Raw genomic sequence first — 60,948 nt, forward strand, 5'->3', positions numbered from 1 at the left:
GCCTATGAACACATTGCACTTCGTCAAACACAACTATTGGGTGATAAAAACAATAACATATCAATTCCTTTCTTACAGACTGAGGAGTATCAATTAATCCATACTTACTGTCTAGGTGATAATACAGTCTAAATTTCTCTTTTGTTATGTCAGCTGTAAACATCTCCTTCATTCCAGCAAAGTTCATCTTGTCTTTCACCAGTACATCCTTGGAAGCATCGATGCAGAAGTAGGTGTCTGCATCGGCTGAATAACAGACCTTACAGGGTTCATTCTTATTCATTTCATGGCTCTTATACAGTGGTGGCGTTAGACAGACAAAACATGGTTTCAATACAATGCTGTTATCAGACGTTCATAGTTTCTATACAATTTTGCTGTCAGGCTTCTTATACAAACATGTAGTTTCTGTTCTGTAGCAACGTTATTGTACAGACAAAACATTGTTTCTATACTGTAACCTTGTTATTGTATAGATATTACATAGTTTCTATACTGTACCAATGCTAACATAGTTTTTATGCTGTAAAAATTGTATTGTATAGATATTACATAGTTTCTACACAATGTTGTTGTCAGACAGACCTATACATTGTTGTTGTCAGACAGACCTATAAAATGTTGTTGTCAGACAGACCTATACATTGTTGTTGTCAGACAGACCTATACAATGTTGTTGTCAGACAGACCTATACATTGTTGTTGTCAGACAGACCTATACATTGTTGTTGTCAGACAGACCTATACATTGTTGTTGTCAGACAGACCTATAAAATGTTGTTGTCAGACAGACCTATACATTGTTGTTGTCAGACAGACCTATAAAATGTTGTTGTCAGACAGACCTATACATTGTTGTTGTCAGACAGACCTATACATTGTTTTTTCAGACAGACCTATACATTGTTGTTGTCAGACAGACCTATAAAATGTTGTTGTCAGACAGACCTATACATTGTTGTTGTCAGACAGACCTATAAAATGTTGTTGTCAGACAGACCTATACATTGTTGTTGTCAGACAGACCTATACATTGTTGTTGTCAGACAGACCTATAAAATGTTGTTGTCAGACAGACCTATAAAATGTTGTTGTCAGACAGACCTATACATTGTTGTTGTCAGACAGACCTATAAAATGTTGTTGTCAGACAGACCTATACATTGTTGTTGTCAGACAGACCTATAAAATGTTGTTGTCAGACAGACCTATACATTGTTGTTGTCGGACAGTGTTGATGATAAGAGACATAACAGGGTACTTGTACGTTTTGTTTGACAAATAAAATAATAGATCTGCTTACACATCAAATTGTCCATAGAATGCAAGGTGAAGCTGGGTCTTTTATGTGCTTTAACAACTTATTAATTTCAGTAGACCGTCAGTAACAAACCTAAGAAGTGTTTTGTATTGTCTCTGATCCAAACTTATTGTATATCAATAAATTGAAGAAAGATATATGATGAAAAAAGACGTTAAAGTCGCCCATGTTGGAGTCTTATATTTGCTACTTGGCGACATAGAAATGTAGACAGCAATCATGTGACCAGTTTATTCAATATTCAGTGGTGTTGCCACGTTTTAGTCCAAGGCAAAACAATTAGTGTTGTTTTCCCTCGGACTGAAATGACCCACTTCATTGGTTTAAACGTGGCACGTTGTTTATATAAAGTATAAGAATGAATTCCAATCTTGCAGAAATATTTTTTGCAGGGCATATCAGACCTGCCTCCAATAATTCGAAGTATACTACATAGTTTTAGTTTTGAATAAGAATTGGTTCAGAGAAAAGTTCAGTGATATTCCGTTATAATATTATATGCCCTCCGTGATATCCCATGATGTATACCTTCCATGATATCCAATGATACCTTCCGTGATATCCCATGATACCTTCCTTAATATCCCATGATATATACCTTCCGTGATATTCCTGATGACCAAGCTCCAGTCTGTTGTCTTAGTGAAGCGGTTCAGAGCCTCGATATCATGGAAGTCCTCCTCTACAGTCTTGATCACAAACTGACCGTCGGCGGAAGTCTGGCGAATAAGTCGCTTCCACTCAATGATCCCAGTGTATGCTGACGAATCCCCACTAAAATATGTATACAAACACGATGTCAAGTTAAGATAGTGGTAACTGATCATAATAAATAAATTATTACAACATATGGCGGGAAACTCTATATTTTACACGTACTACAAAATATAGACCATAACGATATTGCAAGGAATTATACTCTTCCCTTTGTACATGAAGACAAACATGTAATTTAGCTTTTATATAAACTCAATAAACCAAGAAATGTAGTTCATGATAATAAACATTTATTAAGCCTGTTATATACATGGATCTGTGTTTAGAACATATATGATATAATATTCAAACCTTTCAATATTATCGCTATTTTTTACCATTCTCTACCAAGTTGGAATGAGATGTTCACCTGTGTAGTAAGTTCATAAGTTTATTAGCGAGACCAGTATTCAAAGAAATCGCACTGACAGGAAGAATCTTACCAGTAATGGCACATAAGTTTAATATCTTCTCCCGGCTCCACAACATAGGCCAGCTGAATGGGTTTATTTTTGTTTTCCTTAATCATTTTATTCATATCCCTATCACATTCTGGTTTCCTCCTCACTTGAAAAATAATTTTATGCTTGCATGAAGCAATTTATATTCATAATCGATCTATAATCTAGTTTCAGTTTGAAACGCGGTATTTCTCTCAATAATATAAAATTAATTAAACTTACATTTTTTATGAATTCCTGATTCGATGATATATTGTTATGAATTAGTTATAATGAATGAATTCAATAAGCTTCAGAATATATACTCAAACCAAGTCTGCTGTAACAGTTAGTGCTATTTTATAAACCGCTTTATGAAAGCTTCACGCGTGGTTTATTTATCGTTGTTTGTCCAATCCAGTTGTTTTTTGTTGTATAAATTCTGTAGCTAATAAATTCATTCATATACTGAAAAAGAATTCCTACTATTAAGGTCTTGCGAGTAAATGTCTCTCCTGTATCTGCTCTGAGGTGGAGGGGGTCTGTCGTCATAAGAAGCACGTTTGTTTCGGTCAACCATTTCAAATGGTGGTTTTTCCACAAAATCTTTTCAAGATATAAAGATCATTAAACATACCGAAATATATTACATGCATACATGTATATCGCAAGTGATTCGATCTTAATCTATAAAAACGTGTGACACTTAATATACAAATTTAAAAAAAATATTAGTGTATATATATTTGCCATACGTAGACATGTTACATGCATTTACATTCAAAAAGACACAAACTTTTGTTCTCAACAAAAATGGGTTAAAAGTTTATAAACTATGTTCATCGACTATAAACTATAGTTTACAGATCATAGATTTTAGGGTTTTTTTATTCTTGGTCTGCTAAACGAAATTGATTTAAATATAATATAGTTCACTTATAAGTTAATCTAAATTTATCTGTCTGTAGATTAATGTCATAGTAAATTTTGCTAAAATATATACGACTATGATAATTCATGTTTGGTAAATGTAGAACTTCAGGGATAAAGAATCATTTTTTTTTTACTTTTATGATGTGATCATTACAGTCGGGAACGTGATCAAATCCAATAAAGCCCGAATGGCTTTATGATAGATTTGAACATATAGCATTGTAGTTTTATCACAGACAAAAATATATTATATTTTACACTTGTAAAATCGCGAGAACTATTCCACGCGAATTCTAAGTCTCGTTCTATTTTCTGACATGTGAAATTATAGCAAAAGTTTTGCGCTCGCAATTTTTTGTACTCGCCATTTGATACAAAACGGGGGATCGCGAAACAGAGTTAAATAAGGCATATATTCTGTTAACTATGATTTTCAAAGTAAATTCTCGAAGACGTAAGAATAATTTACGAACTACAGCATTTTCGCTATACTTTTGATCGTAAACTGTATATATATAATGCCATATAAAACCACTTTAACAAGAGCTTGGACTTAGGGTAGTTGTGTCAAACAGCAATGTGACGTTGGCCTGTCTATTTCATTGCTTATTAAGTCACTCAGCCATTGCTTTTAGAAATCAACAAGATTTGTCTGGCTTTTGAGCTTAGACTACGCAATCAGTGTATAAACTGCGTCATTTTAACTTGTTTTGACGCAAGATATAGATAGCTACGTCCAACCGAAATTCCAAGGTCTTGTTAAGATGGTTCTATACAATTTCCTGAGGCTATATTTCATGACTACTCATGCAGTATGTATAGTCGCGATATACAGCATTAAAAAATTGTGCATAGATCTCCAATATGAGCAAGAAATTATGTCTTTAAACTGTGTTCATTCAGCATGTAAACTTGTACGTGAATGTAACAAAATTGTTTTCATTCGAAACAAGTGTTTTAAAATTGTGTCGTGTACCGTCTTCTGTCAAATCCTCTTCATAGAATTCCACAGGTCTACCATCTTCATGGTCCACCCGCACTTTAACATGGACAGCCGAGACTGCAGAATGTAAAATGGTTGGAGTTTAAAAAAAAGGCTTGAAAAAAAGATGCTTGAGTTTCTGATAGACAACATCTATGTAGTTTTTGGAAATCAAGTCTTCCAACAGTCTGTTAGAATTTCAATGGGTACCAATTGTGCCCCATTGTTAGCAGACCTATTTTTGTATTCTTATGAAGCAGAATTTATTAAAAAACTTGTACGTGAAAAAAATAAATCACTCGCTGTGGCCTTCAACTCATCATTAAGGTATATCGACGACGTACTATCAATTTTAACAATCGTTATTTCCATTCTTACGTCGACTCGATATATCCCAGTGGACTTGAAATAAAAGAAACCAGAGTCTGCGTCAGCCGTTTCATATTTGGATATTTTACTGGAAATGGACATTGATGGTAACCTAACAACAAAACTTTATGAAAAACGCGATGACTTCAATTTTTCTATAGTCAACTTTCCTTAATTATGTAGCAATATATCTTCATCACCTGCATATGGTGTTTTTGTCTCTCAGTTAATTCGATACGCAAGGGCATGCTCTTTGTAGGCGAGGCAAGCTACTGACAAAGTTGATAAAACAGGACTATCAACAGTTTCGTTTGAAGTTCTATGGTCGATAAAACGACCTTGTCAGTAAATACAATCATCCACTGGGTCGAATGCTGACTAACATTTTTCATTAATTGTTAAACCATAATTAATCACTTAATTGTCTACAGACTTTTCCGTTTTTCCCCCGATTACGACAAAGAGCACACGGCGGGTGTGACCGGTCAGCAGAGCCGGATACTTACTCCTCCTAGGCACCCGATCCTACCTCTATCTATTTGGAGGTCCGTGTTGCTCTGCTTTGAATTTCGTTTCATGAACTTTTGAGATGGTTGACGGTTTGTTATTGTAATTTTTTCATTTTAAGAAAGATAGCGCACGTGTCTCGCGAATATGGATACCGAATCCGGACGTCCAACGAATGATAAACACAGCGAAATAACGTAATCCATAGATGAGTTCGATCCCGTCTTCGTAATCAGAGGAGCGTATAAAAACGGACAGTAACTGTTCTGTTCAGGATCTGATTAACTATCGGACTTAGCGTTAACACTATCTTGAATGCACAACGCTTGTAAAAATGTGGGGAAAAGTTTTCGAAATGAATACTGAATCAATGTTAAAGCTGCTTGGTCCGATTTTATATCAAATTTTATGCACGCTTTTAAACGATGGCTATGCTTAGTATATGTATAATAATAGACATTGCATTAGTTTTACCCGTCAATTATGCCAAATTTCAATGAAGAAAAATACGTACAAAATTTGCTAACAAAACAAACGACATTAAAAGGTACCGCGTTATTTCGCCTCATGTTAAATTTCACCCCTGACGACGAGACGGGTATGGTTGTATTACGACTTTGACATCGCTTTAAATAAAGGTCGAAATGATCAGACAATTACAAATAAACATGTGTACGTTTTGTTCGCTAATATTTCCAAAGTCTGCTTTCTTTACAATCGATGCATAGCATGCGGGTTGAATAACCCCAATCATTCGGGGGACGAAACCAAGCGGTTTCCTTTTCTAAACATTCCCGTGATGCATTTTGGTTTGTTTTTTCGTTTGCCCAAAGAGAAATTATTTTTATTCACTTTGAATATTTCTAACTTTGAAAGGAGACTGATTCTGCTGGTGTAAATAGGAGAAAGTCCATAACTTTCTAAGATGAATGATTTGTATGGAAAAAATTTTGATACTGTAATTACAAAAAAATCGGACCAAGCAGCTTTAAACAAATACTATTTCGTCGTAGAGCAAGTAATTCGTGATCCGGGTCCATTGCCAATGGACATCAACGGAAGCCGACAGAAAAGGTTCTTTATTTTTGATCGATTAACAAAAGGCCCTAACTAACCTAGTCTAAACAAACACATGCGCGGATCAAGGTTTTTTTCGGGGGACGGGTTCCGAATGACATTTTGCGGAACGGCATATTTTCAACCCCAGCCCCCCCCCCCCCCCCTTCCCATTTAGATCCGCGCAAAATTCACGGATACAGTAGTCAGTCGTTGTATGTTACTAATTCAAGCATCATAACAAACGACAAGTCTTGTTGCGTCGTTATTTCAAGAGAAAACATCGCGACATGCGCATGCCAAGACTTACGATCGCGAGCAATCGGAATTGGGGCCAATATATTGAAAAAAATGTTTTTCGTTGGAAGTCCGTCAGCGTTTTTCTGCGGGATGGGACTGAGGCTTAAGTTATGAAGAGGATAATCACAAATTTTACCTGAAATGAAACAGTGCATCAAAAAAATGCAATAATAAAAATCCATTTTGGTCAATGACGCTAAGATGACGTCATAGTTACTACTTTATTGGGAATTCCAAACCCGATCATAAAATCTTGACTATCAAAAGGACGCGGTTTTAAATTTCTCTGTTTATGATTTGGAATGTGCTTTTTACAGCTGAGCAACTTGACAATATCAAGACGGAATACAGAAATTATCTGCGTTTCTTTTACCGCATCGTGTAGTTGATACGTTATGCAAGACATGCGCGGATCCAGAAAATTTTTCCAGGGGGGGTCCGAAGGATAATTGTGTTTGCCAGGGGGGGTCCGAGGCATATTTTCGCGATAATTTTACAATGTAAATTTAATAAATTTTCATTTTCCAGGGGGGGTCGGGACAGCCCGACCCCCCCCCCCCCCCTCTAGATCCGCGCATGCAAGATAAAATGAATCCCCTTTTATTTGGACAGTGTCAGTGTAAAATTATACTGTCGGCCGCGTCGGTAAGCTGAAAGTACATGTATAACATTATTAAGATTTAGATCGTTCAAAATTTTAAAATATGAAACATTCTCGCCCCTCCCAACCCATCAGGATGAGGATTTTTAATATCCATGTACAATATTTTGCATGTCAAAATGCATGGTGGGGTACCACCACTCCCCCACCCCATAGTGAAATGCTCTCTTAGGTCATACGGAGTATATAAAGGTATCAAGCATTGGGAAAAATTGGAACTATATTTCTATATTGCTAGTTGCAGACATCGAATACAATTCATACTTACACGAAATGTCAAAAATGAATTTTAAAATTCCTTTAATTCTGGAATTTTGAAAAAGAAAATTTTTGTGAAATGCACTTACCGGTACATGTAAAATACACATAAAATGACCCGAATTTGACCTCATCCGTAACAGCTTGATAAACACCTGTTCCCACCAGATGTCCAGTTTATCTACATCATGCAGTACAGTACTTCAACAACTCAAATACGATCATCAAACACCCAACCAAAGCTTACGTTTATTCTGCTTCACTTATATTCAACTAACATATCACAGACATACATGTATATGCATGAAAACATATTAAAATGATTTTAAAAATTGGTTTTACAAATGTCATTAATACAAACTGTAAAATGGAACAATCATTTGATTCATGAACACTATACATTTGTACACCCATATTAAAACAACAGCTGTACTCAACAAGCTTGTGTTTTGGTCTGAACGTTTCAGGAATTCACATCATCAGTTTGAACTCCCATTTGTTGTAATTTTTTTAAATCATTGCCTGTTTAACAAAATATCCCAGAAACTGCTCCCTTCCACAAATTCAAAGAAGCAATCAATAAAGAATTAAATAACAGAATATGGCTAGCAACCAAGTGATGAGGATAATAAATCTTTAAACACAAAAATAAAGAAAAAATAGATGACTCGTATCAGAGTAATACATGTTTGTGGACCTTTTTGGCAAAATTACCAGTGTATATACTTTTTAAATTAAATATAATTACAATCAGATCACAAGATTAAGCATTTTAAAATAACTATAAATAATATTGAATTTTGAATTTGGCAATGATGACAAAATTACCTGATACACTAGTGATCCATTTCATATAAGTGTTAACTACCATGAATTAACAATGACACAATAGGATGCTCAGAAACGGTTAATACACAGACACACACACACACACACATATTGTCATCGTGTTGATACAAATTTAAAATATTTAAAAATCCCCTAAGCAAGTTTGCTCTAATGCTAGCAGATAAAGACAACATTTTTACACCAAGAAAAAAATATCGCTGTTCAAATATTGCACACAACAAAGAAAAAAATGAGAGCTCGATATATAGTTTGTATTAGATTAAATTGTACTGGAATATTAAGATCTTCTCATCATTTTTCTCTCCTTAGCACCTACCCTAAAATGGTATGCAAGTTAACAAGCCTTCTATTGTAGTATTCTATCTCTTAATAGAATTATTATTCACATATAGAATTGATACCTTTTAAGGCCTTATACAGTTTGAAATAGATGTACATTTTACTGCACTTTCTTTCTTTCAGTGCTGTCAGTGTAATGGAGAAAACACCGAGTGATATTATAAATGTATAGATACACAAATGATCATTTGGTATACCATGTACCAAATTTTGAAGATTTTTTGAAAAGCTTTTTTCTGGGGGGTTTTTACAGCTTTTGTACTATTTCTCCTTTTTCTGAAATATGTATCCCATTTTCAAGCTTCAGTATGTTCAATTTTGTAACCATGGAGTCGAAATTCAGTAAATACTGAAAAAATAAATGTTTGTCAAGCAAACTGGTGAAAAATATTTCAGTGACAAGATCCTCCGAAGGTCTCCTGAGAGGCATACACAATGTAGAGAAATCCGTCCTCGTCTTTCTCCTGCTCATACACTTCAGCTATTGGTGTAGTATTACTGACCATGCTGCGATTGTTGACAATCAGATAGAAAGCCTGTGATGGATGAAGCTGCAGCCGCCTCCTGCAATGAAATATTCAATACATGTATATTCAAGTCACAAATAGTTGTTGGCTTTTTTTTTAAACTGAATTTAATGCTGCCTACTAATTCAAAATCTATAAAATTTCATACTCAATTCAAAAATTGTCATTTAAACTAGATTTAATGGAGCAGAATAATTATTATTTTCTGGCATAAGTTTTCTAAAACATGGTAAATCATATTATGAACTGATTTCTAATACCACAACCAATCTCAAACATGAATTCAAGCTATATCAAAGATTTGTAGTTAGCATAATAACATTTTATAAGCACACAAAGTTGCATAGACTACATAGCTGCAGATCAATAGCTCTCTAAGAAACCCAAATTTTCCCATAGAGCTACATATCTGCATGCAGTTCCATCACACACAGTATCATATTAAAATTCTAGAGTTAAATAGTACCAATACATGCATATCATATACATTTGTAGTTATAAACAAGGTAGAACATTTGCCTACCTTATGATTTTGACGAGTTCACTCATATTGACATTGTCAGGTACAAGGAATTTGGTCTTGTCAAGCATCGGCAAACTTTTCTCTCCATTATATCGTTCTATGATAACCTGAGTTAAATATGTAAAATATCAGTAAATATCTGTGGAGCGTACTTGTATCTCATTTTCCTGCTATGAAACGTATAACAGATAAAGTTTACTCTGAACAGTACTGAAAATGTGAAATTTAATCTAAATGCTGCATTTGAAATAGCTTAATTTTGGCGACCCTAATTTTGGTACAGTAAAACACGGTTATAACGAAGCGCCAGGGACGGGCGATTTTGCTTTGTTATAAGCGTAATTCGTTATATCCGTCATGTTTACAACATGTAATATAGTCACGGGGAATGAAAATCACTTCGCTATAAGCGTTAATTCATTATAAGTGTGTTCGCTATAACCGTGTTTTACTGTACATGTATCTTTCATGCACTTACAGGCTATGAAACTTGTGCTCATATACAGAATGCAAGTGTTAAAATGCAATCCAAATCAGGCTCTTCAGTGACAATTTTAAGGCCAATACACAGTAGATGGCTTGCTTTAAAAGTCGATCATATGCTGGTAAATTACATGTAATAGTCTTTTCCTACTTTGAAAATATGATTCATGTTTAAATCTAACCTACATGTACTCTTCCAAAATGTTAATGTCATCATGCTGTTTGGGTTACTGTGGGGTCCCATGGGTTACCTTGAGGTGTCTCTGGGATACCAACGAGTCCCCAGGGGTATCAAGAGTTATATATATTTATAGATTGGTATTATTAGGGTATCATTTGGGTTTCTTCTGGTATCCTTAGGGTTTGTTTGGGTATCTGTGGAATACCAACGAGTCCCAAGGGGTATCAAGAGTTATTAATTTTCATAGATTAAATTTTGTATTATTAGGGTATCCTTGGGGTTCCTTGAGCTTTGTTTAAGTTTTTGTGAGGTTCTTTATGGTTTGTTTTGGCATCCTTAGGGTTTTTTTGGGTATCCTTAAGGTTTGTTTGGGTATATCTGTTGGGTTCCAATGGGTGAAGAGTTATAAATTTGTTTATAATTCCTTTAATTTGTTTATTACTTGGGGTTCCATGGGGTTCCTTGGGGTTTAAAGACGAGCCACAATTGAGTATATTTTCATTGAAAAAATTGTTGTATGCTCTCTTCTTGACATGCGCTATTAGTAGTGTGCGGAAGAATAAATTGAATTTAAACTTGAACATCATAAATAAAAGTTGTCAAACATTGTTTTTAAATGTAAAACAATGCGCAAGAAATAATCATTCATAATATACTCATGTGGGATTGTGAAATTCAACCTCAGGGCCTAGATTCCCAGCTAGTCTAGGACTCGTTCAGCAGAGCCTCGTCCTTGACCATCAATCTTGTCCCCTCGATGGAATTTCACTATCCCACACTCATAATAATGAATGACTGTATCAATAAAGAGGTTGAGATTTCAAATGTGTAAGGGTACGTGTACGTGAACTAGGGGAATCACCTAAATACTTCGCGTATTACGTCATCAGTTTTTGTGACGACATGGTTTCTACACGTTCTCTAAACTTGTAGAGAATCGTCTACACGTAAGTACAAACGTGTAGCTTTTTCCAACAAATAAAATCTTATTGATGAGTGAATGTATTCTTGTGATACATTATATAGTTTTTAAACTTCATTTGCATGAAAATTGATAAGAAATTAACCATTTATTTGGAATTAACTAAATAAATTCATGTCACAAAACTGCGTCGATTTACGTACACATTTATATCCTACAAGTTAAGAAATCTCAACTGATAAATTACAAAAACGTGTACGTGTACGTGTAGTTTTAACACACGTACGCGTACCCTTACACATTTTAAATCTCAACCTCTCTAATATCAAAATAATGTTTCCTTTGGATTGCTTAATACATGTATTTAAAACAATGTAGAAAACAAAATAAACAGCAAGTTTAATATATTAAGCACACACAGAAAAAATACCAAATTAATGTTTGGACATTTTGTCACTGGTAATTGATCATTTAAATCGTTGGTGTCTAATTTTATCTGTGCTATTGATGAAAAGACATACTAGTCTAAAGATATTAAAAAAATTTCATTATTTTGAAATTTCAAATCATTTCAAACTATTCTATATATCAGGGTGAATTCTCAGAACTTTAAACCATCAAATTCTTTTAAATTTAATAGCTATCATACATATATTTAAAAAAATTACAAAATGTGTTCTTTTTCTGTCAATTTTTTTGCTTGTCTGTCAGTGGCATATCATGCATTTATAAATATTGAACAGTATAGAAGCTTTAAGATAAAATGACAGGAGGATTTGGGGCCTCTTTAAAGCGCGCCCCTTTGTATATATTCCTGAGCAATATTCCAACGTTGGCTGGTCAGATATGGCATATGAAAGCTGATGTATTTAGGCATATTTGAAGTTTCTAGGACACATATTTATGATATATTTGCAGTAAACATGCAACTCCTTTATAAAATAGTTTCAAATTCAATGTTTCTGCAGTCAAAAAAAAATTACATTACTCAATTTCATTGCTTAAAAGTTCTTTCATCTTCTACATATTTGTTCATTTTATTCTAATTCATTTCAATGCATGCATAATCAGAATAATTAATTTTTCCGACCAAACATTAAGATAGTACTTCTGGTTGAAGAATTTAAGCTCATGAAATCTGATGGTAAAAATTTCCATTAAACAGTTCTGCAGCTACAATGCTTCTAAGGAGTTATGTTGTAATATATACACCTGAATCTCTATTAACTATTTGATTTTAACTATAGATTAAACTACTATATTTCGCAATAAATTTTCATTGATCTTAATTAATGTTTTTATTCAAAGTTGCTATTCATAAACAAAACTTACTGGAATTTTGTCCATATGCTGGGTACGGATGGATTCCACATCTTTCAGTCGCTGAGCTGAAATTCCGAATTCATAAGTCAGATTTAAAGATCGAATGTTAGAGTCTCAGTCTGCTGTAGCAAAGTGTGTTCTGGAAAAACTGAACAATGCATGTATTCAAATTACAACACTAGTCACTACATGATCAATGTCTATCCCATTTGTGAAAATGAGAGTAAGCATTTTCACACAATCCTGGTGAACCTATTTGTACATAAACTCCGTCTCCTCAGACTATAAACAAACATCAACCCACACTGGAAATTCCATTTCCTCTCCACAGCTGCTCAATTACAGAATGACAATGTAAACTTAATGTGTACACTCACTTACTACGCTTACATCATTATCAAGTAAAATGAATATAGATAAATCTATAATGAAAAACAAAAATACAATGACCGCATGTAATTTAATGAAACTGACAATCAAAGATGGGCTAGTTGCAACATTTCACAATATTTCAATACATTACTCATACTGATGATGCTGTTTGGTCAAAGTTTTTTTCATCTTTTGTTAGAAATCGTCAACCCATCCTTTGACAAATAAGTCAAATATTATAATGAGTTATACTTACTTAATGATCTCCTTTCTTTAAAAGGTTTCTGCATCTCCATCGTGTATTATTGCGTTGTTTGTTTACAAATACTGCAACAAAATTCCCTTCTTTTCCCTAAAATTGTAATCCCGATCCCGATGTTAAAGTGAAAGTAAAGAATGGATTTTCTTAGAAGTATCAAAGATCAACAGAAATTTGTCTAGAAGGAAATGTTATTTTTTTTTCATGATGTATCCGCCATTTTAATCTTTTTAAGTAATTGAAAAAGTATTCTGATGATAGAATTCTTACACAACAACTTGCAAGACTAATAAAATATTAATGGAATCATGCGATAAAAAAAGAGAAAAATGCATGTCTTATGCAAAGTCTGGTATAAAAAAAATACCAACTATTAAATAAATGTTTTTGGATATTTTAATTACTTTAAAATATATTCATGTTTTTGAAAGGACTAACCAAAAAACCCATTCTATGATTTTAACTCTAATACAAAATTAACTAACGGTGTATCTAGATCCACACTGCTCGATCGTCATATATTATTATTAAAATTCTATGATAAAAACGTGTCTTTTTCATTAGTGATCGATATTTAAATACATGTAATTATTCTTGATTAATACAGTGAATAAGATATAATAATAAAGTCATATTCGATTAGAGACCAACATTAATTAAAAACAACCGTCAATATCCTATTTTTTAATACACACATGTATGATACAATAAGTAAAAAAAAAAACTGAAGTTAGCGGGCGGCGGAAGGTTTTTTGTTTTTGTTTTTGTTTTTTTTTTAAATGAACATTTTAAATAATTCAATAATGTTAGAGTACTGTAACTTTAGCTTCCTAACTTTTCCTAACAAATTTCAATTTCCATATATTTTGCGCATGCATTGAGATACAATTATATCTTCATTTAATATAATTATTTCGAAAAAAAATATTTCACGATTCTTAAAATATTTCTATCGACGTATTTTGGCAGATATTTAGCCAAATATATAAATTCATAAAAGTCCAGAAAAATCAACTTCAATACCTACGTTCATACCATGTCTAAAAAAATTTACGCATTTGCCATATGCTTTCGATTTTATTTTATGAATTTCGTTTTATGAATTAAATATTTTTTTTTTAATTCTGACAAGTCTCATAAAATTTGAGTAATAGTTTAAGGCTTTCAATTTATTTTATTGTACGTGGAATCTTTAAAGGGGATCAGGACGCTGCAGTGTAAATTTAAAGTATCTATAACTTTAAGATTTGCACTCACTTTCTTACCTTTGATAATTTTTATGACAATTTCAATTTTCTGAGTTAATAAATTGATGGAATTTTTGGGCAAATTTGATTCAATAAATTTAAAAAAAAACATAAATAGATTTAAAAATCAATTACAACATTGGCCTTTTTGCATAGCAATATCAATGTTTTACAACAAAATTGATAAAATAAACACTTCAAATTTTGGAGTTTTCATTCTAAATTTGAATAGAATGTAATAGTATATATAAAAATACTCAATGAAATTTTCTTAAAACTTCATTTAAAAAATGTGATCTTCTCTGCATTGATCGTTATATATTTTATTACCTTCATAGCCCGCATGAATCATCAAAGAAAGCATTTTATTGTAAAAATTTATTAAAATACATCTTTCTTCTAAAAGATGTAAAATTCAAGTAATCATAAAGAGTATTGTAAGTAAGTAAAAGTAATTAAATTATTGTTAATGTACAACAGTTCGTAAGATAAAAGAAATAGCCAAGTCGTTTTATATGGGGCTTAGAGTCTTGCATCATCTATTTGTGCAGTCCGTGACGTTAGGTTACTGAAGGTTTCGACCGATTGATAATAAATTGTTTAGAACAGTGGACCGTGTAGATTTCGGCACTGTCAGTTTCTATAGAGCTATAGATCACAATTTGTTTGCTTAAGAAATAAATGAGAAAAGAGTCAGTGGATGTTAATATAACAATCATACAAGTAAGTATATTAGTTAACTGCACGTAATCCAAAGAAATCAAACCAAACTAGAGGTTCATAAATCTAACAAAAACAAGCATTAGTAGAGGAAAACACAGGTTATTTCATGACCACCGAAAACTTTCATCCAGAATCAAATCTGTGGATATTGGAATTGACTTTGTTTAATTGTTGACTACATTTTATTTAAAACTTATGGAAACATTAGATTGACGAGAAACAAAAATTGAAATGAACAAAGGTAAACTAATTCAGCTCTTCTGAAAGCACAGACAAGAAACAAAATTTGTACATGACAAAAGTAGTAATAACACCAAATATTTTTAGATAAACAATTTTTGTAAAGACACTGTAGTAACAATGGCGCTACATTTCAAAATTCCAGTGTAAATCTTTGAAATTTCAACTTTTATCATAGAATTTCCAACTAAAGTCTTGGAAAAGATTTCAAATATTACGAATGGAAATTCCAACTTATAAAAGTAGGCTTTTCCAAGAATGTTCACGTACAACCCCGACTAAGAATCAAAGTACTCATAGTACTGAAAAGCGCTAACCCAGCTTCTGTTTGTAAAAGATATACATGTATGTATATAACATTTTAGTTTCTGTATACGCGATATATTTCCTCATCACTGCGTGGCAGCCCCTGCAATGATGTATGTAAGCCCTGTACATCAAATTCACAGTAGCCCGTACTAGCCCGTGCAGCTCCTGAAACTGGTTCCCTAACCAGTTTAAATGATGTAAACTTCTGCTCATAGGGGGCGGTTATTCCTTGCACCGGAAGTAGAAGTCTAACGACAATAAAGCGCTGAGCTATGCTTAGCGCTTTAAAAACGATACCAAAACGTTTACTCAGTGAATCAGATAATAAAAAAAATAACATAATACATTCAATTATACACTTTTATTTGTGTGCCAAATAAGACAGTTCTATGTGATATCTCGTCATAGTTCTACATCTACGACTGTACGTATATACAGTGCATGTTTTTTAAAGTTCTTTTTAATTTCTACAGGTGCCAGGCGGGTTCTGAGGCGGGTACTCCTTACATGGCTTTGGATTCGATAATACTACGTTTTCAACATGGTTTATTTTATACTCCCTTGCAGTCCAATTCTTCACTTCAGCGCCCAAGTTGAAAGTTCCTGAATCAGAATGCTTGCAATATTTGATGGAGTAATTAAAGTTCATAGTATCAAATTTAATATCCAAGTCAAAAGCATCCACGGCATGACTCCGAAGTTCTTTTAAGGAAATGGTGTATACTACAAAAGTGTTTGTCCATCTTACTTTGTTAACCTGACGAATAACTTTGTCACTGAATGCCAGTACTAAATCCTCCTTTGTCGCATCTATATCTGATGTCGCTAAGAAGAGATGCCTTTTCCTTGAGTTTTTGCCATTACTGTTTTTGAAATATGTTGTGTTTTGTACAACATCAAAACCTTGTTTTATGTAAACGAATGGAATAGAATGGTCGGTACCTCTGCTACTAGATTCAATATATAAAATATGTTTTTCAACAAAACTTCGTGTTAAAACTACTGATGGTCTGATGCCCCACACAAAATGATAGTTATATAAACATAAAAACCACATCATGATGACGATCTGTAATTTTTGATACAATGTGTCCAACCTCCAAGGACATCTTCTAACTTTAGTTTGATCACGAAATCCACACATCTTATTTCCAATTTTCAAACGTTTTTTCGTAAAGGTAGTCACTATTTTCGCTTTCTTGTGGATGAAAATGTTAACTTATGTCAAATGAACAAAATATAAGTATTTCTAATTAAATTCATCACATATTTACTAAAAAAATTCATTTACATCTATAATACAACAACTTTGATCCTTCCTTATTCCGCAAATAGTTCATTTCGATCTCCCCCTCGCAATAGATTTCATCACACAATTTGTCTATTTCTACACGAATACTTAATTCATATTGTGAGAACTTGTACCAACAGATCGAATGTATGTTACATTTCATTGATCCAATATCCATTTGCGAGGCTTTATTTATACTCGATTTAATTGCAGTTTCCTAAAAAAAAAAAGTGCAAAGTGCAAAAGTGCCCTCCAATAGGTCCATTACTTCGTTCAAAGTTTAAAAGATGAATTCAATAACTTTCGAAATGTCTGCAGCGGTAGAATTAAATTAGATGTCAAAGAACCGGAAACTCTACATAATGCGAAAAAAACAACATCTACGTGTAGACACTTGTATATGTATGCAGACTGTTCTCATATATCTATACATGTTAGACTGTATGTTCTCTAAGCTTTCTTTATGTTCTACAGGTGTCAGGTGGGTTCTGAAGAAAATAGTCTTTACAGGGTTTTGAATCCTCTAATGCTACATTTTCAACGTGGTTTATTTGAAAATCCCTTATACCCCAATCTACTTTGGCCCCCAAGTTGAAAGTTCCACGATTAGAATGCTTGCAGTCTTTGATCGAGTAATTAGAGTTCATGGTATCAAATTTAATATCCAAGTCAAAAGCATCCACGGCATGACCCCGAAGTCGTTGTAAGGAAATGCTGTACACAACAAAATCATACTTCTCCTTTACTCTCATGGTACCATTAATTACTTTTTTACTGAATGTCCGTTTCAAATCCTCTTTCGTCCCTTCGATGTTTGATGTCACTAAGAAGAGATGTCGTTTCCTTGTATTTTTGCCATTACTGTTTTTGAAATATGTTGTGTTTTGTACAACATCAAAACCTTGTTTTATGTAAACGAATGGAATAGAATGGTCGGTACCTTTGCTACTAGATTTAATAAATAAAATATGTTTTTCAACAAAACTTCGTGATACATCTACCGACAGTGTGTCAATGCCACATGCAAAATGGTATCTACTTAGAAATAAATACCACAGTATGATCAGCGGGTTTTGGTAAAATGTGTTAAACCTCCAAAGACAACTTCTAACTTTAGTTTGGTCACGAAATCTGCACATTTTAATTCCAGGTTTGAAAAGATTTTTTCGAAAAGATGGTCACTATTCTCGCTTTTTCTCGTAGATAAAAATGTTAACTATGGTGTGAAGTGAACAGATAAAAAGTGTTTCCAACTGAATTAATCACATATACACTAAATTAGACATGTACATCTACAATGCAACGAATTTGATCCTTCCTCAATCAGCAAATAGTTAATTTTGATCTCCCCCTCGCAATAGTATTCAACACATATTTTATCCACTTTTTTTTCAATGAATACTTAGTTAAATATATTGTGGGAATTTGCGCTAACAGAACAATGTATCGTTTTGCGAGGTTTAATTTATATACTCCATTAAGGTGCAGTTTCCTAAACAATAAGGAGGAAGTGTACTCCACCAGGTTCATGACTTCGTTCAAAGTTTAAAAGATGTATTCAATAATTTTCGAAACGTCTACATCGAAATACTAAATTTGATGCCAACGAATGGAAACTCTACATATTGCGAAAAAAAACAAAACTACGCGTTGACTACAAACTATACAAAATGTTCATATCATGTGCACACAGGGAACAGCCAAATGAAGCATTCAATGTATAGGTGGATAGAAACTTAAATAGATAATACTCTAGATTCACAAATAAACGCTTAGAATTAATATCCGCGTAAAATCGCGAGAGGCACCCCTTTTAGTAGAGAACTGTAAAAAAAAAAATAGATTTCAACAAATATCTCATTTCCCATCAAGGTTTACTTTGCTATTTGATCATTCAAGTGATTGGTCAATTTGCGAACAAACTGCGCTTATAATCGCCATGCAACAAACTAGTTTGATTTAACTTTTTTCAAACAAAATTGAATCTTAAAAATTTTGTATGGTTATACATGTAATAACTATGCAATAACAAGAATTCTAATCATGAGACAAAATATCCATTTACCAAGTCAAGCATCAGTAGAGACAACACACCATGTCCATCGACGAAAAACAGAAACAAAGAAGTTCCAAGGTCAAAAAATAGAATCATCAAATCTGCAGATATTAATGGACTTGGTTTTATTTTAGACTAAATGTCATTGAAAACTTGTGAAAAAGAAGAATTGCAATAAACAAAAATTGACATAATTAATATAAACAACTACATGTAATCAAAAGGGTAGTAATCAAGATAACGTGCACTTTTAAGCATTGAACGCTTATTTTTGCATATTGTCGGTCCTATTATAACACAGCAGGCTGTGCGACAAATATGTTTGCTACTTTTCTGCACGGCCTGGTGTGTTATAGGACGGACGATATCCAAAAATACGTATTTAATGCTTATTTTTATTTTCATTTTAATGTTTATTTGTATGGTATACTTTTGTATCGTCGCTTTAAAGTCATTGTATACGCTTTTTGTCATGGATATGAATAATAGATGGAACAGCATGAAAATACATGTATGTTTATAGTGCGTTTTCGCGGTTAGAAGTATAGTGCCAACTCTGTCGGAAAAACTCTTTTTGGGACCAAATAGATATAATTTTACGATTATTTTTTTAAAAGCACATGTCATATTGGTTACGTAAGTGTAAAAGTTTAGTTTAATATAATGATAGGTATCCAAATACTTGTACTAATACTCCGCTATTAAATCTCGTTAATCCAAAACCTATATACATGTAGCTGTCTTCAGTTTAGCACTCATGTGCATATAACATCTACGTAAATGGATGTGCAAGGCCAATTTAAAGACTACTAAATTACAAAAATAACAAAAATATTTTTTTTTTATCATTGAAATTCTTTTTGAATGAGTCCATTCATACAATGGTCATTCTATTGAGTTGACTTACCATTCGAAATCAATTCTTGATCATAAAACTACGCGTACAGTAAAATCCTAAATATATGCTATAAATAGCGCTACGCGTACAGTATGAAATAATGACAACTCATGTAATTCTGAGAAGTTTTTCTACTTTTGTTTGCAATGACATCAAACTCCAGGTCAGATTACTCACTTATAGGGGTATGGTCACGATTTTGGTCAAATTCTACTTTTATGTTTTATTACTTACAATGCTTTAGAAAATTTAATGCATTTCTAATGATCAAATAAAATTTGAGAGGCATTCGTAGAGTTAAAAGCCAGATACAGGGCTCACAATTCTTTGTCATGTAAACAAGGCTAGTGCCCTGTTTTTGTTAACATAGATTTAATATACCAGTAAAAAATCTTTTTCCAGCTTATTTGTCTTTTTTTTAAGCACATTAGATAAACAGTTACTATAACGTTTAACTCATTCGTTTAAGGTTTAAAACTGGATTTTTAAGTTTAATACTCAAAATGTAAACAAACGCTTTGTTTACATATCGAAGAATTTCAAGCCCTGAAACTCGCTCATAACTCAACAAAAAACACTTAAATTTCTTTCTAAAAAGTTTTGACCAAATATGTGACCATGCACCTTAAAGGAATATATCTACCTCTATATGTCCTCTGTTCAGTCGTTATGATTGTATTTTGTACATAATAATCATTTCAATTTTGACTGTGACTTTGGATATTGATTGTCAAAATGTTCATTGAAAATCATGTAGCAAAAGGAAAACATCTTTTTAAACTTGTGCCAGTTTATTACTATAACGTATTGAATTGTTAAGGAAGTTTTCTTTTTTTACATTTATTTATCAAATCATTTGATTAAAATCTTCGAATGATTGCAGTGTTTATTCGCTTCGACAAACAGCGCTACCAAAACCGTACACTTCCGTTCCTACACTGTTCATGTAGTATATTCAATTTTATAACGCGTAGAATCAGTGGATCGGAAGATAAAGTTCCTATCGTGATCTTGTTTATTTGTTTTTAACATATTTCAAGTCCATTCCAATCATTCCCATTTCCTTTTCTTTTTAATTCATTGATATTTTTTTTATTGAGGTTGCTTATCAAACTTGCTGACTGTCGAGGACCCCCGTTCCTCTCTTTTTCCTTACCTTCTTTGAGTTCATTGTTCATGCATTTAAAATTAAAAATTGTGATCAGAAAGGTTATGAAAGCTTTAGATTTTTTAAGTTTCCTGTATTTTGGTGAATAACCATAGGAGGCCGTAGGGTACTTTTATTTACTTTAAACCAACTTTTATTCGCGAGCGAGAAATATTCGCGATGTTCGCGAGATCATCGTCGTCGCGAATATATCTTGCCGCGAACCAGCCCTTGTCGTATGGTTGTTATAACAACACAGGTCTTTATAAGGCTTACTCACAAAAATTAGTCGTCTAAAACGGAACAATTTTCAGTCACACATATAAGTTATATACCATTGCATTTGATAAATTCAAGGCTTTTTAAAATGTTTTATGCTGTGCATATTTGAAACGCGGCAAATTTTGACCAATGAAGTCCCTTGGACTTTAAAAAATGTGTAAATAGACATGGTGTCTAAAATATAGTGAAATATTGTATACTAGTCAATTCACATACACACACGATTACATTTTTAAAAAATGCGTCATTTACTCGCATTTCTTTTTCAACACTGCACCTTTTTTATTTGAAAGATAGTGCATTCATCATAATTTTTTGTAACATATATTATATACATATATACATGTGGTAAGATATACAAATCTATGACAATTCCTGAATTAAAGATGTGCTTTTAGTTGAGGAATCCAAATTTTACGACTTTTTTTCTATGTTGTATCTTAAGTGGAGTTTAGTACTCGCATGGCATGATGCAGTGACAGGTAGAATTTAAAGGAGGCAAGATGAATTTTTTTTTATCTTACTTTAATTTTGGCGCGTGTTTTCTTGTAATGATTGACCTAAAGTTAAAGCGTTTTTAATCGCAAACAAATGCACCTCAGCTGATAGGAGAAACGAGAGCAAAAGGGAATAAATTCTTATTCTATTCTAATACACAGGGACTCGGTTGTCAGACACTGAAAGTTATAACAATATATTGCCGAATAAAAAATATACATAAATGGTCATTCAATATATGTTCTATGGTATCGAAATAAAATCCGTCGTTAAAATCGCCCTTTAACGTCGTTTTAAAAAATGTGTATCATATGTACATTTAAAAGAAGTACTTTAAAATTGTTATAAATTTCAGAGTCTGACAACCGAGCCCCCTGTGTTCTAATAACGCAAGTTCCGAGATATCTTCTCTCTAGTTAGGGAGGTATTTTTAATACTGTTGAGTGCGCGTCAGTGGGTACAAATACCAGTACCTTGCGTATTGTCGCTATGCACATAGTAATCACGACAATAAATGAAGACATTTAATGGCATAGAATAGAGTATTATTAAGTATACACCAAAGAACTAAATAAAATAATGTGTGTATATATTTTTGTGGTTCTAATTTCTACTTAAGAATTAAAACTAAAAGTTCTTGAAATGTTATACAGTATTTTATGTTTAACTTTAATGTGCATACAACTTATTTCAGACAATGTTATATAAAATAGCTAGCTGCCATATAATGTTTGTTCCTAAAACATCGACTAACCTGCCTTTATCTTTCCTAAGATACCGGTTTAATTTAACTTAGCTCTAATTAAGCATGGTTTGTGAAACGGGCTCTAAATCTTAAATTCGAGATTATTCGAGTCCGCTCTCATTTAACATATTTCTATATCATTTTCAGTATGGACACGAAATACCTATATATAATAAAATATACTTAGGCTTTTTTCAATTTTTACACGACAAAATAACAACAAATACTAGTACGTCTTTTATCATACATTATTACATGTAGTCTCCAGCATTTGTATGATATCTATTATCTGTATTACATGTAGTCTCTAGCATTTGTATGATATCTATTACATGTATTACATGTAGTCTCTAGCATTTGTATGATAAATATAATATGTATTACATGTAGTCTCTAGCATTTGTACGATATCTATTACATGTATTACATGTAGTCTCTAGCATTTGTATGATAAATATAATATGTATTACATGTAGTCTCTAGCATTTGTATGATATTTATTATATGTATTACATGTAGTCTCTAGCATTTGTATGATATCTATTACATGTATTACATGTAGTCTCTAGCATTTGTATGATATCTATTACATGTAGTCTCTAGCATTTGTATGATATTCATTCTATGTACCTCTTGGCTATAAAACTTGATCTGCAGATTATCAACACAACGCTGTACAGCTCAATCATCTCAATGACCCTAAAGTATATATCCAACATATTTTGTTATTAATAATAAAAATAATAATAATAATAATAATAATGTGGCGTTTTAAGTTGATAGTAAACCCAAAGGTAACAATAAAAACTATTCAAGGTATAGATATATTTTCCCATTATGTTAAATAGATCATAATACCAGACCTAAACTTTCGACCAAATGTTCCTGAGTATCACGTTTTAAGAAAGAAGATTAGAAATGTAGTGTAAATGTTCACATACACACCCCTCCTCCTTCTCCCCCCCCCCCCCCCCCCCAGAAAAAAAACCACCCCTGCCACCAATAAAATAATTAAATAATCCATATAATCAAAAACAATAAACTACATTTGATTTAACACTTTCATATGATATGTGCCTCAAATAAGATTGTTCGTTTCAAACCCTTTTCGGGTTCTACATCCCCACCTAAGACTGGGTCACAGTATGTGCTGTACAATTCTCCTTATGTTCTACAGGTGCCGGGCGGGTTCTGAAGTGAGAAGTCCTTACAAGACTTAAAATTCTGTAATGTTACTTTTTCAACGTGGTTTATTTCATACCGCCTTGTAGACCAATTCACTTTGGCGCCCAAGTTAAAAGTTCCTGAATCCGATTGCTTGCAGTTTTTGATAGTGTAGTTCTTATTGCCATACTTAATATCCAAGTCAAAAGCATCCACGCCATGACTCCGAAGTTCTTTCAACAAGATTTTGTACACAATAAAATCGTGTGTATTTCTCTCTTTGACAGCACGCTGCTCGATTTTGTCAAGGAAGGCTTGCCTCAGATCCTCCGTTGTCGCTTTTGTATCTGATGTCACAAAGAAGATGTGTCGATTCCGTGTATTTCTATGTTCATCAACTTGGTTTATGAAATTTGGTGTGTGCTGTACAATATCGAAACCTTGTTTAATGTCAACGAATGGAACAGAATGATCAGTACCTCTTCTACTAGATTCAATAAATAAAATGTGCTTTGCCACCAAACTTGATGATAAAGTTATCGACGGCGTTTCGGTACCCCGAGCAAAATGATAGTTACTAAGACATAAATACCACAGGACGATCTGCAGTTGTTGACAAAATGTGTTCCACCTCCAAAGACAAATTGTATCTTTAGTTTTGTCATGAAATTCGCACATTTTGATATCAGCTTTCAAAGGGAATAATCTTGAAAAGGTGGTCACTATTCCCGCTCTTTCTCGTGAATGAAAATGGGGTGAAAACAATATATATATTATCAGTTGAGTTAATCACGTACCTACTCGTACATACATATTCATCTATTCCAAAACAAATTCAATCCTTCCTCCTTCCGCAAATAGTTCATTTTATATATCACTTGCAATTGCATTTAACACATAATTTCTCAACATTTCCATGAGGATATTTATTTTATATTGTGAGACCTTGTACCGACAGAACACATGTATGTAGCATTTCACTGAGCGTATATCATGTTGCGAGGCTTAATTTATGCTCGATCTTGGAGCAACTTTGCAGTTTCCTAAAAACGAAGGGTATCTTAACAGGTCCGCCTCTTTGATAAAAGTTAAAAACATGAATTAAATCATTTTCCGAAACGTCATCAGCAGAAAAAGATCCCTTTTTCCAGTACATAAACGTTTCTAAAGAAGAGTGGGGAATAAGATGGCGCAACTGCCCATTTGGCTTAGTCGTAAAATACAATTTCAAATTTAACATTTTTTTTCAATTAAATATATTTAATATGTTATTAATAATACAAGTTTACAAAAGGGTAATTTCTAACTATATTTAGTTTGAAATATTTAAAAAAAAACGATGAGAAAAAAAAATATCCTAAAGTTTTGGTGGTATCGAACCCACAACATAAAAACCCAAGTTCTATAAAGTTATCTAATGTCTAGTGCTCTAACCACTGAGTCATTTCATTCACAACAAATTGCGTTGTTTAAATGCTAAATGAGACGTTGGCCACAAATTTACGGACTTCCATTTATTTTCTTAAACGTTCAATTGTTGGGCTACAAAATGACATTTTTGAAGTATAGTGAGTCATCTCTCCACATTTTTGTTGATTAAAATCGGTTTAAATTCCATTCAACCGCATTAAGACTATGACAAAAATATGGAGCTCAGACCCACTCTATCAAAGAAAAGGCATTAAAGTTATAAAAATGACACAATTTGGAGGTTTTGACACACATACACCAGTTTTAATAAACCTATTTCAAGTATTTAAAATACATGTATTTAAGGGTTACAAACCGATGTTACGTTACATATACATTGTTTTTAATTATTATAATTAAAAAGATTTAATGATATTTTAATTTGGCAGTATCTAACCATTCCTCATATGGGCAATTTACACGCCTTATTCACCCATCTTCTTTCACCGATAAGAATAAAATTTGTAAATCGTTTCAATTTTTATTTTTGCGGGTTGGCTTCAACTTTTTTCACCCTAATTAAATCACTTTTCAAGATGGAAAGTTTCCTGTGCACACCGGAACACATACATGTATATATAAGTGATCCTTGTGTAGTTGTTGGTTTTTTTTTTCATTTCCACACTTTTTACTTTACAGTATAACAAAAACTATTTTTACCCTAAACCACTTTACTTCGAATTTGGGAGTTTCACACGTACACAGAAACACGTGTGTGCGTACGTAAGTGGTTCGCACTATATGCTAAGTTGCATTCGTTGACATCAAATTTGGTTTTTCTGCCAGAGACGTTTCAGAAAATGAATTATTTCATTTTTAAACTTTGAACAAAGAGAAAGGATAATATCATTCTGCCATTTTTTGTTTATATAAAGTAATAAAAATAAAAAATTTAATGTGCTCTTAACATTTTTTGTGTAAAAATTTCAAAACCAAATCAAATCGCTTATAGAGGCCAGGAAAAGTGGTGAAAAACACTACATACATTTATTGAATTTTAAACCAGCGAAAAATCAAAAGGTAGTCGCACATAGACACAAGAAACCAAAGGAGGAGATGCAGCACAATGTATGGTCAACCTCAAGCAATAATTACTACATGTATATTCCTAGTTTGCCTATGAAATCTAAGAATTAACTAATCTTGTCATTTTTAATAAGGTAGTCACTTTGCACATGATGCTCAATGTTTGTCCTAATAAACATGTTTATTAATTTTTTTATCAATACAAGATACAGAAAACTTATGTTGAAAAATTATTGCGAATTTAAGCCACAGTGGGGGATAATTTTTGCGTAAGTTTAAAGCATGGGCATGGGAAATGAAACCATGGGGTCTTTTGTTATCATAAATAGCTGTGCATACATATATAATAATTTTTCAAAAATGTCCTTTCTCATCCGGTTACAAGTGAGACCATGGTTGTTGTATTTAAAAGATCTATTATGATATTTGTCGATCTTTTTTATGCACATGGCCTGGCACATCATTGCAGCTTTCTGTAAATGAAATGCACAATAACACCCACTTGGAAAATTATAGAATCTTTTCCACACATTCCAAGCAGGAATTGGTTTAAATGTTTCCCTTTTCCGAGAGGATTGGTGAAGTGTTTCCGCGGATTGTTTCAATCTTAATCATTTCATGACAAGATCGAGTTGCTCATAGACAACTCTTTATATGGGTGGTTTATTTTCCTTGCTTACAGTGTGATGGGGAGTGGTAAGTGGAAGTGGGGTTTCTTTGCGATTGCAAATCTATATCTGCATTGGATCCTAAATTGACCAATCTAATAAAAATTAATTTGTAAACCCGTTTGTCTAAGCTCGATACGTTATGCAAGTCTAATTTTTAAAAAATTGATCCTCATGTTTATCAGTGATTTATACAATGGGGAATGGGGAGGGGGCTTTTGTTGAGTTTGAAAATCTGCTCTTTGATGTAACAAGAAGCCCATGGGTCACATCGCCCAGCGGAATAATAGTTCGTTTTCGAAATTTTAAATACTAGTAAAAATCTTAATAAAAAATTGTTCAACAAACAAAAAATCTCAAAAAGTCCAAGATTTGACAATACATTAAACAATACATAAAAAGAAGTCTCCTTGTTTGGACATCATATCTTATGATCGAAGATGCATCAACTGACCAATCTCATTACTCTATGCCTCAACGAATCAAAGATAACAAAATTGGAACATGAAACTATATATAATCATAAAAAGTGAAAAAATGTAAACGTGACCTTGATAAGAAGATATTTACATCGTAAAATCACTAAACATAGCATTGTATTTCTTTTAAGAAGATTTTAAAACTATTTACTTATGATTTTATGTTAAACTTTGCAGCCCTCCTGGGGCCCCAGTATTTAACCGGGTGTCACATTTTGAAAACGTTTGAATGTATGCCATACTTATCTCACAAAATGTAGCAATTTAGATCCTGATTATAAAATTTTTAAACCTTTATAGCTCACCTGACCGAAGGTTCAAATGAGCTTTTCTTATCACCTGTTCTCCGTCGTCCGCCCGTAAATTTTTCACATTTTCTCTAGAATCACAAGGCCAAATTTAACCAAACTTGGTACAAATTATCCTTATGGAAAGGGAATTCTTAGTTGTTAAGGTTAGTCGACACGTTCCTCAATTTTATATAACTTTTTTCCAGGAATTTATTATTTATTCACTATTACTTTGACAAGCTTTCTTGCAAAAAATTAGGATACGTTACCAGATATTTCTGCAAAATATATGCAATCTCCTATATAATCTTTTTGAAAATACACTTAAATTGCTGATACAATATAAGAAAAATATACAGCACATGAAAATTCACTATACTGGAGCTTCACCAGGGCCGGGGCTTGAACTCACGACCTATGAAACCTGCGATCCTAGCAGGGAGCAGCCAGGGCTCTAACCACTTGGCCATCTATGCATATATCTATATATAATTAAAATTTTAATCGAATTAAGGACGATTTTTAATAATAATAATTTTATCATTCATTTTAAGCATAAATAAACAAATCCTAACGATTAATACATTCATTTTAGGTATAAAACTGGAATTTTCACTTCAACATTCAAAATGTAAACAAACGCTTTGTTTACATAGCGAAGAATTGTAAGCTTTGTAATTCGCTTAAAACTCATCAAATGACACTGAAATTTTGGTTGCTTATTAAAAATACCTTACTGAAGCATTGCAAACATTAAAATCGAATTTTATTATTTTTTTTACCAAAATCGTGACCCTTTAAAATATATACTAAAACTGAAGCTTTGCAGCGCTTGAGTAGAACATTTTCCCTACACATGGATATTTGAATTTTGAACTCTTCCTGGGGCCTTAGTATTGGCCTAGGGTCACAGGTTGAACAATTTAGATTGTACACATCTTAGAATGCTCGCATAGTAATCTCACAAATTGTAGTATTGTAGTTCGTGAGAAGATTTGGTTTAAATATTGGGTTTTTTTCTGTTGCAGTGTCTCTTAAAGATTTTTTTAACTTAAAAATTTATAAAAGTCATACTTTTTCCTACAAGATATTTTGAAAATCGTGAGATTTTTTTTTAATTCTACAGTTATTGCATTTCCTTCGGAATAAAAAGTACTTTTGCCCGAATTTAATTTGAACATGTAGTTTTCCTATACGAAATTGAAATTTCTTTTCGGATTTATGAAAATAAGATTGTAAATTTATTTATCGGTGTTTCGTTGTAAAACAACACAGACCCAAGGAGGAAAATATTACATTTCTTCATTTTAAAATATGTAATCTGAAAGATGGGTCCTCAAATTGCCCAATTTTTCATTCAAGAATATTAGATACTTAAAAAGAGATCTCTGATAAGGGTGGATCCAGTTGGAGAGAAAAAAAACTATTCTGAGATAAACTACAAACCCATTTTCTGTAGAGAGGAAAATCAAGGCTTATGATAATTTTGATGACACAACATCCACAATATGGCGATTAAAGAGGCATGGTCACAATTTTGGCCAAATTCTATTTTATGTTATTATGCTCTTGAAAAGCATTGCTAATGATGAAATGAAATTTGAGAGACATTCGTAGAGTTATAAGCCAGATACAGGGCTCACAATTCTGTCATGTAAACAAGGCTCGCGCCATGTTTTTATTTACATAGGTTTAATATACCAGTAAAAATTCTTTTTCCAGCTTATTTGTCTTTTTTTTTTATTTGAAGCACATTTGATAAACAGTTCCTAACGCTTAACACATTAGTTTAAGGTATAACACTGGAATTTTAAGTTTAACATTCAAAATGTAAACAAACGCTTTATTAACATAGCGAAGAATTTCAAGCTCTGTAACTCGCTTATCAGCCCTTATATTAATTTAAAGCACAAATAAACAGTTCCTAACGTTGAACACATTCATTGTAGGTCTTCAACTGGAATTTTCACTTCAAAATTCCAAATATAAAAAGTTTTGTTTACAAAGCAAAGATTTTTAAGCTCTGTAACTCGCTAACTCAACGAACAACATCCAAATTTTGGTAGCCTACTAAAATTGCCTTCGTAAAGCACTGTAAACATTAAAATTGGAAAAATAACTTTTGACCAAAATCGTGACCATGCCCCTTTAAGTATGATGGAAACTAGATGATGTTTGGCCTCCTTCCCATAAATTTAATCAACCAACACCAGTGGTAGAGTAACAATGTTTTATTGTCTGGTATAAAATCATCAACATCTGTAGCAAATGAACCACTTCCAGACAATTTTGCATTTGAATTAAATAGCAGTTAATTTTAAACAAAATTTGACAGTAACTGAACAAGGGTATTATAGGGGCATATTTCGTACACAGCATGAGAGCAACAAAAAATGTCAAATCATTCACCAGACATAATGAATACAAAACAGCATGTTCACAGTTTCAGGAAAAGAAATATTAGTAAATGTCAAATTCAATTTTACATCCTTCATCCATACATAATTATATGTCAGAATACAACCTACCAACACGGGGAAATACCTTAATGATATCATTTTCAAACTGTTTTCTTTTTGTTTACAATTTTGTAGGGTTAGCGTGATTCCGATTCCTGCAGCTTGTACATTTATTGAATGAACACTTTTTTTCTTCACAAGTTATCAATTTGGCCAAACATATTTGATCTAGGTTAATATTGCACGATGGAGAGCTATATCAATATACGATTAGCAACAAGCTTCACACACACACGTGTAATTTAGTCACAGACAAGTGCATTCCCCAGTCCCAGTCTCGTTACCAGCGTAACGTGTAGTGTGCATATGGACAAAGAGCAACAACTCCCGCAAATGACGTACATCCACAACTCAAAATTAAACAGTTCTGTTTGGATTTGTAAAGCGTGGTAAGTATTTCTACCCAACATCTGCAAGATAACATATGGTTACCAAGTTCAAGTAATATATTCATCTATTTGTAGTTAAGTGTACAATGCATATAGTGATTCAGTGCTTGTTCAGATAAGCTCAAGCTAGGTCTTGTTTCAGACCACCTGATACTAGCCATGTAATAACCACTTTATAAAATGAAAAAAGCCAATAAATTACCATAGCTTGGAATGTGTTGTTACAAGAGCTTCTTTTTATGTTCACTTCTACGACGAACAATGTACAAATCAGGCTTTCAAACCCTATGGGTATTTGGTGCTTCGATTTAAGCATATTACTCTGAAGTGCTTGCTAAGACAAGTTTTCAATAATCTTACCATCAAAATTACAATCATACTAATAAAAATATTTTCAACATACAATGTAGCTAAATTCAACAGGAAACATTACAATATTTCCCATTTACTCCATATAATGAAAAATGCAGTCACTGATAAAACAATTTCTTTTCTCTTGTGAATACATGCAATTTACATAAATAATGTTCACCGCTAATTCTAATATCCAAAATAAAAATACAATCATTCATTATAAGAACAAGCACAAACAGTCCCATACAAATCTGTTAGTGAGCTGATTATAGGCAAAACAGTCTGACTACATGAAGCTTCATGACAGAAATCTGTTAATGACACAAAGCAATATACAATGTATTACAAAAAAGCACCACAGAATAGAGAAAGAGGTCATGAAAAAAGGGGGGGAAAATACAGGGAAAGCAAAATGATAATGGCTGAATCTTTAAACTCAACAACAGTCTACGATTGATGTCAATTATAAAAGGTCGAAAAAAAGATTGTAAAAACAGCTTTCATTACACGAGCTAAAATTCTCCAACATAAAACACACATCAATGAGCATACATACGCCTCACCTGTGTCAGTTACCTACTGGTTAATAGTTAGATCACTTAGACTACACAAGAATCACACTACAGCGAAAATTAATTAGTTACTCTACTACCTTTAATTTCTGGATTATACCAAGAAGATTATTATTTTAAAAAAAATTGGAAAACACAAAGAATTACTTGGTACCTCGGTAGTATATACAGTACTTGTGAACTTAGGTTTAGAAAAACAGCAGAGTAATCAGCAATAATATCAAACCAAAGGAAACAAAATTGATTTGCCCTATTATGTGGACATCAGTGTTTGGTTACTCTGTGGCCTGGAAGCTGGTTTATTTGCAGATCTGTGTTGAAACAGTAAAAGTCCTATGCCATTGATCACTTAAAATTCTTTCTTCTGTCCTCTGTCATCTCTCAGAATCTCCATTTTAAAGTCAACAGGGGCCAAGCTCCTGCGACCTCTTCAATATTTTCTGACTAAATGTTTGTCTTTCTTGCAGATTTTAACACTGCTCAAGTTGTAAAAAGTGAATCAATTTATGCATACATAGGTTATACAAAGACTTAAGAATGATCAGCAGGTCAAGATTTGTGATTGGACGTTAACCACGTCAAGCCTTCGTACAGTCCATCTCCCGATGTAGCACACGCTGGCTGAACATACCAGTTTCTGTCTCTTAGTCTTGTTAAACTTAATTTCTCTTGAATTTCGTGAGGTTTCATTGCTGTAAAGTAAAAATGAAAAAATCCGTCATATCAATTTCATTTTTCTATAGTTTAGGAAAGCAAGAGGCCCATGGGCCTTAATTTGTTTAAGATACATGTTCAAGGATAAAGACACTGATTGATGATCATTTTGAAACTGATATTGCCAAAACATTAAACATTTCTGACACCTTTTCTTGTATAACAAATTAATTAGACTGCAAGTTACAATAAATATCCGAAAGATTTTCATTTTAAATGTGTAACATGAAAAACGAGAAAATTTATCTCTCATGTCATTAATTATGAAAATGTAGGATGTATTTCAACTTTAAATCAATAAGAAATAATATAAGGAAATCACAATACTTAACACCTCTAAACTTCATATCCTCTACTCTGAGATTTGGGAATAGCACGGATAACAATTACTAGTATCATAAATTGAAAAAAGATGTGGGGTTTTTTTTTAATTTAAACTATAGAAAGCAATCCTAAAGTAACTATTTTCATTTCATACCTAGTCCTAGGAAAGAAGTTAGCTGAACATAGCATTACATGATGTGATCTAGAAATAGAGTTTTATTTTGATACTTACAATCTGGTAAGTCTTGTTTATTAGCAAACACAAGAATGATGGCATCACGCATCTCTCTGTCGTTAATGATACGGTGTAGTTCCTGTCGCGCTTCGTCGATTCTGTCTCTGTCCGCGCTGTCCACCACAAAGATAAGGCCCTGTGTTCCCGTGTAGTAGTGTCGCCACAGCGGCCGAATCTTGTCCTGCCCCCCTACATCCTGTAAAAAGAAAAGGAATCCATAATCAATATACCTTATGATTACATCTGTCTTACTTCATCTTATACTTGGATGATTTGGCCCACTTTGTCCATTATATCAGAGGACCATTTAGAAATATGACTTATTCGTGATGGTATCATAAAGTTTTACATCTTTAAACATAATTTTTTGTTAGGGAAAATTCAAAATGGGGTTAAATCTTTTACAACTGCATGCCATTGGGATTAATTAACATAAGGCAACATAATTCTGTGTACAGTGGTTATTGGCTACGCTGTCATAAATGTAACTGGATATGTACCTTTTTATGATGAGGGGATTTAATCTGTTTGCATATTCATGAAATCAGTGTTTACCAATATACATGTAGTAATTATACAGTCAACAACAGTTGAATGAAATATCTATCATAAGATAACATGGATAACACTGAATCTCAAGCCACCATAAATCAGAAATCCATTTCTGTTTATTACAATTATAAAACCAATGTAACTAGAAAAGGTTGCTGATAGTATTAAAAAAACAAAACAAACAGAATTTAATAAACCTTGGAATGTGCATACTGATTACTCTATATGAAAATCTATTTTCCTAAACTAAAGAGAAAGTCAGAAACACACCAACCTGACTTCTAGAGTATCAAACAGGACTTCAAGTCTTAGCATTTAATTCCTGATGGAATCTGTCCACAATGTATTGTCTATTGACACCCCCTATCTCCCTCAGGTATTTAATAAGACTATCAATATCTGTGTCAAGCCACACCTAGACCTTGAGACTAGACTCATCTCCTATTTATTGACTGCCTAACTGCCTATACTGCTTCTGGCCCTCAACCACTGTCTAATAAACCATCTCTTCAAGTTGTCCACTTCATGTGCATGATATTGAAACACACAAAGCATACACATCCATAATTATTCAATTAAACCAATTTACTTCCCCAATTCAACAGCTTTCATTAAAATGAGCTTTGTATATAAAGCATTGTATTTAAGGGATAAAAATAGGACCAGCTCAAAAAGTTCCTGCTGAAATACGACACTTGGTTAGCTATCACACGATTTAGTGAGACCAACAGGAAACACCATAGCCTATACCATATCATGGAATGTTACTTTTGTTTCTCGCTTAAACAACTTCCCTTAATGTTGCTAGGAGTCAAGGAAATGTTGAATCACAATGCAGGAATATAACCACATGCATTCCTATCATAACATAAACACACAATTAAAACTGTGGTCAAGTGTATATAGCTTTTCCATCTCATTATCATACTGCTAATTGCGAAATATCTATTGAGCTGGCACTGAGGATGTCCAGACAGGCCTTATTCAACAAAACTTTATAAATCCTATAAATAGCAGTTACACAATCTAATCATGACATATTGATTAAAAGTTCTCCAATTGTAAATAGTCACACTGAAATATTTCACCAAGTGTGTATGTGCATATAATCAGAAGTTAGAGTGAACACTCTTGACAATAAATAAACACTGAAGTAAGTAAATCTGTATCTATATACACTTTGACCATTTTACTCCCCTATGTACTTAGACATACAGTACACGAAGATTCCATTAATACATGTACATATCTACTCATGCGATGACTCATTTCCCCTCTACTGAAGAACACAGTATCTTAATGTAAAACACATAGTAAGCTGGAACAAGGGTGTGGAGAAGAGGAAATAATGAAATATTGTTAATTACTTGGAAGTGAAACAATTTTACAACCAACACTGTAATTTATGGTCACTTCATTTTACTAAGCAATCAAAATGTACAAAATAACACTTCCTTTTAGAAACACGATTCATACTGTGTGAGATAGGTGACGGGAAAGGGTGTGTGTGTATGAATATGTATGTTAAATATATATATATACACTATGTGTATAAGGTCCAACTCTCTACTTACCCACACACTAAATTTGACATTTTTATAAGTGACTGTCTCCACATTGAATCCTACAGTTGGTATGGTGGTCACGGATTGGCCCAGCTTCAGTTTGTAAAGTATAGCTATTCTGTGTTAAGGCTACAAACTTAGAAACTCTCGCAGGTTACAACATTATTTCAAGTAGAAAATACCAGAGAGAATGTTAAAATTTATACGATGAATTCTTTCCTCATTTTACAAAATGATTCATTGTTCACCAGTAAGATTCTCCCAGAGAGCAACCAATAGACAATCACACTTTTAATATACATACAAATGTCTACAGAATTCTCCACTTAGGAATATTTTCATGGAAAAAAAAATTCCCAAGATGAAAAAGTAATAATACTTATCATAGTTTGTAAGGCTGACAACTCTTGAAAAAAAAAATCATTTAGTTTGCTGCTTTATACTGGGATATCAATAATGCAATTTTATCAGCTATTGATTTCAGTTCAAATTATCCTTTCTGGTGTAGTATGACACACAAACTTGACAATCTAATAAAATCAATTGAACATTTTGAATACAGGTACATGTACATACTAGATATTTCACATTCTGTTAGAAATACTTTGATTTTTCTCACCACACCGTTGTATAAGACTCAAGGTAAAACATAGACCACAAGTCAACAAGTACAGTTGTGGTTTGTTTTCATCACAAGAGAAAGGATACTAGTTTTTCCTGCTGCATCTAACCCTAACATCAAAATTCTCATCTCCTTGCTCCCAAATATCTTTGAAAGTAGCTTCCCCATCTTGATTCAGCAGAGTTTGGCATCTGAAAATAGAATCAGCTTCAATATCATAAATATATCACTAGAACAACCCCCAGATGTTAAGACAACAATTATCACAAAGCTGTTTTAGCTCGGAGGCAGAAAAGATAATTAAAGGAACATTAAAGGTATGTGAATTTCTCACACCTGGATAATTACTGTACATAGTTCAGGTTGCTGCATTTGACATGAGCACTAATACACGCACATGTGTAATAAGTATTTATAACATACAGGACATTGAGGGTATTTCTAAAATTAGAACAACACGCTTCCTTCGTATAATCAATGATGGGATGCTGTTTTCTTTATATAAATAGATATTGTGTAGTAAATCTAGTCTAATGTACAAATTAGGTGACATTACTACAAAACAGTACTGACTAGACACATTGTTTACAATTTGAGACTGCCTTTCTTGTATTAAATGACTACAAATGGGTTAAATTTGAACACATGATGACTCAGCAAGTTATCAATTATGGTTGCAATTCTACAACAAGGAATTTGGATTTTGAAAACTGGATCATGGGTTGTTCAAATGCACTTTTTCAAAAAAAATAAATTGATTTCTAGGTGAAAAAAAGGTTTATAGATAATTCAATCACTATTTAAACCTGTTAAAAAGATATATCCAAGTATCAAAATATATTTTAATGTGTACTAATTTAAATCTAATGTAAATGCTCCCAAGACTGATATGCGATTTAAGAATTAGGAACATTACATCATTCTCTTAAAGTTACATAGATGGTAGTCTGTTCAAGTACAAGAAAGACAAAAGCTCCTATAGGTAGCTGTTAAACTAAAGTATTTGTTAATGGTTGGCGAACTTCTTGCTGTAAATACATGCTATACATTGGGTAATGAAAGTATGTTGCGATTGCCATAACCCCTATTGGAAATTGAAATTCACTCTTTACTACAGTTCTAATGAGTAAACATTACAGATTACACATTTTTTTACTGTTTCATTCCACATACCCAATATATTGCATTTTTAAGTTAAAAGTTGATTTTGATAAATAGATGAAAGTAGGGAAATGAATTTTCATTATTGAATGTATCAGGTACATGTAACTAAACCAAAAACTTAAGCCAGAAATCCTATTGATACTATCAATGAACATTATGTCAGAGTTAGAAAATGTTTTCAACAAAATACACAAAAAGTAAACTGGTCTCTACCCATGTCGTAATAAAATGACAAAAAGGCAAAATCAAAACTGAAATGGAGAAATGTGTAGTCACAATTTCCAACAGCAGTTACACATAAATTTACCTAACTGCCTAAGGCCTAAGAAAAAAATTGTTTGTTTCCGCTGACCGGCCCTAGCTTTTACCCCCCGACTCAACTTTTTTTAAGGATTTTTGATGGAAAATCGTTTATTTTCGTTTTTATCCGATTTGGAAAAAAAATTCCAAAAAATTTTGGTCACAAAAACGCTTGAAGCAGTTTCTCTTCTCAAATCAGTGTAACTCAAACATTTTGTTTCAAAATGGCTGTATGTTTCCATGTGTTGTAGATTTTAATAATGCTCTCATTGTTGGCAGAGGAAGTATCTGAAATATAATATCATTTTTGTGTTTTCTTAAGACCAGCTTAATAGTCAGGAATGATATTAAAAGTATTTCTCATTTTATACCATTCAGCAGTGTCAGTATCTAACCGGCATGTATGGATACTGCAAAATTAAAGGAAAAAAAAAATATTTGAAAAAATTTTTAAAAAATTTCCGACCGACCCTACTTTTTTTCAGCATGAAAGCGGAAACAAACTATTTTTTTTGTTAGGCCTAAAAGATCAACTCAATTACTGGATAGACTAATACACATCTAATTTTGTTAACACCCTTGAAATTATAACATAGTACCTAAGCTAAAAAACTTGTAAAGCATATTATTACATCATATTGATCATAACTTGTCATTCTCTTCTTTAAAATTAGTACATTATACAAGTAAAGCATAATGGCACTTCTTGGTTATTAATCAGGATGGGCCATGGAGTGTTTGAAAAAAAAGGGATTTACAAGTGAATTCCTCCTTGATTCCATAAATGTTTTAATTAGAAATTAAAAGGTATGGAGAAAAAAATGGATGCAAGTATCAGAAATAGACGTGAAAATGCAGGTATAAATTTAAACGCAAAACAGTACAGCACACCTTGACATGAAAACAGTGGCAATAATCTGTAGCTCAGGAAAGAGTGCTACACAACTTTGACATACACTTAGCAATTCATACTACCACTGACATATAAACAAATAAATCAGGCTTTTTCGAGTCAAGATAAGGAGGACACTTTACAAAAGATATGATACATCAGTGCATGATAACATGTCAATAATACAGAATCTAATCATAACAGTTAAAAAAACATTTCAGTGCTAACCTGACAATATAATCAAAGTTAATGGGACATTTTGAAATTATGACGAGGCGTTTACAATAAAACAGGAAACAAAAACCTGTTAGCAGGCCAAAACTAGAAGGTGTACGAGCTAGAAAAAGGGAAATATAAACTTATTCAGTTAACGATCTACAAGTAAAACAGAAGGTACGCCACACAAAGCGATGAAAAACGCATATATCCACTCTCTTACATTACAACACAAAAATAGGGGCGGTGTTAGATTCGACGTTTATAAAAACAGGCACACCTACCTAGTACATAAACAGACAGGTTTTTGAACAACCAAACAATCCCCGTTGGTCTTTAACACACCAATTTATCTTAATCGAATTGATGTTGGTTATAAAAACAGATTTGACCATTTATATCAAACAAGAAGACGTAGAATTCGATTGTAATTTACATCTTGTATCCATACTTCTCGGCATCTTTGAAGCTATGGCGGTGACCTTAACCGATTCCGCAAAATGGCGGACACTAAATAGTTCTAATATTTTCATAAATAACGATTATTTTTCCATATATATAAAGCAAAGTGGTGTATAATTTTACATATTGTCTGAAAAATGTCTTAATAAAAGGTAACATGTGTCTTTGAATAGTATATTACTCGAAAATATGCCGGCTTGCGGATTAATTTTGTAATCTCGCGTTATGACGACATGGTATGAGATTCATGTTCAAGTTTAAAATGTGCGCGAATTTTAAACATGCATTTGATTTAGGGGAAACATTTTCCCCCTAAAATTTTCCCTTTCAGACCTGATTGATTAATATTTTTCTTATTTAACAATCGCATTTTCTGAACAAGACTAACATAGGCTGTCTTACTCTATTTAGTACTGTAATATCGATGTTCATAATTTTTACACCTCCCCCCCCCCCCCGTGCGGCGGCTTTCATGACATTTATAAAATTATCCACAGGTGCAGGTGCTTGTGGACAGATCGTACACTATCACCCCTTCCCCCCTTTTCTATTTTTTTTTCTATAATTTAATTTTTTTTTATCGTTAACAACCCCTTACAGCCTTTATAAAGAGAGTGTGAATAACAAATGCCACCGAGTCGCGTGATATTTCTGTTATTTTTCGACTGGATACAAACATGTATATAAGGGGTTGTTAACGATAATAAATTAATAATTTATTATCGTTATAAAAAAAAGAATAAAAAATAAAAATAGATTATAGAAAAATCTTGAAATAAGGGGGAAGGTAGAGCATGGTCCTGTCCACAAGCACATGTGAAATTATCATTTCCAAAGTAAAAATATTTTAATTATGATCGAATTAAAAACAAATTTCCAAAATTTTTAGCTTAAAATCAGTATTGAACAAACACTTTTTTGGACGATTTTTAATAAAATTACACATGCATGTACATGTAATCGATGGAAAGGAAAATATCCAAGTATCTTCATTGACACATTATCATTTTTCACTCGAAAAAATTCACAGGGACAAGAAATACGGATTTCTTTTTTTGAGATTTATAATGGGAAATGTTGACATATTTTCTCCATCAGTCACTTGGAATACCTCGCAAAATTTTCAACGTTATCAAACGGGTACTTTCATCTCTTCTGCAATGCAAAATACCTGTACACTTTGTATTTTTTAGCAGTGTATTGAAACCTGATTAACTCGAGGGGGCGTTTCAAAGGGGAAACTATTGGGATTATTTCATACTCTTTTGAACCCAGATGTATTTATAAATGTGGAATACTTTAAGAAAATGTGCGGCATAAATATCTTGGAACAGACTATAGAATAAGAAAATTATGTAATGTCAGGAACTAAGATTTGTTAAATTACTTTTCTGTGATATGCGTGTACACTGTATGTCACCTTATTTTTTAAAATTGTAATAAGTGACTTTTCAATGGGTTCTTAATTAGGGGTTAATATTTTGAATACGTATAATATCTAGTTGGTGTATATTTTTGGGGAGTCTGAGCCTAAGCTACAGTTCCTTTCTTGTCAAAATGTTGCAAATTACGGGGCGCAAAAACTTGCGCTAGTTTTGGATTCATATACTTTATTGTCCCCCGCCGCAACGCGGTGCGGGGACATAGAAATGCCGGGCGTCCGTCCGTGCGTCCGTGTGTCCGTGCGTCCGTGTGTCCGTGCGTCTGTGCGTCCGTGTGTCCGTGCGTCCGTGTGTCCGTCCGTCACACTTTTTTGTAAGCGCTCTCATGCCTACAAATTTTGACGGATTTTCATTAAATTTATACCAAATGTATATACCACTATTACCTTGGTCAAGTTCGAAAATCAGCATTGGTCGATACTTTTTGTTGGAGTTATGGTACTTTGACCGCAATAATGACTCTGTTTTATCCAAAAATTGACCTTGTAAGCGCTCTCATGCCTACAAATTTTGACGGATTTTCACTAAATTTATACCAAATGTTTATACCACTATTACCTTGGTCAAGTTCGAAAATCAGCATTGGTCGATACTTTTTGTTGGAGTTATGGTACTTTGACCGCAATAATGACTCCGTTTTATCCAAAAATTGACCTTGTAAGCGCTCTCATGCCTACAAATTTTGACAGATTTTCATTAAATTTATACCAAATGTTTATACCACTAATACTTTGGTCAAGTTCGAAAATCAGCATTGGTCGATGGACTCGATACTAGTATACTGCTTGACCGGCGGGGGACTCAGGAATTCTATTCTTGTTTTCTCACAAATTCTTTGAAAATGAAAACCCTAAACTTCTTCAGATTAAACTAGTGATGCCGTTGATTTATCGGCCTCTTTGAGTAGTTTATCTTTTTTTTTCTTTTTCTTTTTTTTTGGGGGGGGGGGGGGGTGGGGGTGGGGGGGTGGCAGACCGGGAAACCTCTACGTACACGTACACAGCTAGTATACATGTATTGATGCACGATGCATACGAAAGCAGTTTCGACATAGATCTATTTCAAACACCAGCAGTAAGCTTGAAGCAATATGAGCTGGAATTTCCATGTAGATTTTTTTATAAAGAAAATGTTATTTTCTACAAAAATGACCAAAAAAATCTTGGTTTTAAAACTTCTAATTGTTAATTTTTGTGGGGAAAACCGTTTTGAAGCTTTATTTGGAGCAAAACTGAATAAATGTCGTCCTGTACGAAAATTGATCAGCTGTATATTCCTTGGAAAAGAATTCTTTCTTCTGACAAATATTAACGATTTTTATTTATTATTAAAGTCCAAGTTTCATGTACATGCAGATTTATCATCCTAACAGGTTTTGTCAGTAAAGTAAAATTCTAAAAACAAAAATACAGCTCATATTGCTTTAAGTGTCTTTACGTACACAAATAAATAGAAACATACGATTATGCATGTAAACAAGGATAGAAAATATTCATGTGTATATGCATAGAAATCACCTTCTTCTCGACCGTTTATAATTACTCTTATATATTAAGTCAACTAATCTACGCCTGCATTCTTTTGAGAGTTTTAAACTGATAGTCTGAATACCTCCTTCGCCACTGCGTTTTCGCCTAGTTTACATAAACAAAACTAATTAAAACGTTAACGTAGTAGTGGAAATGAAACTGGCAAACCTGACTAGGTTTTCAGAAATCGTACTTAAATATTTTTTTTGGCACCCTCAAAGTTCTTTTTTATTTTTAAAAACCAGCAGAATTGTGGTACTACGACAAGACCGAGTTGTCTGTTTTTATTAATTAGTGTACATGTATAAAGAGGGAAATTATCTATACAAATTAATATTTATATATGTGTACGTACATAATTTTTTGCGGAAAGATTGAAAGACCCTTTCCAAAGATCTGATTTCAAAAGATGATTACTGAAAAAGTGCTAAAAAAAGTGTTATCTCGGGTTTACGGAGAAAAATTGTTTTTTAAGCTCTGGAATAAAATATAGCGTCGAACAAGTCCACTGATATATCATTTTTATGCGGTTTATGTTTATAAAACAAGCATGATCAATTGACGGCTAAAACAACGAGTCTTTTGGAAATTTTGTACAAACCTGCTAAAAAGTCACTGGTATTGGCTGTCTATATATATATATATATATATATATATATATATATATATATATATATATATATATATATATATATATATATATATATATATATATATATATATATATATATGTAAAAGGGGTGTGTTCCCGTTTTGCACACATTTGATAATTGGGTATAGTACAATAGGTGTGAATTGTGTTGTGATAGCAATTATAGTCTGCTTTCGGTCAAAGATTATACCTGGATTTTTACCTGTGTTTTATCAGTGCCTTAACGATAAAACAAGAAAGATACAGATATTTTGTTGTGTTTTAGGTAATAAAAAATAATTATTAGATTAGATGAATTGAAAACCAAATGAATTAGGAAAAATGGTCCAAAGCCAATTGGAAGCTGATTCAATGGATAATTATATGATGAAGGGGAAAACTACATAGACAGTCATATGGGGTACTCCGTGTCTCTTTTTACAATTGAGTTGCAAATTATGTAAAACGCATGTTTATAATTGATTGTCTGGTATCAACAGAAAGAATATAATGAAAGAAAACGGATTTTTTCACAAAATATTTCAATGTTTGAAGTAGCGACCTTGACAGTAGTTCTTATGACATCACCGCTTTAGTATATGGCGGGTCACTTTCTAGTTTTTCAAATCGGAGGTTAAATACATAAAAAATCTGACAAAAATAATATTATAATATTGATGCGATATACGGGTACCTCAAACTGAAAAAGGTTAAAAATGCATGAATTGGGAATACATTTGATAGGTTTTGTGAAATAATATTTACAGTTTTTGAAGCATGCATATAAAATTGCCTATATATTATCATACAGTTTGTCTATTTTCTTCGATCATTCAAGATATAACACAACATAAATGAAAAATATTTAGCAGCGTTTTCACTAGACACATTTCTTCCATTTATGTCAGCAAAAGCAATAATTTAATATTAAGATATTCTCTTCAAACTTTTAGCATGTACATGTACTTCTTATCGGCAGTTAGTTAAACAAACGCGCTACATATTCAACACTTTTGCAATAATCTTTCTTGTTTAAAAAAAATAATGAAATTGTTCATGACCAAATTGATGTTTGAAATCAAATTTATGAATATGGATGTCAATTATTATGTAAATGTGCTTTTATGCAAGTTATATTGTAACATAAAATACTTGTAAATTTCAATTGCGAGTAGATATGTTTTATTTATATTATTGTCAATTGCCCTCGCAGGAACTGTGATATAGACTATAGCAATTAAGCAATTATCTCACCTGGTCAAATTCCCGTTTCGCACACATTTTTTCGATAGCTAATTTTCAAATGTGTGCAAAACGGGAACAAACCGTAAAAGGATAGCCCGAGCACAAAATGGCGGCTTTTATTCCTTATTATAAATACGTAATAATGATGAACTAATTTTGTGGACAAAATAGAATAAATTGACGAACATTATCGTTTATAAAATACCGTCACAACTAAATTAAAAAATGAATAAACATACCACAATTGTTTAGGCCATTAAATGGTTTATGTATATGTACACAATAATTATGATGTCGTTCTAAGGCCATCACATGACGCCATCGAATGATGGTGTCATTCTAGACAATAGAGTCAAAATTAAGATTAAAAATGGGGGAAACTAGGCTAGATTTTCCATTTAGAGCATTTTAACCCCAAATAATGTACATTTGTACAAGAGAACGTTCTTGCATGATGACTAGTATCGTCATAAAATTTGATAAACACGTGAGAACAGCAAGGACCCTTGTTTAATATTTTCAAAGTTTTATACGCACACTTCTTTAAGCTACAATTAATTAAAGATTCCCGAAGCTGTCTTTATATTTGAGATGGAATTATATGTTACTTAATTAACTCTTTGTTTCGTTTAAATGTTTTCCTCAGTCGAGGTTGTGTGCGTATACACAATTTTGTGCATGCAGGAATATACAGGCACGTAGCATCAGGGGACCAGGGGGGCTGACCGCCGCCCCCCCCCCCCCCCCTCATTTTTGTGACCATGTAAAAAAATTGAATTGAAAATAAGGAAATAAACAGTGAAATTCAAGTTATAGGTATGCCCCCCAACGGATTAGGATTTTTAGGATATTGTAAAGTAACCATCATCCCTTTTTTTGCTTGATGAGGTCTGCCCCCACCACTTTCAAAAACGATGCTACGTGCCTGATATAAATGTAAATCCAGGAAGATATAAATTTTTCACCGTGCCTCAATAGTTTTTGTATTTTGTTGTTTTTGTTGTTGAGGTTTTGTTGTTGTTGTTTTTGTTTTTGCTCTTTCGTGAATTTGAGTGGATGATGGGGTTGTGTTCGTTCAGTTGTTAAGCAGTTATAAATCTGGCAAAAACAGTGTATCTATTGATGTTAGAGGATGGTGTTCCAAAGTAATGTTAAAAATTTAATTATCAGGTACATTTGGCTTATTAAAACTAGTTGGATGTGTTTTCAGTATACAGGTTCAAACCCAAGTATACGGACAATTTTTGTATTTCTTGGGGGAAAAAAGACCCTAGGTCCGCACACATAAGAAAGAAATATGTGCATCTTTTCTGATATTATACAGATTGCCTATATAAAGCAATTTTTAAACTTGGATTGTATATTTTACTTTCAAATCAATAGGCATTTGCCATTGTTTTGTTCATTCATCCGTCCTACAGACTTTATCCATGGAATGTTTCGTGAATATCCCCAAGTACTGTTTCTAGGCGTATGGTAACAGGCGATTTAGCTAAGTACAGCATGCGAGGATGGCTGTGAAAGATCAACACCGTTTGTTTAGTGTTGTTCTATCAATTCATACGCCTTTCTAATTAGATAAAAAATACCTTTCTTATTAGATTTTTTGAAACAATGATAGTGAATAGTTTTCCCCGAAAAAAAAAGCTCAGTTTAGAAAATCCATAAGTACTCGTTTTGATCATAAACACATGGGTAACATTTTTTATGAATCTGGTAAGTAATTTTATTATAATTCTTCTAGTAATTCGTTTTAGATTTTCAAAATCTAAAACGAATACTTAATCGCGTATAATTTTTATATTTAGTTTATTAAAAAAATAATTTTGTGCAATTGTTTTCAAGTATACTCCACTTTGGGGTGAACGACACATTAACCTATATAACTGACATCACACCACCAGACCTGCTATCTGTGACGTCATGGGGTGAGTTGAAATTCCGAAATGAGCGCCCTCTGTTGCTGACACCGATTGATTTGTTTATAAAAAGGTTGTGTGGCACAACGCACAAGTTTAATTGCTCTGAAACGTTCTGCCTTGGCGAGTTTACCATTCTCCCTTCTACATTAGATGTGTTCTTTTTATTGAATCTGTATGAAGCATCTATAGGTGTTTATCATTTGTGATCTTTTCATTTGACATTGTTTTGTCCATTCTGTGGGATTTGGGATTTGGAATGGAGATTATATTATATGTTCATGTCTTGTTGAGTGCTCTAGCACTGGTATTTAGCGGTAAGTAGTGTATAAAAAATACACCTTTGTTCAAATATATATATTTTTTTTTAGATAGTGAAAACTGAAAAATTAAAAAAGCCATATATATGTCCTTTACTAATGAACAATTTTTAATTACTCATGGACTCACTGACAATTAAAGTTTTTCTATTAGTAAATGACATATATGTACACCGTTTTGAATGCATCATTTGCAGTATGGTTATATCATTTATACCCATAGTTTTTTAGAAACAGTATCCTTTCATATATATACTTTTGGCTCGTCCACGAATATTTTCAAAAATAAGTTCAATATTTGAAATTCCATGCTTCAGGCTGACATATTTTTTTTTTATCGTTGCCTGTCTGTTTTCTCTCCGCTTATCATTACGCCGTCCTAGATTAAGTGTTCGAACACGTTTTTATTTAAGGCTTCGATCCCTTTTTATGTTTTGAATCCCGAAAATTGCCAGTTTTATGGGAAAGGAAATGCACAAATTATAGACTTTGAAAGATTGCAAGTATCTTGATTTTTCGCGAAAGATACATCATAATTTAAATCTGTGGTAATTTCTTTAAGAGTTTTTCTACTTTTTCTCGGTCGAGCCTAAAAACTGTAATTTCAATGTCAAACATCGTTTTCGGCAACGGTGAGAACTTTTATCAATGTGGTTATCCGCGGAATATTATGACGAAGCGACGACAGAACCTACCAGATGTTCACTAAACGTTATGACATTTCTCCCTAAATTGAACCCGTGTTTACCAACAAAACATGTTGCTCTCACAATAAACAGCTACATGTATGTTTTATTTTAGAGGGTTACGAGGTGCCCGAGGAGAGCGTAATGGAGGAACTGTTCTATGAGTACAATAGCGAGGCCCGGCCGGCCTCCGTACGCCGGCCCGTGGTCAAAGTGTCCCACCAACTCACGCTCACCAGAATCATTAGCCTGGTACTGTCTCATTGTATAATTACTTATTTTTTAAACTATCTAATTAAGATTCATGCATATGCATGAGTATATCTAATTGAGTTACATGCATTTGCATACCAGTGTATTTTTAATTGATAATAAAATCTCTCTCTCTCTCTCTCTCTCTCTCTTCAATTAGAATCTACTACATGCATATGTAAATTCTATTCACTGGTTTGTGTAAATGTATAATAATGTAACCACAAACCTTGAAAAGATACTAGTATTCCAATTTGACTTAAAATATCATTTCGTATCACTGTAATTTCTAAAATTATATCCATACCGGTATATACACGTACATGTATTGGAATCCAATACTCAGCCTAAATGAAACCTATTATTGTATGATGTTTCTGCCTCTCTCAAATCATTTATAAGACTGATACAGTTTGTATACATTTATACTTAGTATTTTTCACTACGTTTTCTTCGTGTAGTGTTAATATTGCATAATTCCACTTGGCAGAGCCAAAGGCTTAACTAAGTATATATATACCTGTAATTACAATAGTAACCAATACTTTTTTTTCAAAATTTTGATAACAATGCTATATCAGAAAACTATTCAAAATATTTTACAATACCATCTCCTTTGGTAAAATCGTAGTGTGTTCGCTCCTAGAAAAAAAAATATTATTCCAAGTCTTAAATAATACATTTGTAACCTTTGTTTAACCCTTTGACGTTCGTACCGGTCTTTGACCGGTAAATTTTTTTTATCAATACATGTTGCACAAAATATTAAATGGATTTGTTTATAGTGGACGGATTTCTAAAAACAAGGTATCAATATCATCGCAAGACTTTGTTAAATTTAACTTTATAGAAAATATTAACCAGTACTAAAAAGGAAACGTCTAAATTAACTTTATAGAAAATATTAACCAGTACTAAAAAGGAAACGTGTAAATTAACAGTTAATTAAGAGGAGGCCGGCAAGAAAACTCCGTAATTTTTTATTTCTGTGATTACACGTTTTCTGAAAAGTTTCTTGATTGTGTAAAAAACCACAAGAAATATATCGAAATTTAGCGAATTTTATTGTTAAACATCTTCCAAAAGAAATAGGACAAAATATCCTGTAATTTAGCTGTGTTTTCATATGAAATTGATTGATTGAATGTACTCTGCAGAGGGAGGATCTACTGGTGATTGACACCTGGCAGGTGATCTCTTGGAGGGACCCCCGTCTGGTGTGGGACAGGAACTACTATGACTTTGTTGAAACCATCAATGTAGATCCCTCCAAAATCTGGAAACCCGACATTGTCAACTTCCACAAGTAAATACAACTTTACATAACTTATATACAATTTCTGCTCTCTAGATATTTATGGCTAAAAAATTAAAAAGTGTTTATGTTCATAAGGTAAGGTGAACAATAATTTAAAAGCAAAAGACCATTACAAACAAGTGTGAACAAACACTTGTTATAAGATTCACTACGAAGTTTTTATGTTTAATTGATTTTTTTATGTCTGCTGCACAATGAGCTGTTGCCTTTCACGAATATCTAATTTGGTAAAAATGAGCAAATACGAAACTGTTCTGATAAAAACAAATTCATTGTTACGCACACAAAAAAGAACATAAAAATATTTTAAGAAAAAAATGATACTGACTCGTTAATTTCAGTGCTGGTGGGAACTCGGGTCTTATCTACGATAACCTTCCACTGACGATTAAATATGATGGGGATGTTGTCTATGTTCCCCCAACCCGCCTGACCACTCAATGCCAACCGTACGGGGATGTGTACCACTGCATCTGGACATTTGGATCTTGGACCCACGACATCAAAAAGTTGGACATAAACAACACGTATGGAGCTATTGACATGTCAGAATATGAGGAGAATTCGAGGATCGCCATCATTGACTCGTCTGTAAAACGGACCCTGAAGAAGTACGCCTATTTTCCGAACCGGTACGCCATTTTGACGTACAACATCACCATCAGATGGAAAGACGCCGACAGGTTTGAGGGTTTGGAACCACTGCAGATGCCCGCTGTTGTCTCTAAGAAGAGCGAACTGCAGAATGATGAACATATCCCTGTGTCCGGGTCAATTCTAGCCAATGCCACAGATCAGTCAGACATGGAGAAAGGGGAAGGCGGAAGTGAGGGAGACGGAGACACACCCACTGAGGAAGAACAATCATCGAACGAAGAGGAATCGACAGATTTTTGGGATACTTATAGCACTGATTATGACGACACCACCGAATCTAGCCAAGACCAAGAAACCGAATATTCCTCAAATGAGGAGACGACCGAATCTAGCCAAGAAAAAGAAAATTTCGAATCTACCCCAAAAGTGGATGCTTCCGGTTCCGGCGAAAAGGAAGAAATTGTCAATTCAGCCAAAAATGGAAATTCCACGGAGTCGACCGAAAAAGAAGAAATTGTCAATTCAGTCCAAAATGGAAATGTCACAGAATCAACCCAGAATGACGATGTGGCCTCTGGACAGAAAGTAACTGAAAACACAGACAAAACTGAAAAGGAAAGTGACGAGGTAGAACCACAGGTAGTAGAGACCGACAGTGGGGAGGATGATACAGACATTGGGGCGTGGCAGCGCATCAAAAGCATATGGTCTAAATAACAGACCTTAAAGGCCAATAATCATCTTAGTGACGTTGATTCACCTCTGTTACCGTCATTCATCAGGGTTTTTTCCCCAATCAATCACAAGAAAATGATGTCATAATGAACTAAGAATTTGGTAGCTATAAGTCTTTGTTGTACAATATATGTAATCTATATAGTTCAGTGGATGTTTGTAAATACAGTTTTGGATATTATTACAGTTTACATTGCCCTGCAAGATAACCTACATTTTGTAAATACACTAGTATGCCAAAGAAAGACAAATTGTCATATACAATGTATGTAACTGGTGTGAAATGCATGTAAAAAAAACAGTGCATGTTTTCTTGTGAGGTGTGGTCCCGGTGGTGACTTACTTACTATAAATAGTTTGGATTGTTATCAGATTTACTATGTGAGAGTAGATATACCCACATGAACGATATTCCGGTGATATAATTGTATCTCTGTACATGTATTGAACTTTTTAAAGTATTTCCAGATGTATTATTTTATATTGTCGGTTGATTTTTTTTCTTTCATTTATTATTATATTTACTTGTTCATATTTTATTTCTATTAAACAATTTGAATGAATATTTTTTTTTTACTTTAAAATCATCGTACATAGTAATTCATCTGTAAATCTGTTACTATAAAGTATTACTTTTGTTAATTTCGGAATGTCTTTAAAAAAACCCATCAGCTTGTTAAAGCTGGAACGCATTCATAAAATAAATTGGTTGGGCCTAAATAACCCCCCCCCCCCCCACCCCCACCCCGCAACGCGACCGACCCAATTAAATCCCGCCGACTGAATATTTTTTTTACCACATTGACTACAGATAACCTTTGAAATCTAAATTAACCTGAAACCGCTTTACGCAGAACTACTTTTTCGTTTTACAACAATCATTTTGTTAGCATTGATCATCAACATGGGCGAAATTAAAAAATACAGCCGATGTTTATTACTTTTAGTGTTGATATTACAATAAAACTTTGATGAATTTAGTACGTGTTTTGCTACGTATTATTTCTTATATTGTGTATGTATTCTTTGTATCTGATGAGCCATTTGGCTTAGAGAATAAATAAACTTAACCTTCATACATCATACAATTAGTTGGTAACTTGTATTTACTTACAATTATTTATAGTTAATAACTCTGCCAAATAAATGCTAAAATATTCATAAAAATCGTTTAATTCTCTGCAGTTTTTAATTATAATTAAATTATAAAGATCCGCTGCATTTTGCAATTGGCTGTGATTAATTCAAATGGAATAGATTTAACCTTCAAAATACACAAAATTGCAGAGACTCATTTAGCCAACACAATCACGTAACTGTTGATCTATAAAATGCATAATTACATCAAATTAATTAAATTTTACAAATTTGATAAGTTTTTAAAATTTTTAGAAGTTGTTTTTTATTTTAAATATTTGTCAGTTCTAATTCAATTAAATTTATGTTGAATCTGTGTATATCATTATTTACGGTTGGTTACATCCAGATTTCAAGGATTTCTAAGAACATCAAAAGAAAAGAAAAAAAAATTATTTTGCAAAAAATGCAATTCTCCGACTTATACTGCACAAAAATGGTTTTGACGTCTGTCTTTGCATGTTTTACATATCCATAGTTGTCGTTCCTGCTGCGACACACGAATGACAAAGAAGATAAAATATGCTGACCTCGACACGGTCCAAACCGGTAAATGTTTAATTATTATTATTCACGTTTTAATATGTAAGCTTATGAAAACTAGCTTTCTGCTGCAAAAAGAAGTGAGGGAGGTATTATTGGATTCTCCAAATGAACAACCCATTTTCCAATTGAAGTCAATGTTGTTTCCACACGATCTAGGGTTGAAAAAAATGAATTTAAGTACCCACTATATTTCAGTTTGGGATATGAATATGTACTTATGGTACCTCACTACACCTAGACTTATACTTTTTAAGACACTACGTCACAAGATGGCCATTTAAATGTTTTATCAATCAATTCGGATGTATATCGTCATAGCTCAGTGGTTAAAGTATCAGGCTTGTGAACCGCTTTTGTTCATGTTTACTGAATGACATTTTTTAAAATATCAGTTTTATCCAAAATTGCACATTTTTTCGCCTATTTGACATATATACTTCTTATCCATCATGCTCTCTATCATAATCAAGTAATTTTCTGCTGATTTGAGAAACTATTTGAAGGTGTAATGAAGTACCTTATGCCTGCACATGTTTTACTTGTTCGACTCTGATATATTTGCGCAATGCCGATGCTTTTTAGTCTAATAGAACCTCTTATCAAACCCAAACGTATAGGAAAAAAAATGAGTTTATTAATAAAATGAACTACCTTAACATTGAGAAAATTAACATATATCGTACTATAGAAAACACACGTATACATTGCACTTTCACCCACCTATCCCACCCCCCATGGTTTTTAGGATTAATCTGATAAGTGGCGAAAAAATGTTTAGTACACAAAGACCCATACAAGCGACACTCAATAGCCCACACAAGGTATCATACCATTGACAACTCCTCGCTTAATTAATGTTGACAAAAATGAACATCTTTTTGTTCAATCTCATATTCAAGGCATATTAGATCGATTATAAATGCAAGTCTTGCATTTCGTGTTTTAGTATTCTATCTAATATTTATAGTATACATGTAGAATAATTAGATATTTAATTTAAAACATACTTGACCAATATATAGTTACATATCTGTCTCGGTAAATTAAAGGAGACTGGACGAATTAAGTTTGTGGACCTTGTAGATCTAGAAAACATACTAAAATAAAGTATGTTGAGATCATATCAAGATCTAAAATTATGGAACGCCATAGCTGCTTTATGTGGTTTTATTATAAGAAGATGGTGCTTAATTATATGAATATGGTGGTTTAAATTTTTGTGTGAAGATGGTGGTTTATTATATGAAGATGGTGGTTTATTATATGAAGATGGTTGTTTATTATATGAAGGTGGTGCTTTATTATATGAAGGTGGTGCTTTATTATATTAAAGTCCTTTTTTAACACTGAGGTACAGTTACATATGTAAAATAAAATAACTGTTATGTCAAACTGAATTTTGTTAGAGTGAAAAGCGTGCGGATGTGTACAATACATGTACGTAAAAATGTTCTCTCTCTCTCTCTCTCTCTCTCTCTCTCTCTCTCATTTGAATTGCATATATATGTACAATTATTTTAATCAATCAATTCTATGTTAAATCATCAAAAGTTGGAGAGGATATTTTTTATCGCTTTGAATAAATTGAATTAAAAAGAAAACATGTTTCATCATAATGAAATAATATAATAATATTGTTTATTGTAAACCTTTTTCGTTGCTTCTTAATCTTGATTTAAAAGTAAACTTAACAAAAATGTGTTCTCGTAGCCCCCTGGCAAACTTAACATGCTTAATCCGGCTGACGCCCCCCCCCCCCCCCCCCCAAAAAAAATCTGCATAAGCGCATGGTGGGGTTGGTGGGGTTTGTCCTGTAAAGACATACACGTACATTTTATCAATTTACCGATTCTCGTTTTGTAGAGGTTATGTGGCAAATTCTCAATTTTTTTATTTGGATGAAGGCTATGGCTGTCCACTTCTCACCCCCCCCCCCCCCAACCGCCAACCCCGCGGGGAAAAACATTAAAACTCACACGGGGTGACTTTACTGGCCGTCTACTTGTAGCAAACAACATAGAGTAAATTATGTTCGGATACCAAAGCGAACAAATCGAAATGGAATGAAAATGTGTTATTCACATGTGAATTAAAATTCCGGGAGACGGGTTTTGTCTGTTAATATATTCTGACCAATCAAAAGTGATTTAACAAACGTGTTCATTGATGACGCACATGTTTCACGTCCACGTTGGTTACACATGGAGTGAAATATTTTATATCGTTAGTTCTTTGCACAGTCTTTTTTGAAATGAAGTAATGAAGGCTGTTTAATATTCCACTTAAAAATAAGCATTAATATTCGCAAATATGCTCGCCGATACCCCAACAAATAGGTAAGAAGAGCTATATTTTTGTTTCAAAGGCTTAAGGGGGCGGGAAATGTGTTCTCTCTTATTTTTGCATTCAATAAATGCAGGGTATATGTATCATGATTAGCAGCTATAAATCATGGATATCTTTATATCAGTATCCTATTCACGAAGCTCGTGTCAGTACTTTCACCGTTTCCGCGATATTGAAAGAGCATGCCACATTGTGCAAGTAGCCATATTTGGATAGAAGCTACACAAAGATAACCCTTTTAACCAAACACTTTCTACCTTTTGCCCACTGTACCGTTGTTTAGGAACATCATAATTACAGGAATGCATGTAGTTCTTAATCAAGGTCTTTGAATAAAATCTTTTCACATGTGCTACTCATTTGGACTTACTGTTTCAGTATGATTTTAAGTGAAATAGTTCTTTTTATCATTGGAGTATTTCAAAGCCTTGAATTGTTTGCTTTGTGCCAGTGAATTTTAACCAAATGATACTTCAGCTTCCTTTTGTCAATTAAGTTTTTATTCTATGTAGATAATATGAAGACAACCTTTATCCTATTTGCAAACTCTTGTGTTTATTTTAGGAACCAGTAACTGCAAATTTATATAAATGATAGAACTGGCCTACTGATACCTGATATTTTGGTTGCTATAATATATGACTGGATTTACATTACCTACCCTCATTTTTACAACATAATAGTGCATTACTTTGACCCAAACTAATGAACTCAAAGACTCGCTGTACCTTTATTTAATTGACATAAATTCTCCTTTACCATGTGTACCATTTTGTGTACTGACAAATATAAAAGTTAATTTCAAATTTAGTTATATGTGTAACTGGATGGGAGAAATAATGAATGACCAGACCGGGTTATGAACCGGGGCCCCCTGAATCTCCAGTCAGGTGCTCTACCAACTGAGCTATCTGGCGCCGGTATTCGAACCGGTCTGACCGTCACATTCATCCCCCCTTACATGATCTACACCCTTGAAGATCACCCCAGGCTCTTCCCCTGGCAGGAGTTAACCCGTCAGTTCCAGGGGTTGGTCAAGGCACCAAATGTAATGGGGATGGGAGAAATAATGAGGGACCAGACCAGGATTCGAACCTTGGCCCCCTGAATCTCTAGTCAGGTGCTCTACCAACTGAGCTATCTGGCGCTGGTATTCGAACCAGTCTGACCGTCACATTTGTGGTTTAAAACGCGTAAACTACCCCAATTAATGTTAACGTAGGTTAAAATCATATCTATTCCTTAAAGAATACCTGTATGTTTCCCTAGAAGTTCTGTGTTTAATTTTTTGATTTTTGTGTTTTATTTTTTGATTTCTGTGTTTTATTTTTTGAAGCCCGTGGCTCTGTGAGGCTGTGATGTTGGGTCACAACATGAGAAGTAATTTTTCAGAATCGGAGTTAGCAGGAATACATGGCGATTATTTAAACAGGTATATACAGTAAAACACGCTTATAATGAAGTCCCTGGGACGGGCGATTTTACTTCGTTATAAATGTAATTCGTTATATCCGTCAAGTTTAAAACATGTAATAAAGTCACAGGGAATAGAAATTACTATGCTGTAAGCGTCACTTCATTATAAGCGTGTTCGTGTTTTACTGTGATTGAATCTTAATTGGCGTTTAAGCAAAACTTGCCCATATTAGATTTCATCTATAACTTACAGTCCTGTTAAAACATGAAGTTTTAGGTACCCTGTCTGGAAGTGCTTAAAAATTGTTTTTTGGATTTTTTACACTGTAATGAGGGAAAAATCTTTCATGCATATATGTTATACCTTAAAAAATTGAATTTTAACCAAGGAATAAATAGAATTGAATTAAATATTCATGAAATTAATGTGTTTGGTAAGGAGTTGTGGTTACTATTGCAGGATGAAGAAATCATCTCCGACCTCCAGTTCTTGTCCAAGTGAGGTGAGTTCGGAGTGCAGCGAGAACTTGAACAGCACATTTTTCAGTGAAAACAGCTCCGACTGCGGAGACGAGATTCCTCTGGACATAGTAGCAGAGCTTCAGGAAACACTGTTTGGTGATATATCATCGTCTCTGGTCAACATTTTGGATATTGTTGAGGAAGGTAAAGGCTTGATGGAGGTGTTTTATCACAAAAAATGTGTTTAAACATTTGTAAATTGATAAATTATCGCAAATTTTGATGGGTAAAAATGTGGAATTTATATTTCATACATTTAATGTGTATGAAAGGTTTTTTTCTCATAATTGGTTTTTGCCCTTTCTTATATTTTAATCTCCATCACTAATACAGGTACAGCATTTACTCAGACACACTCCTACACAAGTTCATAAAAGTTATTTGAAAATATAAGAGAAGATAAAGTATTCACCATTGCAATAGAGAATAAATTAAAATGTGCTTATAGCAAAGTGCTAGGTCAAAGAATTTTAATTCGGTATAAATGTAATTTGTCATATCCAATTACATGTAGTTATGATATGATTAAAGACTAGGGAATGAAAATGATCTCGCTGAATTCATTAGGAGCATGTTCACTGTAACCGTGTTTGACTGTATTTTAGTTTACAGTAAGAATTGTAACATTGGTTTAATGATTGTTGTTACAGACACCTGTCTACTGGACGATGATCATTGGACGTCAGCATTAGAATCCATATCCACGGTCCCAGATCTCACTAGCCCCGCCCCCTGTTCCTCTACAGCCTCTGGTCACAAATCTACCCCCCAGCAAAACAGGAAGAAACCAGTCAACATCAAAACGGCCAGATGGTGAGCAAGTTGTTTGTTGGATGATACAAATTCATACAATGATGTATTGTCATTCAAAAAAACTGTGTGTGTGTGCGTGTGTGTGTACCGTTGTTTTTTCTCAAAAAATTTCAGTTGTAGATTAGATTGCCCAACATGGTCACATCAAGTTAAAACTAATATGAAATAAAAGGTGCTTTGACAGACCAATTGATGCTTCTGACTACAAATTTTTTTTTTAAGTTGTATTGATCAATGTTATTATACATGTATTGTTGGGTTCTGTGTTTGATATAAGAACTATTTGAACCTAACAACCAATTGACACAAAGTATGCTAATCACTATGAACTTCAGCATGATAATTTTATCTTTGTCAGCTTTGGAAGCAATTTTGAAATTTATTTATAATGCAAAAACTATATTAAAGACCCTTGAAAATATATTGACAAAAATGAAACTCAAACTGATGAAAATGAAGTTCAAACCATGGAGGTGATAATTGTTATCCATTGCCTCTGTTATTTTTGAAATGAAAAAAAAATAAAAAAATTGACAAGTGCCATGATTGAATCGCTTGCAGGAGTACGCTGTGTGATGATGAAAAAGCCTCAGTCATAGAGGAGCTGAGTCGGGTGATCAGTAATGAACTCGGTCTACGGGAACAGTTAGAGGTGATCCGAATCATAAACCCTTCCGCAGAAGTATCACCTACAGACAAGGAGTTTGTTATAGGTTAGTATCTAGGAAAAATATAGAGGTCCTTAAACCACTTTATTTAATAATATGTTGAGAAAACTGTTTTTTTGCCCTCCTCTCCTGATGGGCAAAAAGCACCTTACTCATTGTTTTGATTTGTATTGAGTGTCATCTTGTTTTTGAATAAAAACATTTGCAGGTCTTTTTACTATTTGATTAAAATAGTAACAGTTACAATTAGAAGTTTCATGCAAAAAAAATAAAAATCATATCCTTCTCAGCTGAATCAAAACTCGAACACTGAGTAGGGTGAGTGTTAATTAACAATTGTTAAAAGTAGCTCAAAAATATCAAATCTAATTGTCATCAAGTTCAAATACTAGTTTATTTTAACGAGGCCTGGTCTAATTTTTTCTGCCCTAGATTTTTGAATGAAAATTTTTACATGAATTTCTACTGATATGATTATTATTTTACGATTAAAAAAATAAGACATTTTAATACCACACCGTTTGTTTAAGGGGTCATCTCAAAGTTTGTTAATTTTTAACATAGGACCCTATGGGATTTTGCTTGAAATGTATAAAATTTTTACAATTTTTTCAAACTTCTGCCCTAGGGATTTCTTTTTCTATTTTACATATTAAAGTTATTGCTAAAAGGCATCAAATGGTCAAATAAAAAAAACCTTTTACCTCCTGGTTTGTTCCAGGGGTCTTATCAAAGTTGTATTTTGTATGCCCAATTTCCCAGTTTGTCAGATAATGGCTATTTTTTATTTGACAAAGACGAAAATGGTGATCTTTATAATATTATTAAAACATTCAGACATATTTTAGTAATAAATAAATATTTAACATCACACATTGAAGGTCATTAATATAAAATACATGGTTACTGTTTTGAAATGAATGAATTAAGCTATATTTAGGCGGGTTAAGAAAACGTGACAGAGGGCTAGGCTTGCTGAATCCTCTTCACGTTTTCAACCCGAGCCCAAATATAGCTTATACTTTGATACATGTATGTTTATTCCACAATATAATATCAATTTTACGCATCAAACAAGCTATTTTGAACAAATTTCGCTGAATATCTGCAGTTGAAACTATCACGCCATGGTGTCAACACAGCAAAAAGATGACGTCACAATACAAATGAAACGCTGCGCAAAAGCGTGCGTACTCGTTCTGTACTCAGCCTCGTTAAGGTGTAATAACACACCTGGAAAAAGTCAATCAAATTAACATTAAATTTTTTCATTACGAAAGATATAATCATAAATAAATTGTACATACAGTCGCACCTGCTGTTACGGCCACCTTTAATCAGCGGCCACTCGCCATGAGCGGCCAGTTTTTATCCCGCCCGTTTAGTTTTACACTATATTTTAACTGATTTAAGCGGCCACCTGTCTAACGCGGCCAGCGGCCACTGTTTTTAGGTCCCGTGGCTTCAACATGCCTGTTTTCAACAGCCATTTTGTCTGTTTTGTCACATGACTTTTGAATCTGACATGTGACCCCGTATCGAAAGAAGCCAAACTTCGAAAGCTGATAATGAGTTAATGACAAATAATTGAGTGTGTTATTTGAAGTCTGCTGAGATTTAATGTGATAATTGATTATCATAACACCTGTTTTGTGTTGTTTATATATCGACACGTACTTATATACTTCATTACAAAGTCATTGTATATGGCCAGTCTTGCGCTGAACAGCTTAACATGTGCAAAATAGCCGGTAGTATGCACTTTTTCCCTAGAAAATTTCTTTGAGATAATAAAACGGGTTCTTAATATATATAAGAATGGAATTTTGATACTTTTTTTAAAAGGTAAAACATCGGCTATCGCAGTTCAGTAAGTAGCCTTTGTACGGAAACGCTACTTCTGTTTGTTTACCGCATTTAATCCCTTGAAAATTATCATTTGGGCGTATTTAGCAGAAAATGTTTTGTTCTTAATCCCTTGATAGATAAATGGAACTAAAACGGCCATTTAGAATTAATATAAACTGTTTATTTAGCATTCCGAGCTGTGCATTCACCATCTCTGTGTACGCCGCCATTACAGATGCTATTAATAAATCTGTGCAATAGAGCCAAAATGAAAATACTCGATGTTTTTTTTTCCATTATTTTGAAACCTGGAATAAGAGGCCACCTGTCTTTAGCGGCCAGTTTGGCATTGTCCCACAGGTGGCCGCTTAAAACAGGTGCGACTGTATGTCAAATAAGCGAAAAATTTCCAGTTTGGAGATAAAAAATGAATATTTAAAAAATTCAATTCAGTAAGTAACAACAAAAGCCTCTTCGGGATTCGAACTCGAGATGTACTGATCACTAGCCCGGGTATGGAGAAAGTGACATTTTGTTGTCGTTAAAATCCTTTTAATAAAACGAAATGTTGTTTCGATGATGTGTTATTCCACCTTAACAAGCATTTAATTGATTTATTTTATCTGCTAAGGAAGATTAGTTAACAAAAACTAAAATCAGATAATATCCCTATGAGTAACAAGAAAATAAGGTTTATTTGTACAAAATTTAAATGTAACAACAAGCAGATTATGTTTTTCACATGACATAAAGTCATATTGTTATGTAGGAAAGTTATATCATAAGTTATAAATGAATTTGTTAAGCCAATCAAATGAGACGTTTCAACCAGAATTAAATTATCTTACACAGAAGAGGTGATAGAACTGTAACCTTTGAATCAGATATGCATGGAATCTGTCAAGAAGAACGGTAAACGGTATCTAATATTATTGTAAGTTGTGCTAAAAGGTAACTATTTTTGTCATTTTTTCAGACATATACTCTATAGACGAAGGAAAATTAGAGAAAATACAGGAGTACATAGCAGGACATGCACAGAGCCCATGTATACCCAGCAAGGATAGCTCAGAAGTCTCACCAAAGAAACACAGCAAACAGGCAAATAAAGTAAGGCATTAACATAGTCAGAACATTATCAAAATTCTGGTAATGTACTCATTACTTCCCTATATCAATGTACCGTGTTCCTGGATAATGTCTGGTATTGTTTGCATCCCAACCAATTTTGAGAAATATAGAAAATTATTTTTGTGTATTTCATTTTGTTTACAGTGTTTTTGATGACCTGGTTCTTATACCATGGAACTTGGACAAGCTGTCTTTCAGTTTTAGTCTTGCTTTTGCACAATTAGTCCCTTTTAGAAAAAGCAAGACTGAGATCAAAAGTGAGCATGTCCAAGCCAGGTCCTTTCAACTAATTCTTTGTTCATATTCTTTGGTGTCATGTGCCTTCTTCTAATGATTTGCTCCACTCCATGATAATTTACTGTTCTGGATTGATTTCTTGCTATTTTTTATAGATTTTTCCAATTCTTAAATCCACCAACCCAATTTCACACAATCGTATTTTGTAACAATTTGCTCTTATCTTTAGAAACAGAGTATACAAGAAAAGAAAGTGAGACAGAAATTTTACAAACAACGACAACGAAAGGAGTACCGTCAGATGTTGAAGGAGAAGCGCAGCGGTTTGTTTGCGCGGGAGGAAGTGTTGTCAGTGTCGGAGATAGAGCCGGGGGACGGGGAGGGAGACATAGATATACTGGGATGACAGACTCTATAATCACCGCCCTCAGACTGCCAATACCGTGTGTGTAAAACAGTGTTCGACTTCACTAGGATCATCTCTTTCATTCAACACATAGCAGTGCTAATTCCTTATAAGGGAGATAAACAGCAATATTTTTTGGAGAATAGTACTTGTTTGTATTTTTTGTGAAGACTTATTAGAGTTGTTGGCCTTTCTTTCTGACATTATACATGCTTTTGGATACATTACCATTATGTTTTCTCTTTTTCTATAACTTTGAAAGTTGCTCAGTACTTTAATAGTGCTAAAATTATATGTTTGTTTTAAATTTTATTGTCTTACAAATTGATATAATTTTAGTACAAACAATAATGCAAAACAAACAAGTAAAATTGTTTCCCCAATATTGTCATTTCATACATCAATTTTCTATATTATTCAAATTTTGTAC

The 60,948-nt window shown here is 33.2% G+C and overlaps 5 protein-coding genes across 7 annotated transcripts in view; 2 read left to right on the forward strand and 3 right to left on the reverse strand.

Annotated features, from left to right (window-relative positions):
* The window catches only part of LOC105342445 (uncharacterized), a 16,675-nt gene extending 9,799 nt beyond the window's left edge, over nucleotides 1-6,876 (reverse strand). For all 3 annotated transcript variants that reach the window (XM_034480968.2, XM_034480959.2, XM_011449389.4), the window contains exons 1-6: nucleotides 6,801-6,876; nucleotides 4,427-4,510; nucleotides 3,004-3,123; nucleotides 2,521-2,644; nucleotides 1,920-2,095; nucleotides 109-246 (exon numbers count right to left, since the gene is read on the reverse strand). In XM_034480968.2, the coding sequence (XP_034336859.2) occupies nucleotides 109-246; nucleotides 1,920-2,095; nucleotides 2,521-2,644; nucleotides 3,004-3,123; nucleotides 4,427-4,510; nucleotides 6,801-6,846 (688 nt within the window). In that variant the 5' untranslated portion in view covers nucleotides 6,847-6,876. The remainder of the gene's footprint in view (nucleotides 1-108; nucleotides 247-1,919; nucleotides 2,096-2,520; nucleotides 2,645-3,003; nucleotides 3,124-4,426; nucleotides 4,511-6,800) is intronic.
* Nucleotides 6,877-7,820: 944 nt separating this feature from the next.
* On the reverse strand, nucleotides 7,821-13,487 carry LOC105342446 (microtubule-associated proteins 1A/1B light chain 3A). The gene is made up of 4 exons (XM_011449392.4): nucleotides 13,359-13,487; nucleotides 12,740-12,795; nucleotides 9,822-9,928; nucleotides 7,821-9,335 (listed from the first exon to the last, which is right to left on the reverse strand). The coding sequence occupies exons 1-4, from the start codon at nucleotides 13,396-13,398 to the stop codon at nucleotides 9,164-9,166; spliced, it is 375 nt and encodes a 124-aa protein (XP_011447694.1). The 5' UTR covers nucleotides 13,399-13,487; the 3' UTR covers nucleotides 7,821-9,163.
* Nucleotides 13,488-31,842: 18,355 nt separating this feature from the next.
* On the reverse strand, nucleotides 31,843-38,797 carry LOC105342447 (ADP-ribosylation factor 6). Its single transcript, XM_011449393.4, has 5 exons — nucleotides 38,597-38,797; nucleotides 35,827-35,931; nucleotides 35,128-35,231; nucleotides 32,999-33,197; nucleotides 31,843-32,420 (listed from the first exon to the last, which is right to left on the reverse strand). Exons 2-5 carry the CDS (start codon nucleotides 35,906-35,908, stop codon nucleotides 32,278-32,280), a joined length of 528 nt encoding a protein of 175 aa, XP_011447695.1. The 5' UTR covers nucleotides 35,909-35,931; nucleotides 38,597-38,797; the 3' UTR covers nucleotides 31,843-32,277.
* Nucleotides 38,798-45,617: 6,820 nt separating this feature from the next.
* On the forward strand, nucleotides 45,618-50,011 carry LOC105342449 (neuronal acetylcholine receptor subunit alpha-2). Its single transcript, XM_011449395.4, has 4 exons — nucleotides 45,618-45,857; nucleotides 46,662-46,798; nucleotides 47,956-48,104; nucleotides 48,458-50,011. The coding sequence occupies exons 1-4, from the start codon at nucleotides 45,800-45,802 to the stop codon at nucleotides 49,428-49,430; spliced, it is 1,317 nt and encodes a 438-aa protein (XP_011447697.3). The 5' UTR covers nucleotides 45,618-45,799; the 3' UTR covers nucleotides 49,431-50,011.
* A 3,263-nt stretch (nucleotides 50,012-53,274) lies between these two features.
* LOC105342450 (protein FAM199X) lies at nucleotides 53,275-60,651 on the forward strand. The gene is made up of 7 exons (XM_011449396.4): nucleotides 53,275-53,467; nucleotides 54,814-54,909; nucleotides 55,354-55,559; nucleotides 56,066-56,228; nucleotides 56,790-56,941; nucleotides 59,721-59,854; nucleotides 60,342-60,651. Exons 1-7 carry the CDS (start codon nucleotides 53,442-53,444, stop codon nucleotides 60,516-60,518), a joined length of 954 nt encoding a protein of 317 aa, XP_011447698.3. The 5' UTR covers nucleotides 53,275-53,441; the 3' UTR covers nucleotides 60,519-60,651.
* Nucleotides 60,652-60,948: the final 297 nt, after the last annotated feature.

The sequence above is a fragment of the Magallana gigas genome, chromosome 5, assembly GCF_963853765.1.
Source record: "Magallana gigas chromosome 5, xbMagGiga1.1, whole genome shotgun sequence".
Taxonomy (NCBI): Eukaryota; Metazoa; Mollusca; class Bivalvia; order Ostreida; family Ostreidae; genus Magallana; species Magallana gigas.

Excerpts from the sequence above, each read along its gene's own strand:
- LOC105342446 (XM_011449392.4), bottom strand. The coding sequence starts at position 13,398 with ATGGAGATGCAGAAACCTTTTAAAGAAAGGAGATCATTAA. Across the intron at positions 12,796-13,358 it reads TAAAGAAAGGAGATCATTAA|CTCAGCGACTGAAAGATGTG; the intron begins GTAAGTATAACT and ends TCGGAATTTCAG. Across the intron at positions 9,336-9,821 it reads GAACTCGTCAAAATCATAAG|GAGGCGGCTGCAGCTTCATC; the intron begins GTAGGCAAATGT and ends ATTTCATTGCAG.
- LOC105342450 (XM_011449396.4), top strand. The coding sequence starts at position 53,442 with ATGCTCGCCGATACCCCAACAAATAG. Across the intron at positions 53,468-54,813 it reads GCCGATACCCCAACAAATAG|CCCGTGGCTCTGTGAGGCTG; the intron begins GTAAGAAGAGCT and ends TATTTTTTGAAG. Across the intron at positions 55,560-56,065 it reads TTTGGATATTGTTGAGGAAG|ACACCTGTCTACTGGACGAT; the intron begins GTAAAGGCTTGA and ends TTGTTGTTACAG.
- LOC105342449 (XM_011449395.4), top strand. The coding sequence starts at position 45,800 with ATGGAGATTATATTATATGTTCATGTCTTGTTGAGTGCTCTAGCACTG. Across the intron at positions 46,799-47,955 it reads TCACCAGAATCATTAGCCTG|AGGGAGGATCTACTGGTGAT; the intron begins GTACTGTCTCAT and ends TGTACTCTGCAG. Across the intron at positions 48,105-48,457 it reads GACATTGTCAACTTCCACAA|TGCTGGTGGGAACTCGGGTC; the intron begins GTAAATACAACT and ends CGTTAATTTCAG.
- LOC105342447 (XM_011449393.4), bottom strand. The coding sequence starts at position 35,908 with ATGGGGAAGCTACTTTCAAAGATATTTGGGAGCAAGGAGATGAGAATT. Across the intron at positions 33,198-35,127 it reads ATGTCAAATTTAGTGTGTGG|GATGTAGGGGGGCAGGACAA; the intron begins GTAAGTAGAGAG and ends TTCTTTTTACAG. Across the intron at positions 32,421-32,998 it reads TAAACAAGACTTACCAGATT|CAATGAAACCTCACGAAATT; the intron begins GTAAGTATCAAA and ends TTTACTTTACAG.